We start from the raw sequence: 54,178 nt of genomic DNA, 5'->3' as shown, positions 1-54,178 counted from the left end.
CTCCCACAGAGTCCATAAGCCTGTTCTATACATCAGTGTCTCTTTTGCTGTCTCGTATACAGGGTTATCGTTACCATCTTTCTAAATTCCATATATATGCGTTAGTATACTGTATTGGTGTTTGTCCTTCTGGCTTACTTCACTCTGTATAATAGGCTCCAGTTTCATCCACCTCATTAGAACTGATTCAAATGTATTCTTTTTAATGGCTGAGTAATACTCCATTGTGTATATGTACCACAGCTTTCTTATCCATTTGTCTGCTGATGGACATCTAGGTTGCTTCCATGTCCTGGCTATTATAAACAGTGCTGCGATGAACATTGGGGTACACGTGTCTCTTTCCCTTCTGGTTTCCTCAGTGTGTATGCCCAGCAGTGGGATTGCTGGATCATAAGGCAGTTCTATTTCCAGTTTTTTAGGAATCTCACACTGTTCTCCATAGTGGCTGTACTAGTTTGCATTCCCACCAACAGTGTAAGAGGGTTCCCTTTTCTCCACACCCTCTCCAGCATTTATTATTTGTAGACTTTTGGATCGCAGCCATTCTGACTGGTGTGAAATGGTATCTCATAGTGGTTTTGATTTGCATTTCTCTGATAATGAGTGATGTTGAGCATCTTTTCATGTGTTTGTTAGCCATCTGTATGTCTTCTTTGGAGAAATGTCTATTTAGATCTTTGGCCCATTTTTTGATTGGGTCATTTATTTTTCTGGAGTTGAGCTGGAGGAGTTGCTTGTATATTTTTGAGATTAGTTGTTTGTCGGTTGCTTCATTTGCTATTATTTTCTCCCATTCTGAAGGCTGACTTTTCACCTTGCTAATAGTTTCCTTTGATGTGCAGAAGCTTTTAAGTTTAATTAGGTCCCATTTGTTTATTTTTGCTTTTATTTCCAATATTCTGGGAGGTGGGTCTTAGAGGATCCTGCTGTGATGTATGTCAGAGAGTGTTTTGCCTATGTTCTCCTCTAGGAGTTTTATAGTTTCTGGTCTTACGTTGAGATCTTTAATCCATTTTGAGTTTATTTTTGTATATGGTGTTAGAAAGTGTTCTAGTTTCATTCTTTTACAAGTGGTTGACCAGATTTCCCAGCACCACTTGTTAAAGAGATTGTCTTTAATCCATTGTATATTCTTGCCTCCTTTGTCAAAGATAAGGTGTCCAACAGTATTAAAGGAGACTGTCCAACATTCCACTGGCTGTTGTTGAAAAGCCTGAATGATTCCAGATGATTCCAAGGGAACTCTGCTGTGACATTGAGAAAGAAGCATTTGAACACTGACCGATATACCCTGGGCATAGCAGATGCTGAGGTTATGATAAAGAGAAGGAAGTTAAAAGACAGCCTTAAAGATTCAACCCAATGACTGCTGTCCTTATGGGAATGATTCCAGAACAGAATGTTTCAGTGGTCAGCACAAAGCAATTCTCAAAAATGTTTCTAATGTAGCCGGGAGAGATGCCCCCATCTTCCATTCCCATCCCCACTGCTCCCAAATGGTAGATATTTGGAGGGCCTCGTTCACCACCCACAGCCTCTGGTCTAAGTGTATGGGGAAGGGGAGATTTGGAGAACCTTAGACACCTATCTGAAGTATAGCAGAGCAAATAGTGCTCACTGGTTGGTTGGGGCATTCATTTTATAATATACTAATTTTGCTTTTTAAAAATCACTTGTCTTCAAACAAATATATGAAGGCAAATTATGTATTTAAGCACCTGACTCAATATATCAGATAAGTTTGTAGAAGCCACATTCAGACATTTTTTTTTTCAACATTACTTTTAAATGAATAGCTCTGTAAACACTGGAGGCATGGCAAGTCAAAGTCTGTTGCCAGAATGTCTCTCAAGTGTTGATAATAGCCACCATCATCTGCCTTAAATACTGTGGATGTAAATGGTTATATGGTAGTACTACTAATAGTAGTTGTAATAGTAAATGTGGTATACTCCTGGTAGAAGGGAAAGAGACACTCTTCTTCTAAGTGTGTAAAGTATCTAGGGATTTGCTGTGTTCTGTATGGATCTTCCACCTGGTGACAGAATTGAAACAATTATGAACAAATAATGGGAGCTAAATCTGTGCAGGCATTTTCCCAAGGAGACCATCATCTTATGTTGTTTTTGTTTTTTCCTCACTAACCTTAGCATATATTTTTAGATGCTGTGTTGATATTAGTAGCTACTCATAGGTAATGAATGAATCATGAGATGAAAGATTTTTGTTTTACTGATATTTTCTTTCTGAATGCTTAGATAAAAATGAGTGATTTCTTAGGGTAATACAGTTTACCTGAATTGATAACAAGTAGAGACAGAAAATGTCAACCATGATACCAAGAATGCCCACTTCCTTGGCTTTCATAGTGTCCATTAGTACTTCTCTGATGAAACTTTCCTTTAGGAAAAATGAATGGCAACATACTCTGTCCCAGCATTTTGTCCATTCTATTATGTAACTTATACATTATTGGATATTTAATTTGATAACAAAATTATAATGGAGTAATCTTGGATCAGGCATACAAAAATGGAGTTGGGTGGCCAATGAGGACCAGGTCTCAGAGAAGTCTCTGCACCACTGAGAACCTGAACTTTCTTTGAGCATGCCAGACTCAAGAACACCACCAGCTGTATTCAAAACAACACCTGTCAGCTGCAACCTTATGGTCTCAAGTTCTCCCCTTGTAACTATGCAACCATTTGGGACCCCCACCAATCCTCACTTAATAAGCACCCTTACTTCTTGCCAGCTCCAATTATAATTCTTGATAACCACTCAAGTAACTTTAAGCATTCGGTTTTTGCCTTTATAAGCCTCCCTCATTTTGTAGTCCAGCAAAACACAATTCAGGTAGTTCTTGAGTCTGTGTCTCCAGGGTGGAGTCCTAACAGACCCCAGATAAATGCCTTTTTATCTCAGTTGGGTCTCTTTCTAGAATGGTGGTCAACAGATTATATGTCTGTTTTTCTAAATATATTAGCTATTTGAAAGCAGAGCTCATATAGTTGTGATCTTTGCATTATCAACATTTTCATAGTTTAGCAGGTAGAAGCTAAATATTCAGTAAGTGTCTGATAAGCCTCTCAGTACGAGGAACATGGAAACACTTTAGCTTTTCATTCTGAATCCCTATTAAAATAACAAAATAGATAAATAGGTACTCCCTCAAACAACATTCTAAACTGAGAATAAGTATTAAGCATATATCTGAATCTTGGAGTTTTTAAAAATCTTTACATCAATGGATCAGATTAAGGGCTCATTTAGCTTAGATTCCTTGTTCCTAAAGTTTAAGCTTTCAGCTTCTTCATTGCAAACTTTGAGTGGATCCTTCAGAAATTCTTTTCTAACAAGTCAAATTCGTTACCGGTCACAGAATTATGTTGAATAACAGAAGTTGCAAAGCCTAAGAAAAGAAGAGCATAATACTGTTAAAAGTACCTGGAATAAAGTTGACTTAAAAAGTTGTTTAAAAAACCCATAAATACCATCCAAATACCAAAAATACCATCTTTGACACAGAAGATGACAGTGTCAGAAGTCTAGATATAGTGGCCTTATCGCGAATGCAATGTGAAAAATGTTCAGTGATCTTTATATCTAGCCAATAATCACATTTTATGCATGGAGCTCCATCAATTCCCTTAATCTGAGACTCTTTAATAGAGATATCACAAGTTAAATATTTTATTATTACAATAAAATTGAAAGCATGATAATACCAAAATCAAAGTCAAAATTTACTACCAAGAATAAGCAAGTAAGGGCTGTATGATCCAATATCTATGGGGCAAAGAAAGTTGTGATTCACTATTATGTTTATGCTATATTTTAACTTTTAGTGAGTTAAAATGACAGGCTTTGGAAAAGATTTGAACTCCATTTACACCATTAATACTTAAAGCCAAAGGCAAGTAATTATCTTCCGTTTTTTTCACCAGGGTTGTTGGGACGTTCGATAACATAATGAATGTAAAACCGTTTAGAGCGCAGTAAACACAACGAAAGATTAACAATTCTTTATCAGTAGCATTTCAGAAAGAAACCATGCAGTACTCTTTATTATGTTAATATTTAATATATCTCTATCATACACTTTCAGGGAAGAATAGCTCCCTGCTGACCACAATGACCTCCCATCAGAACGTCTAGAACCCCAGGGAAGGCCTGGGGTACTAACTGGACGCTGTTAAAATGTGATTTACTCAAAATTCAGGGCCCAATTATGTGCGTTAGGAGGTTGAACCTCACTGCTCGCAGAGAGCAGGCGCTCTGCGGAAAGGAAGGGTCTTCGGATGGTTAGCGAGGAGTTCCTCCCAGGCCATCCGAGGAGCCGGATGCACGCAACAACCGGCCGGTGGGGGCCGCGCGGCGCGTGGTTGGGAAGGTCCCTCTGCGGCGGTTGAGCCCCTCGGTGCAGGTGCGCGCAGCACGCGCCTGTGGCCGCCGCCTCTTCCCCGCCCGCGGCCGCACGCGCACGCGCAGTTAGCAGTCGCTGCTGCGCGGCCGGCGGCTGGATTGAGCTGGGGGAGACGCGGGGACCAAGTGGCAGCGGCTCGGACATCTGAGCTGCCACTCCCGAAAACGGGCCCGCAAGACAGGTGCGTGGGTAGTAGTAGGTCACTTTTCCGCGTCCTTCTGTGCTCCAACTGGGGGTGAGGAAGCCGAGTCTTAGCTCTTCCCCGCAGGGCGGGGGTTCCTGCTGCGCCCCTTTCTTGGGCGTCCGCCGGGCGGACCCGGTAGGGACCCGTGAGGAGGTGGGTGCTGAGTTTGGGGATGGGGACGCGGCCAGCGGGGTTCTCGGGCGGGCTCTCCAGGCCTCGGGGGTAGGGAGGCCGGCCCGGGCGGGCGGCGGGGTGATGCCCCCCTCGGGGTCGGTTGGGATCCCCGGAACTTCTGTGTCCATGGCCACCTGCGGCGCTGGGGCTGGCGCGGGGAAGGCCAGGTGGCCCGTCCCCGAGGGTTCAGAGGCCTGTCCCCGAGGGTTCAGAGGCCTCGGGGAGCCGAGTCCGTTACTCCAGCGGTTGCCATTTCAGCCCCGTTCCACGCTCGAGCCTCGGTGCGCGCTCCCGAGGGATGGAGAGGGGGCCGGTCTAATTTTAACGCTGCTCACTCCGCCCGCTACTTCGCACCGAAAGGCGAGTCAAACCCAACTAGGCTCAGTTCACGCCCTCCCCGCCTCTGTAGAGGCGAAGGGACCTGACCTCTCGGCGCTGGTGGCCCGCGACTCCCGGCCGCTCCCTCGACGCGCCGCCTGGAGCCCGGTGCGCGCCGCTGGGGAGGGAGGGAGAGCGTTGTGGTGAATCCCACGAAGCCCTAATGACTCGAGACTCATTATCGCCGACGGGCTGTTTACGATCAGATACTTTAGCTGATTTTATTTATAGCACCTGCCGGAGCAACAGGGCTCCGAGGCGTTTGCTTTTGATATATAAGCAAACGGCAACAACGTCCAGAAGGGAGAAAGCAGATCATTCGAGAGTGGCCATGGGAAGAACTCTCGAATTAGGAAAGTTAGTTTGTATGGAAACTTTTTGATGCTTTAAAAACATTAAAACCTTGATCTAGCCCTGCGATTTTGTTTGCTTTAAAATTTTTACGTCACTCTGGGTCTTTTAATTGCTGAAGGTAACCTTCCTTTCGGCAATTGTTTGACTTCTTTTCAGTTTACAGTTTTGTCTTCACATGCAATTGGTTTGATCTTCCAGTCACATTTGGAACTTATACGTAAATCCATCGAAGATAGCCCTCATCTAGTTGATAAAGTTGATTATTGTGTATGGATGGTGTATGTTAATAGATCCGTAGAAACTGAACAGTGCTGTGCTTAGTCACTTCAGTCGTGTTGGATAGACTCTTTGTGACCCGATGGACTATAGCCTGTCAGGCTCCTCTGTCCATGGGATTCTCTAGGCGAGAAAACTGGAGTGAGTTGTCAAGTGCTATAAATTAGCCTTATTGCTTGTTCCTAATAAGTTTTAGTGCTCTTAACTGGAAAGCTAGAATTGCCGACTTTAATAGACCTTAAGATCATCCCGGAGAAGGCAGTGGCACCCCACTCCAGTACTCTTGCCTGGAAAATCCCATGGATGGAGGAGCCTGGTAGGCTGCAGTCCATGGGGTCGCGAAGAGTCGGACACGACTGAGCGACTTCACTTTCACGTTTCACTTTCATGCATTGGAGTAGGAAATGGCAACCCACTCCAGTGTTCTTGCCTGGAGAATCCCAGGGATGGTGGAGCCTGCTGGGCTGCCGTCTATGGGGTCGCACAGAGTCTGACAGGACGGAAGGGACTTAGCAGCAGCAGCAGCAAGATCATCCAGCTTAATCCTTTCACTTGATAGATGGGGGGGAAAAAGGTTTAGAACAGTTTTAACCCTTTCCTTTTTAGTAATAGAATGTGAAACTTGGTATGATGGTGCCAAACTCAGTGTACTTTCTATCATATCACTTTGTAGTTGACCTGCTGAAGTTACGTAACAACTAAAACTTTAGTGATTTTTCCAACAGTACTTTTGAGGCTTAATCGTGCTGGTGAGTCCTCAATCAGCCATTAAAACTGAATACCAGAAACATCTCATTACAATAGCAGAAAGAAAGCATGAATGTGTTAATAGGTGAGTGTCAAGAGTAAGAAATGAGTCTTAAAAGGGCAGAATTTATGTTGAGTATTGTAGACAACTGTTGAACGTTTTTATGAATAGGTAGTACAATTAGACTTGTTCTTTAGAAAATTCATGCTGGAGAGAAGGTGGCAGATAGATTGGGAAGACTGGAAGCGAAGAAGCAAAGTGGGACTTTATTGATGCTTTTCAAAAGTCATGGATTCCTAAATTAAGGCTATGGCATGGATATAGAAAGATACACTCAAAAACACCCAAACAGGTTTAGCTACCAATGATATAGAATATCAGGAAGAATAATCTTAAGATAGTGACAGAGTCACATGGCTGATTTGGTTGACCAGAGGTGCAGTTAATGGAGGAAGGGAACTGAGATTAGAGAGCCAGTTTGGGTGGAAAGATGAGCCTCAAATTAATGGAGGCTTTGATATATCCTTGAAGAAACTAAAGACTGGTGGCTTCTGTGCTGTGGATAACATTTGGGAGCCTTTAGTTAGTCTTTAGAGGTAGAAGCCAAGAGTATATGAAATGTAAGGAGAAGGCCTGGGGACAGAACCTGAAGGAACAGCATCATTTACAGGAGATTAGAGAAAGAGCCCATAAAGGTGGCAGAGAAGATGAAGAGAATCAAGACTCAGGAATAGCATCATGGAAATCAAGGAAGGAGAGAGTTTGGAAGAAGCAGTCAGCAAGGTCAAGAGAGAGCAGTAGGCAATAGGACTGAAAAAGCTATTGCATTTACCAAGTAAGATTTGGTTGATGAGAACTGTTTCAAAGAAGCTAGAATCAAGCACAGGAATACTAGAAGTAGTAGTTTTTCATTGTTGCCATCATAAGTTACCACAAACTTAGCAGCTTCATGCCACACATTTATTTTCTCACAGTTCTATAGGTCAGAAGTCTGACACAGGTCTCACTGCACTGCCATCAGGTGTTGACAAGGCATCATTCCTTATTAGAAGCTCTGGGGAGATTCTTCTTCCTTGCTCATTCAGACTGATGACAGAATTCAATTTCTTTGGGTTGTAGGACTAAGGTTCTTGTTTCCTTGTTGATTGTCAGCTGAAGGTTGTGATTTTCAGCTTCTAGAGCCCACTCACAGTCCTTGGCTCATGACCCCCCTTCCACTGTCTTCAAGATCTCTATGGTGGGTGGAGTCCCTCTCACTCTTCAGATCTCTTCTGCCCTCTCTCACTGACTTTTAAGGGCCTGTGTGATTATATTGGGCCCACCTGCATATCCAGAATAATCTATTTTAGGGTCAGCTAGGTAACAACCTCAAAGAAGGCAATGGCACCTCATTCCAGTACTCTTGCCTGGAAAATCCCATGGATGGAGGAGCCTGGTAGGCTACCAGCCTGGTAGCCTGGTAGTCCATGGGGTTGCGAAGAGTCAGACACGACTGAGCGACTTCCCTTTCATTTTTCACTTTGATACATTGGAGAAGGAAATGGCAACCCACTCCAGTATTCTTGCCTGGAGAATCCCAGGGACGGGGGAGCCTGGTGGGCTGCCGTCTATGGGGTCGCACAGAGTCTGACACGACTGAAGCGACTTAGCAGCAGCAGGTAACAACCTTAGTTCCATCTGAGAGGCCTCCTTTACCATGTGAGGTAACACTCACAGGAACCAAGGAATCAGATGTGGACATCTTTGGGGCGGGGGTCATTTTTGTGGCTACCACAGGAAGTTAAAAATGCTAACAGTTAAGACATTCTTTCTAGATGCTTTCATTAAGGTGATACCCAGAAACATTTACATTATCTGTCATGTGATAATTATAGTTCCAATAGTAAGCCTTACTGTTTATCCTTGAGCTTCATAACTGTCTTTTTAAATATCCTGAAATTTGTGTGAACACTGTAAAATTTTAAAATGTCAGAGAAATATAAAGTAATACTATGAAACAAAGGTCCATCTAGTCAAGGCTATGGTTTTTCCAGTGGTCATGTATGGATGTGAGAGTTGGACTGTGAAGAAGGCTGAGCACCGAAGAATTGATGCTTTTGAACTGTGGTGTTGGAGAAGACTCTTGAGAGTCCTTGGACTGCAAGGAGATCCAACCAGTCCATTGTGAAGGAGATCAGCCCTGGGATTTCTTTGGAAGGAATGATGCTAAAGCTGAAACTCCAGTACTTTGGCCACCTCATGCGAAGAGCTGACTCATTGGAAAAGACTCTGATGCTGGGAGGGATTGGGGGCAGGAGGAGAAGGGGACGACAGAGGATGAGATGGCTGGATGGCATCACTGACTCGATGGACATGAGTCTGAGTGAACTCTGGGAGATGGTGATGGACAGGGAGGCCTGGCGTGCTGCGATTCATGGGGTTGCAAAGAGTCGGACACGACTGAGCAACTGAACTGAACTGACTGATGAAGTTGTTAGTTTTTATATTTTTTTGTAGCCTTAAGCTGCTTTAAAATCTTTGCTGGAAAGATTTTAAAGGCCATTTAACCAACTAACTAGACTTGTGTGTATAAATTATAGTTTGGATAGACATCAAAATATGGCTTTTAGAATATGAAGCCCACAGAAACTGGAATGGATGTCTAAAGGATGGAACATATTAAAAAAAATACTTAACCTTGTATATATAGACCTAGAGCATCAATTTATAGGCCATTTAATGAGCTAAATAGTTAAACCTTCTAACTTTAGAGCTTTAACGAAATGAATATAGAGTTTGAAGCTATACCTATTATAACTTTGGGTCTTACCTTTGCTATTTAGTAGCATTCTGTATTCTTGAGTAAGTTGCTTCCTTGAGTCTTGCTTTCCTTATGTAGGATGGGGTACCAGTACCTTCATCAGAGAGTAGCTGTAAGGATTAGAATTCATAAGCCTGAATAGTGCGTACTCAAACAGCACTTCCTGTTCTCCTCATTCCACTCTTCTCTTTTCAGTTCTTCCTTTGCCCATGGCCTGGGGAAATCGGTCCTTTCTAACCTTTGTGCCTCAGTTTGAATGTAGCTTTCTCAAGGAAGCTTTCTCTGACACTTCTCTACCATGCAAATTTAGTTCCCCGATTACCAACTCTTACAAATTCCTTACTAGTCGGTCACTTGTCACAATTTACTACGTGTTATACCTGGGTTATTTGTTTAACATCTGCTTTCCATCCCATACTATAAGCTCTTTGCAGTCAGGGGCCATATGTTTTGCTAATTACTGTAAGTTCAGTAAGTTATTCTAACATCATGCCTGTCACATAATTGACAGCCATAGTATTTGTTAAATGAATTCATGAATGATGAAATTTTTTTTTAATCTACTGAATAACCTCTCTTGAATTTCTGGAAACATTAGCTATTACAAAATTTATAAATCCCAGGTGTGACTTACTCTGAAGCATGCTTCTTTGAGAAAGTTTCTGCATTTCAAATGGAGTCTTGCAGCTTCTTGGGAAGAAGGCTGCCTATGTAAGATGCCACTATCAACCTACTCCAGCGGTCTTGCCTGGAGAATCCCAGGGACAGAGGAGCCTGGTGGGCTGCTGTCTGTGGGGTTGCACAGAGTCGGACACAACTGAAGCGACTTAGCAGCAGCATTACCTATCTCTCCACCTTATTTGTGATGCTTCAAAGTGAACTGTGTGCACCATAGCCAGATAATTCCAAAAGTACCCTTTAATTTTGGTGAAAATTTGTCCAGTTTTCTTTTTTTTATGACGTGGTAACACTGTTTTCATCTAATTTTTTTTTTAACTATCTTTTCTAGTAAGTTATGAACTGAGTTGTTAAAATGCAGGATGTCTGTAGCAAGATTCTGAAATACCTCACAACGAGGTGTTTCTTCATAGATGTAGAATAGAGTTGAATAATATGTTTAATTTCCCCATATTAAACTAGAGCATAAAACTGCAAAGTTTCTAAATTATCATCTCCTTTATCTATAGGAATCCTTTGTGTTACGTTTTAACAATGTTCTAAAAGACTTCAGAGGGCCAGTGTTGGAAGCACTGACATGACCATTTCTGTCTCATAAAACTATAGTTTAAAACATCTACTATATATAAGGTTTCAACCCATGAATTTTTCTAAAATTCTAAAAAAGGATTTTTCCTCCAAGGATCTTGTAGACTTTTATAGACAGTGAAACTCCATTTTATTTCTGGCCTTCCCCTAATTGCCTAGAAATCTTTTTGCCAAATTTATGGTTGCAGTGCTGCTGCAACAATAAAGTCATTCTAGTTGGTTGCTTAGTAACATCTATTTATCTTCCCCGGTAACAGTTTTTCCTGTCATTTTTGCATTCATTCATTCTGTGAACATAAATATGTCTCTGTTTATCATGCACTGGGACTCTGGCTAGCACTGTGAGTACAGAAATGAGAATTCTGGCTGTCAGTGAGCTTATATTTTTGTATGTTTTTTGTTGTTGCAAATTTCTTCACTTTGAAACTATGTAGAAGTGCTATAAATCTTCAATAAATAAATAAATGTATCATTATAATGTTTATATAACCATTATTTTGAAAATGATGCTCTTTAGTCCACTTTAACTTTAATGTGTAGCTATGTTTTAAAAGAGCCCAGTGCAGATTTAGTTTCTTCTTTCTATAACTACTAAAACCAAACAGTATTTACATATCCTGGATTTCAGCTCTGATCACTTCACTACTCTCACATCTTCAGTAGTTTCTGAATTTTATAGGATCAGATCCAGAATTCTTGAAACACTGTAGTTATTTGCCTAAATCACTAGAAAGTTGTATTTTCAACTATTATTTCTGCTATTATGGTTCTTTCCCCACTTTTTACTGTATTTCCTGAGATATTTTCATTGTTTCTAAGTCCTTCTGATTTAGAAAAATATACCCCGTTTCAGTTAACAGTATGCGTTAGTTAAGGTAATGCTCAAATAGTAAATTAAAAAATCCCAGGGACCTAACATAATTTCTGGTGCCGGTGTCCTAAGGAGTAGATGGCTGTGATAGTTAATTTTATGTATCTACTTGATTGAACCACAGGATACCTAGATATTTGGTCGAATATTATTTTAGGTGTGTTTGTGAGGGTGTTTTTGGATGAGATTAACATTTGAATGGTAGGCTGAGTAGAGCAGATTGCCCTTTCCCTAGGTGAGTGGCCTTATCCAATCAGTTGAAGGCCAGAATAGGACAATAAAGCTGATACTCCAGTGAGGAAGAGGGACTTCCTCCTGCCTAGCAGGCTGAGCTGGGACTTCAGTTTTTTCCCCTGCCCTTGGACTTGAACTGAAACACTGGCTCTGCTTGGGTCTTGAGCCTGCTGGAGTTTATAGCATTGGCTGTCCTGGCTCCCAGGCTTTTATACTCAGGCTAGCACTGTATCGTTAGCTTTCCTGGGTCTCATCTAACTCCATTCACCTGAGTTGTGCTTAACTCTAGAAAAAACACAGTATAGTTATGTCTCCTGGGAAAAAAAGAAAACATCTGTCGCGATCAGTCAGAAATCTCTCCCAGATTATACTTGGCCAGTTAACTTATACTTTACTTTGTTATTGAACCAGCCCAGAGGCAATGCAGAGAACATACAGGAGGTCAAAGATATATGCAAATGGATGTGCTTCTCCATTGCTTGCTTTCTTCACAAATATTTTGTGATTTCAACAACCTGTATGAGGTGAGGAATACACAGGAAGCTTAGAACCCTGGGCTTTTATATTGTATACATTTGTAAGGAGGGAAGAGGGTAGTAGCATCAGCACTGGAAGTTCTGTATTTATACCATATAAACAAACTCTTGCTTTACTAATCCTGTATGTCTTAGGACAACCGTATAGCTCAGTAAGAAATTAGAAGAGGACTCACACTACAGAGCAGTTGGAGTTTAATACATATACACAAAACACTTCACCTAGCAATAGCAGAAAGAAAAATTAATGCCAGTCTTCCTCAAACTCTTCCAGAAAATTGAACAGGAGGAAATACTTTCAAACTCACTCTATGAGGGTAGCCTTACCCTTGATGCCAAAGGCAGACCAAGACACTAAGAAGACTAGAGACCAATATCCCTGATGAGTATTGGTAAAAATACATATTTTTCTTAAGTGCACACAGAATATTCTCTAGGATAGACCATATGTTATGCCACAAAACAAATCTTAACAAATTTATAAGTTTGTTTAAACTGGAAAAGATTCAGGGTATCTTTTCCAGTTGCATTGTGCTGAAACTCAAAATCAGTAGCAGAGGGAAAGCAGGGAAAAAAATCCACAAATATGTGACAATTAAACAATACACTTTTAAACAACCAAAGGGTCAAAAAAGAAATCACAAGGAAATTGGAAAAGATCTTGAGATAAATGAAACAACAAACAAACAAAAGAAAGCAGACCCAAACTTGTGGTATAGAGTGAAAGCGTGCTAAGAGGGAAAGTTATGGCTGTAAACAGTTACATTAAAAAAGAAAGATCTTATAGTAACAACCTAACTTTACACCTTGAGGAACTAGAAAAACCCAAAGCTAGAAAAAGGAACATATAATAATGCAGTGGCGGTAAGATTAAGAAGTAGCATGGTATAGTGTAAAGTTTTGAATTCTCACCTTGTCTCACATTTCCAGTTATGAGAATTTGATCAGGTTTTTAATCTTTGAGTTTTCAGTTTGTAGACTGGGAGTAATAATGCCTTTCATAGTGATGTCCTGGGCTGCAAAGATTAAATTAGCTAGTTCTTTTATGCAAATTAATGATTATAGTCATAGAACTTTAGAGAAGAAACAAACTTTCCAGATAAAGGGTTTTTTAAATTTTTTCCTGAAGCTTTGGCAACTGTTTCTGAAGGAAAGTTAGGAAGAACTGTGATATAGAAAACAAATAGTAGACACTATTTATATTTAAAATAGGTAGCCAATAAGGATCTACTGTATAGCACAGGGAACTCTGCTCAATACTCTGTAATAACCTAAATGGTTTCAGCAAATTAATTATTAAACTAAAGTGTGCATTCATTTTGAAGGAGACGCTATGGGGCTAAAATGATATTAGTGTTCATTATTTCTGCTGTTATTCATTTTATGCATTTCTATTTACTCAAATGTTATGATAGTGTCAAGAAGAACACCTTTTTACTACACTGTATAAGCCATGGAAAACTATTTAATTTTTAGAGCAATGAAGCTTTTAGGGTTATTAACAATTGATAAGCAGCTTGCAACTGTACTCATTTCTGTGCCAGTAAATGAAAATTTAAAAAATCTGTACCTTCCTGTTACTGAGTTCAAATCGATCCCTTTACATTTGCTTTCTATCTCAGTTCCTTTTTTATGACTAGAGAGGTTACACTCTTAAAGTTAAATGTGAGTAGTATGCATCATTTTTGTATTCTTTTCCATAAAAATGGTGATATTAATACATCTTTTCATATAGAATGTTCATATTATTATTTTTAAAGATGCATTTTCAAAATAGACTTTTAAAGTTGTAGTCAATGGCCTTTAGAAGAAAGTAAAGCTAACTGGCCCATACATTCATGTTGAGTTTTGCTCTTATTAAGAAGGGTTATTTGAGCTAACCAGATGGAAGAATGCTTTTTATAGTCTGGTGTTTCTTTTTTTAAAACACAACTTTATTGATGTATTATTTAGATACCTACGACTTGACCTGTATAATGAGTACAGTTCAGTGAGTTTTAACATATTTAGACTTACACAACCATTACCATATTCCAATTTTAGAACACTTTCCTTACCCTCAAAAGAAACCTTGTAGCAATTAACCCTTTCTTCTGACTCCTTTCCTTAGGCAGTTACTAATCTATTTTCTGATTCTATGGGTTGCTTATTTAAATGGGGTCATACAATACATGGTTTTTTATGACTGACTTCTTTCACTGAGCATAATGTTTTTGAGATTCATCTATCTTGTAACACTTCAGTACTCCATTCTGTTACATTGTTAGATAATCTTCCAGTTTGAATATTCCACATTTTGTTTATCCATTCATCTGTTGATGAACTTTGGGGTTGTTTACACTTTTTTGGCATTAACAACCATCATTATTTGGCTATCATTATCATTCAGTTCAGTTCAGTTGCTCAGTAGTGTCCAACTCTGCGACCCCATGAATCGCAGCATCGCAGCACGCCAGGCCTCCCTGTCCATCACCAACTCCCGAAGTTCACTCAGACTCACGTCCATTGAGTCGGTGATGCCATCCAGCCATCTCATCCTCTGTCGTCCCCTTCTCCTCCTGCCCCCAATCCCTCCCAGCATCAGAGTCTTTTCCAATGAGTCAACTCTTTGCATTAAGCATTTATATTCCGAGGTTTTGTTTGGACATCTCTTTTCATTTCTTCTGGGTAGAGGAGTAGAATTGCTGAATCATAGGTAATTCTGTTTTTAACATTTTGAAGAATTGCCCTCCTGTTTTCCAAGCTCATTTTGTATTCCTGCCAGCAGTGTATGAGGGTTTCAGTTGTTATTGTCCTCTTTGATTATAGCCATTCTGGTGGGTGTAGAGTGCTGTGTCATGAATTCAGTGTTTCTTAGGCAGACCCATGTAGGTCTATAAATATGTTCTGCAGGAGTTAAGAGTTCTCTCAGAATATACTTTTTAAATAGAAACTCTCTCATGTTGATGGTAGTATAACTATACCCTGGACCATCTGAATGACTGACCATCTCCTAATCAGTACTGCCGCACTATTTCATTATTCATATTTACTGCCACACTATTTCATTATTCACATTTACTTGTTTAAAAGTCCACTGGTGCCAAAGAATAAACCCCGAATTTTTAACATGCTAATGGGAAAGAGGAGGGTGTAATTATGTAAATTACATATTTCTGCCAAGAGGCAGTCAAGTAATATTTGTCTTCTACTCATCTCAATTAATCTTATAAGGAACAGAGGTTTTGGAGCCTTTGAATGGAGAAGTGGTTATGTATGTAATTGAATCATCATAGTGTTACATGATGTGTTAGATGATAAATGCAAAAGAACTTCATTCACAGCAGTCAACCTGATTGCAGTAAGTCCTGTATTTATTTGAATTTTCAGCTGTAATTTGTTTTCAGTAAAAGGCTGTCACTTTCAGTTGTGGTAAAATTGTTTTTCTTTTCTTTTTTGGGTGTTTACATATAAATGTATTTTGGCTTTACAGTTATAAAATTTCCAATTGTATGTTTATATACACTTAAGTGACATTATAATAAAAAAGTAACTTGAGCGAACATTTAGGAATCACAATCCTTTTTTTTAAAAAACATGAGTTTGGTGGTCACTTCTGTATCTTTAGGTTTGTGCCATTGGCTCTTTGCTTTTCAAGGCAAGCCTTCAGCTGTAGATGCCTATGGGATTTTGAAGTTTGTAGTAGCACTTGTTGAAAGCATAATTTAAGTAAGTTTGGTAATGATTTGTTTTAAAAACCATCCTAGAAAAGGGTATTAAAGGAGGCCTTATTTCTTGGTAAATATACTTACACTTATTTTTCACGACTTTGTTTTATTTTTACTGATTACTGTCACTTTCACAGATAATCAATATGCGTTTCCAAGGCTTTTGGCTATGTTTGGGTCTTCTTTTCATCTCAGTTAATGCAGAATTTATGGATGATAGTGTTGAGATGGAAGACTTTGATGAAAATTCAGAAGAGACTGATGAACTCTCCTCAGAGGTAAGGTTATTGAGAACCAAGCTATCCATTATTCCTTTACATGATACATAGGGCTGACTAATTTCTTAGGATTCCTTTCAATTGGAATAGCCTTTAGTTTCTAAATAAATAGAAAAAAAAATTGCCTTTTCCCAGCTGTTTGTTGCTGTGCTTTTTGGGGTGCCCATGTGCTACAGAAGTTTGTGCATGGCGCCTAGCATGGTATTATTACCAGATAAATATGGGAAAGATTTTTATGATCAAACTAGGAGTTCATTACTCGCTAAAGAGGACTAACTACTTTAACCCTTTTCAGATGAAAGGTAGTAATTTTCAATTCTTCTAAAAGTAGAGAAAATGGTGTTTCTTCATTTCTCTGAGGAAAGAAATGCTGAATAGGAGGATGAATTAGAAAGGAGAGTGATGATGAAATAGGCATTTAGTAAGGCTCCTGCTGTTTTGGTGTCAGCATGAAGATGTGTGTTTTGAGATGGTGACAGGAGTCTGGAAAAGTTTTTAGAGGTTATTGTGTACTCTTGACAATCCATAAGAACTTTCACACTGAGGAATATTCATATCTAATATTGGGACAATCAAAATTTTTTCAGAAATATTTTTGGTAAGAAAATATGAATTATGGTCTGCTGGCTGCTGTTTAAAGGGCTGAAAGGAATAATACATAGATTTTTTAATGTATTTATTTTAATTGGAGAATAATTACTTTACAATATTGTGAAGGTTATAGCCATACATCAACATGAATTGGCCAAGTTGTTATAAATCTCTTTTTAGAATTTTTTTTTTAATTTGCAAATGCATGTGTTGTTTAGCTGTTCAAGGTGAATATTCTTTCTCCTGTTAAGTTTGAAGCTCCGCAAGCTTCAAACTTAAAAATTAAATTTCTTTAAAATCTGGTTCTGTGATCCATAGAAAGTAAGTAATAATCAAAGTGCTTATGGCTGACTTAAGATACAGCTACTATGAGGGTTTTGGTAGGTTAATACTTTAAAGAAATTGCCAGATACCTGTGACTCTTAACTGTGTGCTGTGCTTAGTCACTCAGTCATGTCTGACTTTTTGTGTATGTGTGTGACCCCGTAGACTGTAGTCAGCCAGGCTCCCCTGTCCACGGGAATTCTCCAGGCAAGAATCCTAGAGTGGGTTGCCATGCCCTCCTCCAGGGGATCTTCCCAATCTAGGGATAGAACCCAGGTCTCCCACATTGCAGATGGATTCTGTACCATCTGAGCCACCATGAAAGCCCAAGAATCCTGGAGTGGGTAGCCTACCCCTTCTGCAGGGGAACTTCCCGACTCAGGAATTGAAGCAAGGTCTCTTGCATTGCAAGGCACATTCTTTACCAGCTGAACTACCAGGAAAGCCCGTGACTCTTAACTATATTTGATGATAATTTGAAAAGATGGTAAGAAATAGGAGAGAACAATTTTTGATGCTTCTAATTTTATAGCATGAAAATTGTAGGAATGGTAAAGTATGAATCAAGTATATTGGCCCATTTTTGCCAAAGCATAAAAATATAGAGAACAGTAAAGTTGTAATTCATTAAACTTCATAGGAGGTGGGCAATTTGGGTAGCAGAATCTTGACCCTGTAGAAGTATCTGGGATTTTGTTTAAGTACTGATTTTCCTCCCTTGAATAGAAAGTATGCTATTAGGGAAGGGTAAGGACAGTGAAAGTTGGGTCTTCATTGCTAAGCGGGCTCTTCTCTAGTTGCAGGGCGTGGCTTTCTCATTATAGAGGCTGCTTTTGTTGTGGAGCACGGCTCTAGGGGATGTGGGCTTCAGTAACTGAGGCACGTAGGCTCAGCAGTTGTGGCTCTAAGGCTCTAGAAGTGAAAGTGAAGTCACTCAGTCGTGTCCAACTCGTAGCAACCCCATGGACTGCAGTCTGCCAGGCTCCTGTGCCCATGGGATTTTCCAGGCAAGAGTACTGGAGTGGGGTGCTATCGCCTTCTCCCTAAGACTCTAGAGCACATGCTTAATAGTTGTGGTTCACATGTGGCGTGTGGGATCTTCCTAGATCAGGGATCAAACCTGTGTCTCCTGCATTGGCAGGTAGATTCTTTACCACTGAGCTACCAGGGAAGCCCAGGAATTAATTTTAAACTAACCTATGTGCTTATTAAATTTTTCATCTTATATGTGTATGATCATGCTATTTCTTTTGCTTCTAATAATTTTTATCCCCAAATACTGTCACCTGTTAGAATCCTTTCAAGGCCTTGTCCACTGCATTATGAGACCGTGGGTAAGTACTTCCTCCCATCCCTCCTGTGTTAGAGGGAGTCAGTGTATTCTGTTTGCATAGAGTATTTTTTTCCATCATGTGTCTCTTATGTTCTGTATGTTATTACCAGTAGGATATAAAGTTTTGAGGAGACCATGTAACCTACTATCTCTATTACCTATATGTGCATTCCATACTAGGTTCTTAATTAATGAGATTGTTTAATTAAAGTATTTGTGAAGGTGAATAACTTTAGATTTTTAAAATCTGTTTTCTAGATTAAATATAAGACACCTCAACCTGTAGGAGAAGTGTATTTTACAGAAACTTTTGATAGTGGAAGGCTGGCTGGGTAAGTATTCATTCAGGAGAATTTTTTCCTTGATTTGATTAGCTTTTTTGAAATTATTGGTTGTTAATCTCTGAAAATTGCCTCTACCACAGAACTGTAAAAAAAAAAAAAAAAAAGGTTAATGTTCTAGTTAAGGTAAATTAGCACCTTAACACATTTTCATTATTGATAGAAATGTTTAATTTGAATTGCTATTTATTTGTACAAAGAATATATAGAAATTAAGTATGAATATAAAGTAAAAACTTAGAACATTTCTTCATTCCTTAGGACAAATATAAATAGTTCAATTTCAGATGACAAATTCAAGCTAATGTTTCACCCTAAATAATGATAAAGAAAATAAAGATTACTCTCTGTTGATTATTATATTCCATGTAGGTAAGAACTGTCTTTATCTGCCTTTTACCAGTGAAGAAACTGAGGCTTAGTATGCCTTACCTATGATCATTGCTATTGTTTAGTCACTAAGTTTGGAGAAGGCAATGGCACCCCACTCCAGTACTCTTGCCTGGAAAATCCCATGGATGGAGGAGCCTGGTAGGCTCCAGTCCATGGGGTTGCTGAGTCGGGCACGACTGAGTGACTTCACTTTCACTTTTCACTTTCATGCATTGGAGAAGGAAATGGCAACCCACTCCAGTATTCTTGCCTGGAGAATCCCAGGGACAGAGGAGCCTAGTGGGCTGCCCTCTCTGGGGTCACACACAGTTGGACACGACTGAGGCAACTTAGCAGCAGCGGCAGCAGTCACTAAGTTCTGTCTGACTGTTTTGTGACCCCAAAGATTGTAGTCTACCAGACTCCGCCATCTGTGGAATTTCCTAGGCAGGAATACTGGAATGGGTTGCCATTCCCTTCTCCAGGGATCAAACCTGTGTCTTCTGCATTGCAGGCAGGTTCTTTACCACTGAGCTACCAGGGAAGCTCACCTATGATCATACAGCAAATAAATTGCAGATTCCAAATTTAATTTAACTCTAGTTTTGCAAGATATTTGGGCTTCCCTGATAGCTCAGTTGGTAAAGAATCTGCCTGCAATGTAGGAGACCTCCGGATTGATTGTTGGGATGGGAGGAACCACTGGAGAAGGGATAGGCTAATCACTCCAGTATTCTTGGGCTTCCCTTGCAGCTCAGCCGGTAGAGAATCTGCCCGCAGTGTGGGAGACCTGGATTCAATCCCTGGGTTGGGAAGATCCCATGGAGAAGGGAAAGGTTACCTACTCCAGTATTCTGGCCTGGAGAATTCCATGGATTATATGGTCCATAGGGTCCCCCACTCCAGTACTCTTGCCTGGAAAATCCCATGGACGGAGGAGCCTGGTAGGCTGCAGTCCATGGGGTCGATAAGAGTCAGACATGACTGAGTGACTTCACTTTCACTTTTCACTCTCATGCATTGGAGAAGGAAATGGCAACCCACTCCAGTATTCTTGCCTGGAGAATCCCAGGGACAGGGGAGCCTGGTGGGCTGCTGTCTATGGGATCGCACAGAGTCAGACACGACTGAAACGACTTAGCAGCAGCAGCAGCAGGGTCACAAAGAGTTGGACACGACTGAGCAACTTTCACTTTCTTTGCAAGATAGTATATAGACATCCTTATTTAGCCTCTAGGGTGAAAAGGGACTATTGGATAATCTTTTGTTGTATTTCTGATACACATTGTATCTATAAATTGTTAGTTTTCTTTTAAATGATATATATTTCTTTTGATTTTATTTATAGGTGGGTATTATCAAAAGCAAAGAAAGATGATATAGATGCGGAGATTTCTATATATGATGGTACAGTATTATTTAAATATTCAACATAACAAGGATGACCGAGAGTGCATGCGCTTTTGAGATTATATTTCTGTTAAATATATATATATATGGGGCCTCAGGATCCATCCTGCTTCACAATACATGTTCAGTCTTTTGTCTCCTTTCTAGTATTTCTGGAAGTCCGAGTAATCCATACTTAAGCCACCATCCAGGTTTCTAACTCTAAAACAGTTGAATTTTCACTCCCTGCAATTAGTCTTTTGCAGGGTTTCCCAGGCTACTGCTGTTCTCTACTGTTTCATCTCAAGCGTAGGCCCACTTCAGTTAAGTTGTAACTCATGGCATGATCCTCCTAGCGGGTGCAAGACAGGGGGCGTTTATGAGAGCTACAGGAAATGTGGCTGTTCCTGGAGCCACCGTCTCCAGGCCCATAACGTATCTCTGATAGGTTATCTTCAGGCTTACCCTTAGAAAGAAAAGTCCTATTAGCAAGGGTCATCTTTTCTTCCTTAACAGGACTCTCCTGGAGTATGATGAAAGAATTTCTTCCTCCTGTTAGTCTAAAACCAGTCTCCTCAGTTGCTAAATCCTAAAGCAGGATCGAATTTCCTCTCTCACAGACCACCTAAGATCCATAAGGATGTGACCTCCCATTCAGATCCCAGTAGGAGTTACATGAGAATAACAACAGAACAGATAACAGCGTGTGTAGGAGGCCAACTGTCCTTACCTCTCCCTCTCCATAGTGTCTATTAGTGTGAGATACAGATCATGCCTGCGTGTCGTCCGTGCTGTGTTCTCTATCCTAGTACATCTGCTTCTCAACTCCAGAAGGAACTCTGCCATACGCACAGCACAAACAACACTGAGTTTAGTCATCTGAATTCGTTTAAAAAAGAGAATGACTGCCCTCAAAGAAGCAGTGTTTGCAGAGATAGAACTGTACCTAAAATAATACCCACAGAAATACATGCCATCAAACAGAATGCTTGACTTAAAACATCTATGTTTAGCTTACTTTACAGTTTTTAGAACAACATTGGGTAGATGTATGCTGTATGTTTTTATTCTAGAAGTATCCACTGATGGAATTTTCCTAAAATTAGGTTATGGTCTATTTTAGAAGTGAGTTTAAGTCTGGACAGAATGACTCTTAGTGCTTAAATGGGTTTTTCCCTCAGCTTTAAATTAGAACTCAAGCAAGCAAGCGAAAAATGAGCTTACTAACAACACCTAAGTTTGGTCCATAGTCTTATTAAACATAATTATCCACAAAATAATTTTTTAGCATATTAGATTTGGTATGGTTGGTTTACTTTTCAATTTCTTGAAAGCACCTTTGAAAAATACAGAATCTCTTATTAAAGATTCAGGTCCTGAAAGTAGCATTTTGTATATAAATGTTAGCAATGTCTTTTATATAGTGGTTAGTTGAGACCAGTATCAATTTCTTTGCAGGAATATTTAGTATTTATAGTCATTAATAACCGGAGGAGGCGATGGCACCCCACTCCAGTACTCTTGCCTGGAAAATCCCATGGATGGAGGAGCCTGGTAGGCTGCAGTCCATGAGGTCTTGAAGAGTCAGACACGACTGAGCGACTTCACTTTCACTTTTCACTTTCATGCATTGGAGAAGGAAATGGCAACCCACTGCAGTGTTCTTGCCTGGAGAATCCCAGGGACGGGGGAGCCTGGTGGGCTGCCGTCTATGGGGTCGCACAGAGTCAAACACGACTGAAGCGACTTAGCAGCAGCAACAGTAATTAATCACAGCTTCTGTCAAGTGCCCCTTGAGTAAAACCAATTGTTAGATTTTCAGGAGCAATCTGTGAGAAACATTATGTGCTGGAGAACAGGGTTTGCATTTGAGGGAGACTTATTTAAATTGTCAGATCAAGTTATTAATAAAAATATAGCTGTTTAAATAATCACCAGTTCTTTAAGTGACTAATTTTCAGGCTATCTTATAAAATTGTTTGAATTCTTTTCTAGATTTTACTTAAATCAGAAAGTAAAGCCTTGAGTAAAGATTGGTTAATGAAAAGTTACTACTGATTTGAAGTTAGGAAAAACTTCTTGTCCTTGAGGAATAATCACCTTGTCACAGGTTTTCTAAAATTAAAGTAGTACTTTTAGAGAGTACATTTTCATGACCGATAAATGTATGCACGTAATTACAAAAGAAAGACAACATAGTTTTAAAAATTCCTTTACTATCAATATCCTAAAATCCCTAAAGATATAGTTGTTACTTCTTAAAAGAAGGCCTTTGTGATTTGGTCAAGCCAAAGGTTAGTAGTGATAATACAGATGCTCATCAGTGTGAGAAAAGAAAATGAATTCACCTTTTTAAGAAAAGTTTAGTATATCCAAGTTGGGGGACAAAAAGGAAAACAAACCTGAAAAGTTGAAAAAATGAATTTTTGAAAGCCCAAGAAAGTGTGCACAATGATAGACCCCAAAACACCCCTCTCCGACTAGTGAGACTGTTCAGGTTCTTGTCCTGTTGTTTTTTAGAAAGAAAAAAATGTATATAAAGTGCATTGGTAAATTCAGAAGTGCCCATATTTCATGTTGGCACAATTCTGGAAAATAGCCAGTGTTCACTAAATTTTATTGGAATAGGCAATACATCTAATTTTCAAAACTGGAACGTTTTATACAAACTAATATAAATTAGTTATTTACTGTTTTAAAAGGAGGAAAGTCCAGCCCACAACTTTGAGGCAACAGATGACCCATTCATCTTTGTTTTGTATGCATCCCATGATATAATTGCAGGAGCTTCCTGATCTAAAATGGGGACAAGTCCAGCCAGAGAGGGCCTCACTCAGCGTTGCTCTGCTGCGGCCTAGTGCTAATCTAGCTTATAGGACTTTCTTGGCCAAAAGTTCTGAGAACTGATTGGCTTAGCTCAGAAAGAGTAACTGCAATTTGTGTTCTTTGGGCGTACAATTTTTAAAATAAAATTTAAATCACTACAATAACTTCTGCAAAGTAAGCAAAGTAGTTGATGACACCATGAATTTCAACATACATAGACTGAGGCAAATTCATTTTGTATTAAAGAGGTATTTTGTCTCCTATGTAATTTAAAAATAACTCATTTTAAAAATACAATGAGACCCTATGAGACAAACAAATTCTGTGGTTTCAATGATTACAGTCTTTCAGAGAAATCCAAATTAAGCCAGCTTTGGAGGTCCTTTAATTAAATGCTCTAATATCTGTTGTTTATTAGTGAGTTGGTCAAGAAGTTCATTCGGGTTTTTCCATAAGAGGTTGCAGAAACACCTGAATGTTTTTGGCCAACCCAATAGTTCCCACAATTTTAGGAGAAAAAAGAGAGCAGACATACATACAAGTGCAGGTACTAGTTCCTGATTTAAAATGTGATTTTATTTTTCCAAAATCAGCCTTCACGGAAAAATCTTATTGGTTACCATTTCTGATAATTTTTAAGTCAGTGTTTTTGGTTTTAGTTTAACTTGCTTGATTTTGTATTTTAGGAAGATGGGAAATAGAAGAATTGAAAGAAAATCGAATACCTGGTGATCGAGGACTGGTGTTGAAATCTAGAGCAAAGCATCATGCAATATCTGCTGTGTTAGCAAAACCCTTCATCTTTGCTGATAAACCTCTGGTAGTTCAGTAAGTTTTATTATGTTTTGAATACTTTTTCTAACATTTATTTTAGTTTTGTATAATTTGGCTTCTGAATATGGGTATAAAAATTCAGATTTCTCTTTCCCATTTCATTTATTTAAATACACAATGTGTGTATACGCACAAACACCCTGAGGTTTTGAATGAAACGGAGACTTGTTGCAAAATTATATTAATATAACATTTGCTATAATATGCAATATTCCACCAGCATAATCTATATAGTGCATATTAAAATCATCATTTTGTTTGAACTCTTTACTTCAAATTGACTTGCTGTTGAGATATATTAACTTCAATATATTTTAAATAGAACTATAAATATTGCTGTTGAACCAGTGATAAGATTCAAAGGCAGCAAATTTGTTTTAAAGAGGAAATGCCCTTTTAAAGGTCTGTGTTCTCATAGAGTCTTCCTCTCCCCTCCCTCAAAATATGACATACACTAGTTTTGTGGTATTGCTTGCATGTGTAACTATTGTAAGATCAAGTATTAATTCCTCAAGCTTGTTTCACCTATACTGGTATAAATCCAAAATAGATCTGTACAAATACAGTTACAAAACAAATGAAATTCATATTAAAAACAATGAAAAGGAAATGTAGAAATGTTATTTTCTATCTTATATCGGAAGATTGGGCTGTCCAAAGTTAATTACAGCATAAGTACTACTAAGTATAAGCTTACTAACTATAAATTTGTTTTAAACTTTTTGTTAGCATGTTAAATATCTGCTTGCGTGGTATAACTAAAATGCCATTTTGTGTTTTAAAAATGTAAAACAATATGGCATTTGGTATAATTGGTTTAATTTTTTGGCTCTGATGCTTTGATTTAGTTGCATTGTTATTTCAAGAAATTTAAAATATCAGATGTCAAAAGAGTATACAACCATTTAATCAAATGAAGAATATTACCATAAGTATTTACTGGGATTTAATATTTGAGCTTGATATTATGGCTTTATTCAGAGTTTTGTATTTATTTCTTCTTGAAAATTTGAAAGTAATCTTATTCTGTTGAATTTAGGTGAATATAATTTTCTATTTTAATATTTTGTGGCTTAAATGAAAGGTTAAAGGAAAATAATACAAAATTTAATTTCTCCAGAGTAAAATGAATCAAGTTTGGTATTTTCAGAAAGTATAAATCACTGCTAGGCAAGTAAGTGAAAGATAGTTTACAAGATTGGAAGCAAAGATAGTAAGTCTAAAAAAGTATTAAAGCAATTGTGAACTGAAAAAAGAAAAGGAGAATCAAAAAGAATTGGATAGTGGTCTTTGATATGCTTGAAAACAATTCAAAGAAGGATAATATAAAATGAAATAGTATAGATAAAATAAATTTTGTATTAACTATTATAAATACTATTTATAACTATTATAAATACTATAAATATAGTATAACTCATAAATATGAACTATTTAAGACATAACTTTAAAACTGCTTTTCCCAAATTATGTACTTATTAATATGCATTATATGGTCATATAAGGTTTAGAAACTAAGAATATCTGAACCTTAAAGATAAGGAAGCATATTTGCCCATTAAAGATTTTGAGAGTTCTACATAAAAAACCTGTTCTTAATTTGAACATTGTGTTTCCCAAACATATTTGACCACAGAAGTTTTTTCCACCCTAAACAATAATTACTATTTCATAGGACAGTTTAGAAAATGGCTCTCTAAAGAGAAGAGGGTTAACATATACTCGGCATTTGTCCTCATTTTTCGTGTGATTTAAGATTAGCAGCAAGCAGTCGGTCCAGCTCTATGACTTACATTTCACTGATCCTCGAATTCATTGTGAACTGTTTACACTAGGCACAAGTTAATGATGTGAAAAATCTGAAAGTATGCAGCGTATGAAATAGTGATCAAGTCCATGCATAATAAGATAGCAAAACTGTCTTACAGTTATAAAGACAATTTATACAATTGTTATCTCTAGGTCTTTTCACAGAACCCTCAGATCACCTATAATAAAGCTCTAAGAGTCGCAGATATTTACCTTTAGTTCACATTATACACCATTTCTTTTACTTCATGCTCTTCAAAGATATGTTTCATGAAGGAAAAGTTTATCAGCTACTGCTAAAATAAAAATATTGATAAGGCCTTGAGGAAAACAAACTCCTTGATTTAAGACGTGAAAAAAGAACAAAACTTTTCTTCTGATCATAACAGGCTAACATTTTTGAGCATTTATTGACCCATCACTGTGCAGGACGACTTCTAGTCAGCATAACAGTCCTTAGAGGTGTAGGTATGGGCAGTGTTCCCTCATGATAGATGAGCAAATGGAGGCCAGAGCTTTAGTACTGTGTCTTGAGCCAGGGCCTACCAAAATCAAGAACAAATCTCAGGTCTTTCTGACTCCAGAGTGCTTGCTTGTAACCACTGTTGTAGAAATCTGGAGAAATAAAGCAGAATACAAAGTAGGGAGGGGAAATCACCCAGCAACTCAGAGATTATCACTTAAAACTTTACTGTATTTTCTCTATTCTTTTCTGTATAAAATGCATATTACTAATTGGGCTCAAACTGTCAAAGTTTTGTATGCTAGTTTTACTTTGTCACTGAAGTCTCTTCAGAAACATTTTAAACTAATTTTTTATTAAAATTATCACTATATCCTGTTACTTCTCTGGTTCTCATCTGCTTTTGCTTTAATTCATTAAAGCAGTCATAACATTTTTGGTTTTCACTGTTTTTCACTTTGATGTCCATTTCCTCATTGACTTTTGTCACACATAATTCACCAATTTACTGAAAATCTCTTCTACATATTGTTCAGTAAGACTGTCTATTGCCTAAACAAGACACCAGAACTTGTGATGAGAATTAGTGTTGTTAAATCCATGAGAAGACTGCCGTGTCAGTTTGCTTTCTTAGCTGTTACACTATATTTCCCCTGCCTCCTGGCTGCTAAGATCTGAAATAGTCCAGGTTTACAAAATCTCTTTGCTGGGGTTATTTAATTAAATGTACAACTTTTTAAACCTGGTTTAGGTGTAGCTGAACTAAAAGACAAATTAGTTATTGAACTGAATAGCTAAGGTCATTTGCAGTTTCCCAGAAACCTGTGCTGTAACTGTGATCCCCATAGTCTTCATTTTTCACTTTATAAAGAGTATGTATAGTACGTACCTATTTTAACTTGAAGTTTCCTGCTAAAAGTTTTAATCAAAGTATCTTATTCTTAATTAAACAGTTTTGATGAAAAAATTTATTTCAGCAAATTAATTGGCTTTTCTATAGTTGTTTATAGTCATTCTATTTTCAATATTTTAAGGATGTTCATGGAAAAGGCCTTTCTGCTTGTTCCTCACAGGTTGTGGATGTACTTTGTGTGAGCTTTCTGGTAATGTAAATGTTTGTGTTTAAATGAATTGAGAGTAATACATTAGATTTTGAAGAGCAATTAGTAATTTTTATTTATCAGCAGTATGATTCTTTTTCCCTTCATTTAGATATGAAGTAAATTTTCAAGATGGTATTGATTGTGGAGGTGCATACATTAAACTCCTAGCAGACACTGATGGTTTGAATCTGGTATGATATTTTAATGTTTAAGAAAGCCTTATTAAAGTTAATAAGCATTTCTAAGGAGTAATTGACACAACTGAAATTTTTATTTTCATCTGAAGTCAAAAATAACTTTGGAAATTTTTATCCAAGATGAATTTATATAGCTTTTCCATGTGCCTTCAAGTTTCATGCACAGCCGTGTTACTTGATGGCGTCAGTTCTGTAATCTTTAGCGATGTGAGAAAGGTTGCCAAGTCTATAAAATAAAATATAACCTGGTGCTTGTAAATGTCACCGAGAGATCAACCAACAGTTATTTTCTTTACAAAGTAATAATCATAAGTTTGTTTTGTTAGGAGAAGTAAGATAATGGAGCAAAGCAGTAAAACAAAATGGCCAAAGAATCAAATTAAAAAGGCAGATCAGCTCAGGAGTTAGCAGTTTGCAAAAATTGACTAACTTAAAAATGTTAAGTTCATAATGAAGCAGGTTATATTAGAACCATTTGAAGTTTGGAGACATTTCTTATAGAATCCTCCCACAGGAGGCTGTGTCAGAATTTCTGCATATAACAAATATAAAACGAATGAGGTGTTAATGGGATATTTGTCAGAACTCCTGGATATGAAACATTAAAGGATTCGTTTACTTAGATAAGGTCAAGGGGAAGCCATTTGTAGCTTATGGTGCAACTCTTAGGCGTTGTGAGGTGACAATCAGCTGAAGGTACAGTGGCAATAATAAAGTCAGGTGCCAAGTGGTTTTCTAAACACTGTATCTGGTTAACTCAGTTAATCCTTAGAGAAGCCTTATAAGGTATGTACTATTATTATCCCCATCAGAGGTGATGGAATAGAACTACGGGGAGGTTGGAAGATTTGCTCAGGGCCACACACAGCTGGTTTAAAGGCAACAGTGGGATCTGAACCTCAGTATCTGATGCCAGATCCCATGCTCTTAACCAGTAGGCCATGCCAAATGAATCCATGGGATTTTCCAGACAGGAATACTGGAGTGGGTTGCCATTTCCTTCTCCAGGGGATCCTCCCAGCCCAAGGATTGAGCTCAGGTCTCCCGCATTGCAGGCAGACTCTTTACCATCTGAGCCACCAGGGAATCCCGAAGAGGAACGACTAGTGGTAAAACGGGGAGCAAGTCACTCCCCGTTCTTCACTTTGTGCTTAAAGGGCACCGCTTTCTGGTGTCTTACTGAATAGTACTAGTGCCTAAGTAAGCACTGCAGTCTTCAGTCACAGTACGTTTTTCTCTATGCTTAATTTTCTTAGTAAGATATTAATACAGACCTATATAGAGTGATTAAAGCCTATTATGTTGTTAAAGTGGTTCCAGCTTCTCTCCTCCATCTTCAAAATGGAAGTAGTGTGTGCATTTTAAGAAAAAAAAATTTGTTTTTAAATAAAACTTGTCATTTTTCCACATCCTTTATTGTCAATGTGTCAACTAACTCTTTGGTGAATTAGCATTTAATACATTTTTGTGAACTCTACCCAATGGGGTAGAATAGAGAAATTCATTAAATATTTCAATTCTGGACTAATCCTAATACTCATCTCTCTTTGAAGGAAAATTTCTATGATAAAACATCCTATACCATTATGTTTGGGCCAGATAAATGTGGAGAAGATTATAAACTTCATTTTATCTTCAGACATAAACATCCCAAAACTGGAGTTTTTGAAGAAAAACATGCCAAACCTCCAGATGTAGACCTTAAAAGGTTCTTCACAGACAGGAAGACTCATCTTTATACCCTTGGTATATCCTTTTAATTCATTCATTAATTTAAAAGTATTTGCTGACTACCAGTATTTTCACGGCAAGTGCTTTGGGAGAAGCAAGCAAGGCTCTTCTGTTAAGGATTTATCTTTTTAGGAAAATCAGACACACATACTTACAGCACAGGCAGAAAGGAAAGCGCCATATGAGATACAGTTAAGAGCTCAAAAGCAGTACTGCTTTCAGTTAAGAAACTTCGGGAAAACCTGGGGAAGGTGATTCTATTTGACCTAATCTTAAGTTTAGGTATACCATGTGGAACATAGGAGAGGAAAGGGATATTTTGGGTACCCTGACATTAGCGATGCTGACAGAATAGAAAACCGAAAAATAAGGTTAAAGAGGGAGAAATCCTTAACATTAGACTTTATTCTATAGGCAGTTGTCATCGTTGGGTCCTGCCTGGGTGGTAGTTAAAGGGAAGGCATTCAGCAACCATCTGTTAACATACTTAGCTTTACTTTTGCCGCTAGGAGTTTGAGTGTACATTGACTGGGAGAAACATTATATTATATATAATGTTTGAGTGTACATTGACTGGGAGAAACATTATATTATATATAACGTTTGAGTGTACATTGACTGGGAGAAACATTATATAGGATAGTTTCTCCTCTTTCCAGGAGTTTCTCCTCATCCAGTACAGATGGTTAGGTACTATGATTTCTTAAAATCCAAGCATGTCAGAACCTAACAGGACAACTCCATCCAAGACTAACATGTATCAACTTTCTTCCTCAAAACTGCAGTTACAGAAACATTCCTTTTTGTCTGCCAAGGCAGAGACCAATTTTATTTTTAATGTTAATATCAAAGACCTTTCTCTGAAATTGGAAAATAGTACTGGACATTTGGGGGAATGTAAGGTAAACTCTTAAAACATAGAAATAATGAGAAATTATAACTAGAACAGGAAAAAAATGAATTTTAATTAGACCTTGTATAAACCTAGTCAAAACCAATATGATAGTATATATATCAGAGGACACAATTCGACTTTCAGGAATTTTTCCAAAGGAAATAATCCAGAAGGAAGAAAATGACCTGTGTGTGAAAATATACTGTAAATTGCAAGCAGCTCAAACATTGCAGTAGTGGTTTTCTTTCTATGCAGTACAATACAAAAAGATAACTATGAAAATGTTCAGCTTATAATATTAAAATGGGGGAAGAAAGAAAAGTTGGAGGCACATTCTGATGGCCACTAGACAAATTATGCAAACAAAACCAAAAGCTTAGAGAAGTCTTAACTTTTATTAATCACCTGATAGGCACCATGCTCTGTGCTAGGCTCTTTGTTTAGAATAGTCATGTGAGGTGAGCAGTTTTTATTTTGCCTTAATTTAAGTAACTTGCCCTAGGAAACAAAAGTAATTGGTAGAGCTGGAATTAAAATTCAAGCAAATTCTTAAAACATTTGCTTTTCTTACTATGATACACAAAAAGTTTGTTGTGCTAGGATTATCCACTTTTAAAGGAATTTTTTCCTTTTAAAAAACCTTTCTGTATTATATTTTCATAACATTATTCTGTAGTTCTAAGAACCTTACAGACTCCCTTAAAAAGAGTTTATAATCCAGTGCCTTTTGTGGTGAATTCATTTAGAATATTTAAAGCCGTTTTCTAAACGGAAAGTTTTTTGGCTAAAGATTTTTGACAAAGATGTCAAAGTGATGTAATTGTCATGTGCTTTTTTTGGATTTACTGTAATTTTAAAATACTTGAGTTGCAAAATTGAGTCAGAAAATACTCTTTCAGGGTTTTTTCTTGAGAAATGCCTTTTTTGAATTAGAGTCTAGTACATTTTTGCATTTAAGATCTTATTATTGTTAGTTGTGCTTTTTTCCTTTGTGTACTAATATAGTTTTATAGTCTCAGCTGTAATAGAAAATGGTGGAGAAAAAAAGAGAAGGGGGGAAACACTGAGTCTTCATTTGCATTATTTGAATTTGTATATAAATTGCAATATTTGATGTTGAAATAAACAATTTGGCATTGTTGTGACTGAAAACCTCTGGAGATTACTTCAGTAATGTTTTTTCAGAAAGTGGTTGTCTACATGGCTAGTTAAGTCAGGATCATCCTGACATTTATTGACAGCTCCTACTTCCTTACTGGGCTTCCCAGGTTGTTCAGCTGGTGAAGAATCAGCCTGCAATGCAGGAGGCCCAGGTTCTATCCCTGGGTGGGGAAGATCCCTTGGAGAAGGAAGCGCCTTCCTACTCCAGAGTGAATCAGACACGACTTAGCAGCTAAACCACCACTGCCACCACCACCTCCTTAACTTACTTTACTAAAAGCAAATGTTAAGCTATTACTTTTTATCTACCATTCTTTCCAAAGATAAAAATTGTGCTCAGTGACTCCCCACCCCATGTTTATAGAAGGGGGAGAGAGCTTTCCTTTTGTTTTTATAATCACGGGAGTCCTTATGAAACTTCTGATGTGGTAACTTTTAAAGAGCTAGAGTTTACCTCGAAACAACATACCAAAGCATGAGCTGGAGTGTTTTCAATCATCCTTAAGATATTTTACACTACAATGTAGGAATCAATGAATTTGAAATGCCAATGAGTTTTATAGATTTCTAGATCATAGGAGTGTGTGAATGTTAAACTCCTGGTTTTGGTGTCTAGATTAAGGTTATATAGAAGGATGTCCTTGTTTATAGGAAATGTACATTAAAACATTCAGGGATGATACGAATGAGGTCAATAACTTACTCTCAAGTAATTCAAGAAAAAGTGAAGTTCTTTATATGTACTTGCAACTTTTAAAGTTTGAGGTCGTTTCAAAAAATTATTGTAAAATAGTGAAGATTGGGTTGTATTCTGTAACTATAAAAGACTAAAGCTGAATGGTTATGTGAGTCCTAAATTGAGTCAGCAATTGGGTATTTTTTTATTTGAGAAGTAATGGAGCATTTTATTAAATTTTTATTATTAAAATTTTATGTTTGGTTTTAGAAAACATTATATCTAGTGATTTTTGCATATTTTGATTTAATACTTTGTTAATTCCTCTATTCTGCTTGAGAGAAAATTTTACCCATGAAGTTTAGGGTAGTTTTTTTATTTAGAAGATTATCTTTAACACGTCTATCATTATGATAAGTGTAATATGTTTAAATTGGTCCTCAGTGATGAATCCAGATGACACATTTGAAGTATTAATTGATCAGATAGTTGTAAACAAAGGAAGCCTACTAGAGGATGTGGTTCCTCCTATCAATCCTCCCAAAGAAATTGAAGATCCCACTGATGAAAAACCTGATGATTGGGATGAAAGAGCAAAAATCCCTGATGCTTCTGCTGTCAAACCAGAAGACTGGTAAGCAAAGAATTCAGTAGCAAAGCATTGTTTGGCACAAAGTAATAAAATGTAACATACAAGTGACGTTTACAACCAATGAAACATATTCTTTTAAACATCAGAAATACTTATTTTTGACTTTTAAGAGAAATACTTCTCTGAAATGGATTTTTGCACTTCCTACCTTTTAATTATCTTAATTTTCATTTTAATTAATTTTGTTCCCTTTTCATATATATATATAAATATATATAATGTATACTTCCAACATGCATATTTTATTTTGTATTCTTTCAGTGCTGTGGGGAAAAGAATACCATGAGTCTAAAGCAGTAGCGCTTTAATTTCTATTCCCGGTTTGATCTTATGTATGTGTGTGCATATTTTACATAGTTGTGGTCGTTGCAGTTAATGATGAGTTGGCTTTAAATAGCCATATCCTCAGCATCTTATAAAACTATATGGGATGCGCTTGTCTTCCCAGGAGACACTAGTTACATTACATTACATTAAATAATCTGCTTGCGAAGGCAAAAGACGCAAGAGACAGAAATTCGACCCCTGGATTGGGACGATACTCTGGAGAAGGAAATAGCGACCCACTCCAGTCTTCTGCCTGGGAAATCCCCTGGACAGAGGAGCCTGGTGGGCTCCAGTCCGTGTAGTTGCAGCAGAGTCAGACATGGTGAGCACACGTGCAGCAGCAGCAGGATGCAAACACCGCCTTTCACGCTGGGGCTTGTCATAATTGTTTTAGTAGACAGCAGAAGTTTTAAATTTTTATGAAGTCCGGTTTGTCAGTATTTGATAATTCATGGTTTTTGCATCTTCCTAAGATATTATGCCTAAATGTGACAAAGATTTTTTGTTTTCTAGACAAATAATTTTGACTAAAACTCTGTTTGAAGTTTGTTATTACATGTAGTGTGAGATATAAATCAAGATTAATTTTCAAAAATATGGATGTCTGATTGTTCTACTCTTGGCATCCATTTGATGTCCATATTGATATCCCCTCTTTCTTTTCTGCATCAGGTTTTTTCTTGATACGTTTAGCTACAGGTTTATCAATTTTATTGAGCTGTTTGGAGGACGGGCTTTGGTTTTAGTTTCTGTTGGCATTTTTTCTATTCTTACTTTGGACTTAATTTACTTCCCTTTTCTGCTTTTTTAAGGTAGAAAATAATTTCGGATAGAAGCAGCTATAAATTTTCTCTCAGCACTGCTTTTACTATGTTCCACAAATATCTACTATTTCTGAGAACATTCATTCATACTGTTTTACAATTTCCCTAGTGATTTCTTTTTTGATTCACATATTTTTTAAAGTGTTACTTTGTTGTCAATTATTTATGGATTTTCCAGATATAATTTTCACTTTAACTCCCAATATAATTCTGTTATTGTCAGAAAACATTTACAAACGTCACTTACATCAGCTTGGTTGCTAGTGTTGTTCTAAAGCCTTTGTATTCCTAATGGTTTTCAGCCTGTTCTCTTATTGGGAAGAGAAAATAAGTCTTCAACTATGATTGTAGCTCTGTCTTTATCTCCTTTGAGTTCTATTTGTTTTGTTTTGTGTAATTTGAAGGTCTAGATCACTAGATCAATTCACAGTGTTTCATGACCTCTTGAGGAACTGAGCTTTTTATTATTATGAACTGTTCTTCTTTATAAATTCATAATTACTCTGTCTTGGAATCTACTTGGTCTGATACTAGATCAGCACTCCCATTTCTTTTAATCATAGTTCCACTGAATATTATTTTCCATTATTTACCTGTAACCTGTATGTTGTTGTTATTCAGTTGCTAAGTTGTATCTGACTCTTTGTGACCCCATGGACTGTGGCATGCCAGGCTTCCGGGTCCTTCACTATCCCCCGGAGTTTGCCCAAACTCACGTCCATTGAGTCGATGATGCCATCCAGCCATCTCATCCTCTGACACCCCCTTCTCCTCCTGCCTTTCCGTCTTTCTCAACATCACGGTCTTTTCCAGTGAGTCGGCTCTTCACATCAGGTGGCCAAAATATTGGAGCTTCAGCATCAGTCCTTCCAATGATATTCAGGGTTGATTTCCTTTAGAATGTATGGGTTTGATCTCCTTGCTATTCAAGGGACTCTGAACTATCTTCTCCAACACCACAGTTCAAAAGCATCAATTCTTCGGCACTCAGCTTTCTTTATGGTTCAGCTCTCACATCCATACATGACTACTGGAAAAACCGTAGTTTTGACTATGTAGGCAAAGTCATGTCTCTCCTTTTTAATATGCTGTCTAGGTTGGTCATGGCTTTTCTTCCAAGGAGCAAGCATCTTTTAATTTCATGACTACAGTCACTGTCCATGGTGATTTCAGAACCCAAGAAAAGAAAACCTGCCACTGTTTCCACTTTTCCCCCACCTATTTGCCATGAAGTGATGGGACTGGATGCCTTGATCTTAGTTTTTTGAATGTTGAGTTTCAAGCCAGCTTTTTCACTGTCCTCTTTTACCCTCATCAAGAGGCTCTTTAGTTCCTCTTTGCTTTCTGCCATTAAAGTGGTATCATCTGCATGTCTTAGGTTGCTGTTATTTCTCCTGTAATCTTGATTCCAGCTTGTGATTCTTCCAGTATGGCATTTCACATGATGTATTCTGCATATCAGTTAAATAAAGAGGGTGACAATATACAGCCTTTGATGTACTCTTTTCCCAATTTTGAACCAGTCCATTGTTCCATGTCCAGTTCTACTTCTTGACCTGCAAAGAGGTTTCTGAGGAGGCAGGTAAAGTGGTCTGGTATTGCCATCTCTTTCAGAATTTTCCACAGTTTGTTGTGATCCACACAGTCAAAGGCTTTAGCATAGTCACTGAAGTGGAAGTAGAAGGTTTTCTGGAGCTCTCCTGCTTTTTCTATGATTCAGTGGATGTTGGCAGTTTGATTTCTGGTTCCTTTGCTTTTTATAAATCCAGTTGGTACATCTGGAAGTTTTCGATTCATGTATTGTATAGCCTACCTTGAAGGATTTTGAGCATTACCTGTATATGCCTTTATTTTTCAGGTGATTTTCTTGTAGTCAACTGTATTTGGGTCTTGCCTTTTAATTGGAATGTTTTAAATCATCTACATTTAATGCAGTTATTGATACAGTTAGATATAAACCTGCTGTCTTGCTGTTTGTTTTTTCTTTGTCCCATATAGTTTGTGGCTTTTTATAAAATTTTTTTCCTGACTATCTTTGAATTGAGTTAGTTTTTTGAGCCTTCTGTTTTTTCTTTCTGTTGGCCTTTTGGCTTTTCCTCTGTAGTCTGTTGTTTTACTGGTTGCTGTAGGTTTTGCAGTGCATGTCTTAAACGTATTTCAGTCTCAGTTCAGTCGCTCAGTCATGTCCGACTCTTTGCAACCCCATGAACCGCAGCACGCCAGGCCTCCCTGTCCATCACCAACTCCTGGAGTCCACCCAAACCCATGTCCATTGACTCGGTGATGCCATCCAGCCATCTCATCCTCTGTCGTCCCCTTCTTCTCCTGCCCTCAATCTTTCCCAGCATCAGGGTCTTTTCCAATGAGTCAGCTCTTTGCATCAGGTGGCCAAAGTATTGGAGATCTCCAGTAGCATATTGGGCACCTACTAACCTGGGGAGTTCCTCTTTCAGTTCCTATCATTTTGCCTTTTCATTACTGTTCATGGGATTCTCAAGGCAAGAATACTGAAGTGGTTTGCCATTCCTTTCTCCAGTGGACCACATTCTGTCAGACCTCTCCACCATGACCCGCCTGTCTTGGGTGGCCCCACACGGCATGGCTTAGTTTCATTGAGTTAGACAAGGCTGTGGTCCATGAGATCAGATTGGCTAGTTGTCTGTGATTGTGGTTTCAGTCTGGCTGCCCTCTGATGCCCTCTCTCAGCGCCTACCATCTTACTTGGGTTACTCATACTTTGGACATGGGATATCTCTTCACGGCTGCTCCAGCAAAGCGCAGCCGCTGCTCCTTACCCTGGATGCAGGCGGCTGCGAGGGCGCACAAGCGCGGCCAAGAGGAGCTACCCCACGTCAGCCTACTCTCAAGTAATGTTATACTGCTAATGGGTAACACTTGGCCACTATTTCTCTAAGTATTTGTGTATGCATCCCCATCTCTTTTGAGGAGATGCCACTGAAAAATGTGTTAGACTGCTTTACGGTTGTTAAACAAGTCACTGAGGATCTATTCATTGTTTTAAACCAGTTTCTCTCTGTGTACCTCACTTGGGAAAGTGTCTATTCCTCTTCAAGTTCTTGTTGTTTGTAAGCATTGAGGTTACCACCTATTGAAAGCATGGAATGTTGCTCCTGGAAAACCAAGTGTTACCTTGTTAACTCTTGTAAATAAAGAGGGATACTGGTTAGCAATGAAAATGTCTTTACCTTCAGGAAAATAGTATAAGAGGGAAGGAACTTGTGCAAAATAGGAATAACAGTACCTTTAAAAAAAAGTAGTCACTTACCAGTGTATCACTTCCATGAATTCATGGTGTCAGAAAAGATAGGACTATATTTGTATGTGTGTAGTTTCTAACTGCTTCATATTTGTCTGCCTATAAAGAGTAAGGATGGGACATAGGTTTGCCCTTAAAGAGAAAAAAACTGTATATACCAGTCTCATTATGATGGGTGAAATCTGTGAGAATTTGTTTTATAAAGTACTAAAAGACCCTTAAATTTTAAACTCAGGTTACTCTGAGCCCTAAGAGACCTTCAGATAATATTGATATCAGGAAAGTACAAGTCTTTCCATGTGTACAGTTGATTATTTCAGTTTTGTTACTCAGTCTTCACATATATAAATTATTTCAGTCTATTATTCAAGTTTTGTTTGGAAAAGCATAATGTAAATTCTAGATAAAATGCCTGCTTTTCTGAAAGATGAAAATTATATTAGTAATTCTATTCTGTACTTTGACTATGTTTATATACTTTGGAGCTTACTTTCTAAATGTTATTTTTTAAATAAAAATTACCAGAATATGGGGAGTTAAAAAAAAATAATATTGGAGTAGGGAAGACCTTTCCAAATACAGCATAAAATTGAAGAATCATAAAGGAAAATATTAATAAATTTCAGCTACATGAAAATAAATTATTTTTCTGTGACAAAAAAGCCCACCATAAACTACATAAAAATGCATGAGAAACTGGAAAAAATTTTTAATTCATATAGTTGACAACTAATTTCTTACTAATTTCTAATATATTCCAGGATATTAATTGTAGCATTATTTGTTATAGTAAGTTTTGGGAAACACTAAATATCCTAGAGAATAGATAAATTATTATTTATTCACAAAGTAGAAAACTATGCAACTGTTAAGAATAAAGCAGATATATATTTATATAAAACAGAGCTCCTAGAACAGTCTTGACATGTAGTAGTCTTTCTGTATATATTTGTTGATGAATGGTTTCTTTTTAATTTTAATAATATATTTTATTTAACTCAATAGAGCCAAAATATTATTACTTCAACAAATAATATAAAAAGATGAATGAGTTTTTAAGTGAACTAAAACAAAGTCTAACATACTCTGTAGTTCAGTTCAGTTCAGTCACTCAGTCGTGTCTAACCCTTTGTGACCCCATGAATCGCAGCATGCCAGGCCTCCCTGTCCATCACCAACCCCCGGAGTTCACCCAAACTCATGTCCATTGAGTCAGTGATGCCATCCAGCCATCTCATCCTCTGTCGTCTCCTTCTTCTCCCACCTTCAATCTTTTCCAGCATCAGGGTCTTTTTAACTGAGTCAGCTCTTTGCATCAGGTGGCCAAAGTAGTGGAGTTTCACCTTCAACATCAGTCCTTCCAGCACTGATCTCCTTCAGAATGGACTGGTTGGATCTCCTTGCAGTCCAAGGGACTCTCAAGAGTCTTCTCCAATACCACAGTTCAAAAGCATCAATTCTTCGGTGCTCAGCTTTCTTTATAGTCCAACTCTCACGTGCATACATGACTACCTTACATGACTCTTCTCTCTCCTTGCTATTCTTTGGAACTCTGCATTTAAATAGGCATACCTTTCCTTTTCTCCTTTGCTTTTCACTTCTCTTCTCTTCACGGTTATTTGTAAGGCCTCCTCAGACAGCCATTTTGCTTTTTTGCATTTCTTTTTCTTGGGGGTGGTCTTGATCCCTGCCTCCTGTACAATGTCAGGAACCTTTGTCAATCAGGCACTTTGTCTATCAGATCTAGTCCCTTAAATCTATTTGTCACTTCCACTGTATAATCATAAGGGATTTGATTTAGGTCATACCTGAATGGTCTAGTGGTTTTCCCTACTTTCTTCAATTTAAATCTGAATTTGGCAATAAGGAGTCCATGATCAGAGCCACAGTCAGCTCCTGGTCTTGTTTTTGCTGACTGTAGAGAGCTTCTCCATCTTTGGCTGCAAAGAATATAATCAATCTGATTTCAGTGTTGACCATCTGGTGATGTCCATGTGTAGAGTCTTCTCTTGTGTTGTTGGAAGAGGGTGTTTGCTATGATCAGTGCATTCTTTTGGCAAAACTCTGTTGGCCTTTGCCCTGCTTCATTCTGTATTCCAAGGCCAAATTTGCCTGTTACTCCAGGTGTTTCTTGACTTCCTACTTTTGCATTCCAGTCCCGTATAATGATAAAGACATCTTTTTTGGGTGTTAGTTCTAAAAGGTCTTGTAGGTCTTCATAGAACCGTTTAACTTCAGCTTCTTCAGCATTACTGGTTGGGGCATAGACTTGGATTACCGTGATATTGAATGGTTTGCCTTAGAAACGAACACAGATCATTCTGTCGTTTTTGAGATTGCATCCAAGTAACTGCATTTCGGACTCTTTTGTTGACTATGATGGCTACTCCATTTCTTCTAAGGGATTCTTGCCCGCAGTAGTAGATATAATGGTCATCTGAGTTAAATTCACTCATTCCAGTCCATTTTAGTTTACTGATTCCTAAAATGTTGACGTTCACTCTTGCCACCACAGTTAAAAAGCATCAGTTCTTAGGTGCTCAGCTTTCTTTATAGTCCAACCCTCACATGCATACATGACCACTGGAAAAACCATAGTCTTGATTAGACGACCTTTGTTGGCAAAGTAATGTCTCTGCTTTTTAATAGGCTGTCTAGGTTGGTCATAACTTTCCTTCCAAGGAGTTAATGTCTTTTTATTTCATGGCTGCAATCACCATCTGCAGTGATTTTGGAGCCCCCAAAAATAAAGTCTGACACTGTTTCCACTGTTTCTCCATCTATTTGCCATGAAGTAATGGGACTGGGTGCCATGGTCTTAGTTTTCTGAATGTTGAGCTTTAAGCCAACTTTTTCACTCTCTTCTTTCACTTTCATCAAGTGGCTCTTTAGTTCTTCTTCACTTTCTGCCATAGTGTAGTGTTATCTGCATATCTGAGGTTATTGATATTTCTCCCGGCAATCTTAATTCCAACTTGTGCTTCTTCCAGCCCAGCATTTCTCATGATGTACTCTGCATAGAAGTTAAATAAGCAGAGTGACAATATACAGCCTTGACGTACTCCTTTTCCTATTTGGAACCAGTCTGTTGTTCCATGTCCAGTTCTAACTGTTGCTTCCTGACCTGCATACAGATTTCTCAAGAGGCAGGTCAGGTGGTCTGGTATTGCCATCTGTATAAGAATTTTCCACAGTTTATTGTGATCCACACTGTCAAAGGCTTTTGCATAGTCAATAAAGAGAAATATATGTTTTTTTTGGAACTCTTCTTGCTTTTTTGATGATCCAGCGGATGTTGGCAATTTGATCTCTGGTTCCTCTGCCTTTTCTAAAACAAGCTTGACCATCTAGAAGTTCACAGTTCACATGTTGTTAAAGCCTGGCTTGGAGAATTTTGAGCATTACTTTACTAGTGTGTGAGATGAGTGCAATTGTACGGTAGTTTGAGCATTCTTTGGCATTGCCTTTCTTAGGGATTGGAATGCAAACTGACCTTTTCCAGTCCTGTGGCCACTGCTGAGTTTTCCAAATTTGCTAGCGTATTGACTGCAGCACTTTCATGGCATCATCTTTTAGGATTTGAAATAGCTCAACTGGAATTCCATCACCTCCACTAGCTTTGTTCATAGTGATGCTTCCTAAGGCCCGCTTGACTTAACATTTCAGGATGTCTGGCTCTAGGTGAGTGATCACACCATCGTGATTATCTGGGTCATGAAGATCTTTTTTGTGTAGTTCTTCTGTGTATTCTTGCCATCTCTTCTTAATATCTTCTGCTTCTGTTAGTTCCCTGCCATTTCTGTCCTTTATTGCGCCCATCTTTGCATGAAATGTTCCCTTGGAATCTCTGATTTTCTTAAAGAGATCTCTAGTCTTTCCCATTCTATTGTTTACCTCTATTTCTTTGCACTTCTCACTGAGGAAGGCTTTCTTATCTCTCCTTGCTATTCTTTGGAATTCTGCATTTAAATGGGTGTATCTTTCCTTTTCTCCTTTACTTTTTGCTTCTCTTCTTTTCACAGAGGTAGGAAGTGCCTATTGGTACCTTCTGAATTCTGTAACTTGAATTTTTAACTGTTTGAATAATTAGTAATTAGCATAAAATACTGTATTTACAGGGATGAAAGTGAACCTGCCCAAATAGTAGATTCAAGTGCTGTTAAACCTGATGGCTGGCTTGATAATGAACCGAAATTTATTCCTGATCCTAATGCTGAGAAACCCTTTGACTGGTAAGCATTCTTCACCTTCAGATGTCAGTTTCTTGTTTCTTCCATGTTCTTTCATTACCATTGATATGACTGACAAGAGAGTCTTGAGGTTACTCCATGTGCTTTGTTCTGATACCCTAAGGAATGAAGACATGGATGGAGAATGGGAGGCACCTCATATTTCTAACCCAGCATGTCGGATTGGGTGTGGTGAATGGAGCCCTCCCATGATAGATAACCCGAAATACAAAGGAATATGGAGACCGCCAATGATAGATAACCCTAACTACCAGGTAATAACCACTTATTCCCATCCCACAGTAAACTTTTTAAAATTCTGTGCCGATTTCTGTTATACAGCTAGTTATTAATAATGTTAACTTGAGGAAATTTGATTTGTAATAATGTGCCTTAGCTATCTGAAGTCAAAGAAAATAGACTCCAACCAATTTATGTTTAAAAAGTAAAGTGGGGCTTGCTTCCCTGGTGGCTCAGTGGTAAAGAATCTGCCTGCCAGTGCAGGAGACACAGGTTTGATCCCTGGTTAGGGAAGATCTCACAAGCCGGGGAGCAGCTAAGCCTGTATGCCACAACTGCCGAGCCTGTGCGCTAGAGCCCGGGAACCACGACTGCTAAAGCCTGTGTGCCCAGGAGCCCGTGCTCTGCAACAGGAGAGGCCACCACAGTGTTCTCTCCACTCTGCACTCCGCAACTAGAGAGTTCTCCCCACTTGCCACATCTAGGGGGAAAGTCAGTGCAGCCACAGAGACCTGACGCAGACAGTAAATAAATAATTTTTTTTTTAAGTAAAGCATGTTTTAATTTTCTTGGGTAATAAAACTAATAACTAAAGATAAATCACTTCTTACTATTTTCCTTAGTAATCAATTGATCACTTTGGAATATTTTATTTTAGGATTAAGTATAAGAATTGAGTTCTGATCAAGAGGACTCACACTGTACATTTTAGTAATTGAAGTCTGTGCTTAAATAATGTGTTCCTTACTCTCAGGTTTTATTAAAATTAAATTTTTTTTTCCTAATATGAAACAGATTTTTTTGAGTATACTTAGCTTTTGGGGTAGAAGTCCTTATTATGTTGTCCATTTAATGCTATAGTTTTATCTAATTATTCATTGACATTTTCTAACATTTATTTTATATATATACAGTTATAGACTCTCTTTGCTCACTGTAGTTTTTCTTCATAGAATGACTGTTTTGGTAACTTTTTTGTTTGAGATCTATCTTTCCTTCATTAGACTTTAAACACCATGATGCAGGGACCATGTCTGCCTTGATTATCACAGCAGAGCATATGGCATAGTGCCTGGCACAGAATAGTCGTAGGTGATGGCAGAATGAGTCAGTGAGTGAACACATTGTCCAGTTTATTTGAGTTGGTTGACTTTAATCATTTAAGACTTAATGGAAGTTCTCTGTTGAATAATTGTTCTGTGATTCAACCATGAGTGATTATTGATGCCCATCGTAAGTGTATGTTAAAAGACATGGTTCCATTTTTGCCATATAGTAATCTCTTTGATTTGAGCAATTTTAATGATATCGTGCCTTGAGTATCTTTACTAAATGTAAAAAAAGAAACTCATCTAATGTAGTATCAGTTGTGAAATTTCATTACTCAATTTTCTGTGGGATTTTTCACTCTGCCTCTTTTTTTTTTTGCTGAGTTTAAAGTCAGTATTATTCATAGGTAACATCGTGTATAGGATAAGAGGAAACAAGATTTTATTTCTAGTGAATTATCAGTTAAAGTTTTCTTTTTCCCAGGTAGTATTGCTAATTTCATTCAACAGCAACTGCTTCTTGAGTAACACTTATAATGAAATTATTGTTTGAAAATGTATTTAAATTATTTTTTTTCCAGGGTATCTGGAGTCCTCGAAAAATTCCTAATCCAGATTATTTTGAAGACAATCACCCATTTCTTCTGACTTCTTTCCGTGCTCTTGGTTTAGAGCTTTGGTCCATGACCTCTGATATCTACTTTGATAATTTTATTATCTGTTCAGAAAAGGAAGTAGCAGACCGCTGGGCTGCAGATGGTTGGGGAGTGAAGATACTGATAGAAAATGCTAATGAGGTACACAGTATTTTAGCATATGATAATAATAGGGTATAGTCCTGGTTATAGGTTATACATATGGCCTTTTGATGAGTAAATAGGTACAATAATTACTAAATGATGATGAAACATATTTAAATCTATGTAGACAGAATATGAGCTTCACCAAATTATGATATAACTTCATTATAAACTATATAGTGAATTATACATATATGTAAGTCTTCATTTCATTTATTAGATTATGATAACATAAATGGATTGAATGCCTTTTGATGTTTATAGAAATGAGATGGTTATTACTGCTGTTAGAAATGAGACTTAATATCTTGTCACCTTATCAGTTTAAGGCCCAAGTGGGAACAGAAATCTAAATCTTTATTCATTTTAACTACTTTTCACTTAGGAGTACAGAAATTTTTAAAATTTAATTATTATGTTCTAGTTTTTTCCCCCAAATCTTAACACTACTTAGGAAAGCTTAAGCTAAATATTTCAACACAGTACATCTTGGAGAATCTATCTATCTTTAAAACCAATTACCATAAAGAAAAATGTACCTTATATTAGGTTTCTTTGAATATTAGCAAAAACCTCGAAAGAGTAAATAAAGGTAAAAGGATTCTCATTTTGAAACTCTTTTAACTAAAACATTTTAATAAGGAAAACAATTTCCTTGCTGAAGGTTGTGTGTGAAATTTGTTAAGAAATAAGAAAAAACATAGCTATTCTTAGGTTGACTTTTTTTTTTTTAGTACTTTAAAAGTACAGAATGAGTTAGAGAATTTACTTCTAAATGAACCAAATAATCCATCCAATGAAGCACAGTACTGTCCTGAAGCTTACCAGAAAAGGAAACTGTCCTAATTCTTGCTGGAGAATTAGCAATATTCACTTGTATAATATAATGTATCTTCTACTACCAAGTGTCAAACTGCAATGCATGTGAATAATTAAAGATTGTTTAAGGGACTTCCCTGGTGGCCTGTGGCTAGGACTCAGCGCTCTCAGTGCAGGGGCCCTGGGTTTGATCTCTGGTTGCGGAAGTAGATCCCACATGTTACAACTAAGAATTGGCATGCCAGATAAACATTTTTTTTTTTAAGATTGTTTAAACTTCACAAAGTATAAAATAGAAAATATTTTTTGTCTTATAAATTTGACTCCTTAGTAGAAAACTACCTAGGTGAAATAACTTTTTTTGTTTTTGTAGGCTATATTTATGAATGAAGGTTTATAAAATCTGAATTGCCTTTTTATGCTTATTTTTTTTTTAGCCTAGTATATTCAAACAATTGATGTCAGCTACTGAACAGCGCCCGTGGCTTTGGTTCATTTACCTCTTGACAGCAGCGCTTCCAATAGCATTAATTGGTTCATTTTGTTGGCCAAGAAAAGTAAAGGTAAAGAAAATGAATTTCCTTCAACATTAAAAAAAAAAATCTCTTAGTGTTTAGGAGTTCTATAAATGGAGTCAGTGGTTCTTAAAAGTAATAAACTAATTTTCCTATATAAGTTTTTGCTGTTCCCCATGTATGATATCAGTTCAGTTCAGTTCAGTTGCTCAGTCATGTCTGACTCTTTCCAAACCCATGGACTGCAGCACGCCAGGCTTCCCTGTCCATCACCATCTCCCAGAGCTTGTTCAAACTCACGTCCATCAAGTCGGTGATGCCATCCAACCATCTCATCCTCTTGTTGTCCCCTTCTCCTTCTGCCTTCAGTCTTTCCCAGCATCAGGGTCTTTTCAGATAAGTCAGTTCTTCGCATCAGGTGACCAAAATATTGGAATTTCAGTTTCAGCATCAGTCCTTACAGTGAATATTCAGGACTGATCTCCTTTAGGATGGATTGGTTTGATCTCCTTGCAGTCCAAGGGACTCTCAAGAGTCTCCAGCACCACAGTTCAAAAGCATCAGTTCTTCAGTGTGTGTGTGATATCCGTCATTGCAAAAAAAGAAAATGTTTTTTTAAAAATAGTGCTTTGCTTTTAGTAAAAATAGCTTGTGTTAAACTACCACAGAAAAAATATGAAGATGTGGCTTTCGAAAAACTGGACATATGTAAACCACAAACAAAGGGAGCACTGGAGCAGGAAGTGAAGGAAGAGAAGGCAGCCCTGGAGAAGCCAGTTGACTTGGAAGAGGAAAAAAAGCAAAGTGATGGTGAAATTGTTGAAAAAGGTAGGACAGTGATGGCGATATATAAAGGGGACCCTGGGCAGAGCTCATTAAGAACAGTAGATTAAGAGGGAAACACTAGCTGTTGCACTTGTCTGTTGTCAGATTTATCCCATCTGAATCCTCAGGAGTGCATGACTGTGGTGAAGAGGAGTACCATCCTTGCCTGGACTGTACCTGAGCAGACATCCAGTGTATGCGTTCTCTCTTCTAGGAAGAAAGAGTTGTCAGAATTGTTCAGTTGCTTCAGAATCTAGCAGCTATCAATCCCATATGTCATAGCTTTTTGCAAGGGTTTTTCTTGCCTCCAGGGATGAGATGGGAGGCACAGATCACAGCTTCTGTGGAAGAGTAATTGGTTTAAGACAGGTGACTGCAGCAACAAAATCCACACCAAGGGCTGCTGTTCATCAGATAGTTTATCATATCAAACCAGTAGTTTAGTCTCTTCAGAGGATTGCTGAATCGTGTGTCCCCTCCTGCTCTCAACTAAACTCCAGAAGATGTTAGACTGAAGACAACTGTGGCTTTTTGGTACCTCTTCAGTGAGACTTCCTTGTATACATCTAGGTAGCAATAAAACTATTGATGTTTGCCAGATGTCCCAAGCCAGGCTCCAGAATGAGCCCTTAATAGTTGATGAAACAGTTGACTTAAAAACCATGCTCTCTCAAAGCACACATGTATATTTATGTATATACATACACACGCATATATTCTTTGATTTTCATTTCACATAGACTGAATGCTTTAAAATTCTTTAAACCTGCCCCTTTCCTCAGATATGATGATATATTTATTGTTGTTGTTCAGTTGCTCAGTCATGTCCGACTCTTGGTGACCCCATGGACTGCAGCATGCCAGGCTTCCCTGTCCTTCACTATCTCCTAGAGCTTACTCAAACTCATGTCCATTGAGTCGATGATGCCATCCAACCATCTCATCCTCTGTCTTCCTCTTCTCCTCACACCCTCAATCTTTCCCAGCATCAGGGTCTTTTCCAGTGAGTTGTGGTAAAATAACGAGTACTTGTATTTAATTTTCAAAAATGTCTAATGGAAGAAATTGCCTTCATATATTGGAATTTAAATGTACTCCTCCACTTTTAATACTTTTAAGTAGAAAAATTCTAATTCATTGAGTCTTTTGCCTTGAATAAAATCTGTTTAATAAAAAATTCTAGAAGAGGAAGGTGAACCTGAGGAAAAGAGTGAAGAAGAAATTGAAATTATAGAAGGACAAGAAGAAGGCAATAAATCCAATAAGTCTGGATCAGAGGATGAGGTAAGCATCTCTTTAACAGAAAATAAACTAGTTTCTATGTATGATTGTTAGTCTGTAAAAATATTTTAATAAAAATAGTGATCTCATTTGTGAAGAATTTTTTGCCATATTTTCTCCCAGCTTTCTTAAGAGCATACATATTGGTATAAAATGTATCCATAAGGAAAGCATGAAAAAACTAATTTATATCCTCCTAATGCCAATGAAATAGTATAAATAAGCCTTTGGTTTGCAAAATAGCTACATCTGTTTAAAAACAAAATTTTATTAAAGTGTTTTGTTGAAAGTTGTAATAAGCAGACCAACTGAATATTTAAGAGGTAATTATGCTTATTATAAGGCAGTCGTCTTTATAGACATTGTGAAAACATTCTGTCACATTTATATTTACTGTAAAATTTTAAAGGATTTCATTCATTGGCTAGTGGAGCACTGTGTCTAATAGTGGTGTTTTCCTCAAATCTTTAAGCTCGTTTTTTTCATTAACTTGATATGTCTGCCCTTTTTTTCCACATCCTGATGTATAATAAAACTTTCCACAGTGCCCTTTTTTATAGTCAGTTATGAAATCAGAATCATCCAGGGTATAATTCAGAACCAGAGGTTTCTTTTTTCTTTCTCTTTTTTTTAACCTACTATATACCCCCAAGGAAATGGCAGCCCACTCCAGTGTTCTTGCCTGGAGAATCCCAGGGATGGCGGAGCCTGGTGGGTTGCCGTCTATGGGGTCGCACAGAGTTGGACACAACTGAAGCGACTTAGCAGCAGCAGCAGCATACTCCCAAAAGCCTGTTTTCTCTACTTCTCTGGCCTTTTGAGAGCTGCATAATCTTAACCCGACAGAGTCACTGTCCCCATCACTCTCGTAGCTTAGAGTCAGGCAGGGTAAATGTCCATGATGCCTGGACTGTTGTGTGTGATGAAACAAACATTCTGTTTTGTCTGCTTGAAGAAATCACCCAAATATCTGTTTTTATTGTTTTAAGTGTTTTCTAAAGCTTATTCTGTACATATGCCTGGTTACTAGTCTTAACTGTCTTGTGAGTTTTTAAATGGGTTTGGGGGATCATTATGAATATCTTTATTGAGAGGGACCTGGGTGAAGAAAGTTTCTTCCAGAACATAGTTTTACATAGTCCTTGTTTCCCTCTGTTATACTTTTAATAATAATACTTGTAGTTATATATGGAACACTTGTTATATTTTGCTTTGTAAAAAAATATTTTGTGTGCCTTTAAAAGCATATTAATTCCATGTTCCAGTCTTTTAATCTTTTATGCATTTGTCAGTGAGCTAAAATAAATCAATTTTTGTATAGTATAACCTTGAGAAGTAGTTTTAATAGTTGATGAAACTTAATAGTTGATGAAACAGTTGACTTAAAAACCATGCTCTCTCAAAGCACACATGTATATTTATGTATATACATACACACATATATATGCTATGATTTTCATTTCATTTTGTATAATACCTCCATTATTTGTTATACAAGTTTAATTTATGTACAGATGATTATTCTGGAAGGATACGAGTTAAAGAATAGAAAAAACCCAAACCATAAGTGTGATGTCTCCCTTTGTTCTCTCCTAATTCTTATCAAATATAGTGTGCCAGAAGTTCTGGGAAAGTCTCTGTAAAAGCAGTGCAGCAGTTCATTATTACAGAGACATTTGATGGTATAGTTAGTGGTTACTATCCACAATGAAAACATTATGCAGCCTTTAATTAACCATGGCATTAGATTAAGTTGGAAATCATGAGATAAAATCATGAATTGAGCTGTTAGCATTATCCCTTGTCAGATGGAGTAACATCTGACAGATGGGGTAACAGGCAGAGTTACTCTAAAAATGCAATCACGGCAAAAGATGAACAAACTGAAACACATCAGTTTATATACACGTTTTGACCGATCATTAATTAGTGTAAAGCATTTGATTAGAAACATGTATTTTAGAAATAAGAAATATTTTATATACTACTGTCTACTCGTTGCCTACTGTCTGAAAATAAACATTTTCATAATGTTTTTTCCTAGATGAAAGAGGCAGATGAGAGCACAGGATCTGGAGATGGGCCAATAAAGTCAGTACGCAAAAGAAGAGTACGGAAGGAGTAACCTGTATTCAAGTATTTTTCACTCCTGAGAGAGCAAGTTGGCATTCTCAAGTCCGTGTGCCAGAACTGCACTTGAGTCAACCTGCACACCCCTTTTCTACTATCTAGCAATGTTATTCTTTCAGACATTTCTTTTAATCTTCTTTTTCAGAAATGAAAAACCTTTGAAGTTACCTGGTCTTTGAATTTAGAATAAAAGAAAAGTGGCACGTTACATATCAGATTTTAAGAGATTTATATCATTAGAGGTTACACAGTTTTCATAGTTTGGAGAAAGTTTTGGTTTCTGCAGAACAAAATAACATGCAGCACGCTGCTTCACTGCTGTGGGACAAGTCAGTTGTTGGAATTTCCCCTAAATGGCTGTACTACAATATACCTGGTAGTTCTACAGTATAAGTGAGAGAGTGTTCTGTTGTACAGAGCTGATTGCAATAAAGTTTCTGTATGGCTGTTTGGTTCTACCAACAATTGAAAGTGTTGTATGTGACCCATGTCTACCCGGTTTGTGTCAAGTTATAGTTATTATGGTCCATTGTTCACTTTAAAGAGGTGCTTTGTTGACAGGCCAGTCAACAAAACAGAAATGTGTCTTATCATTCATAGAATTGCTGGTTAATAGTGTAGCATATTTACATTTAAATACAGAGATGAAGTTTATCAAAATGAAATAGTGTACAGCTATTTTTCAAGTTGTTATAGTTGTTTTATGCCAGAATGGCTTACCCTATTCACAAGATTGCTTATGCCTACATTGCTCTTAAAAACAAAATTTAAGCATTTTTTCTTTTTTTAAACAATACCTACTTTAATAGGTAAATTATTATTCGGGTCTGATCAGTAAGAGATTCTAGTGGCTGATAGATATTGGTCATCATGTTTTGTATTTTTATCTTTTTTCCAACAAATTCAAATCTATTGTCTTATCCAGATTTAAAGCTCCCTCTATGGTAGACAGACTGTTGCTCCTCTTTTAAAATACCATTGACCCTTGAACAACACAGGTTGGAACTGCATGGGTCCACTTGTATGTGGATTTTTCTGCAATTAATTCTGCAGTACTCCACGGTAGGAAGTTGGTTGAATCCTCCAATGCAGAATCTGCAGATAAAGACGGTCAACTGTGGGACTTGAGCATCTGTGAATTTTGATATCTGTCACAGGTCCTGGAACCAATCTCCCATGGATACCAAGGGATGACTGTAAGTACCAGAAGTTACAGAAGTGCATTATAGTAGAACTGTATTATTCCATTTAACATATCTAAGAATTTTTCATGTTTGGGTGATAAACCCTTTGGAAGGTGATCTAAATCTTTGAGGCCATGAAACTACTTTAATACTACCTTGAGAACTCTATACTAGTTGGGTGATATTTTGGATTCCTTCATGAACATACACATCCCATCATTGGGCTAGCCCCACTAATATATTTAGAGCTCCTGTATAAGGAAAATGAGTTTCTAGCTTCTCCTCTGACTGAAGGAAGGAAGCCAAATAGCTAGTGTAGCCACAATTCACTCCTCATTTCAGAGAGTGAATTGAAAGTGAAAATAAGTGCTTTATTCATTGCTGTGTTCTGAATTTTCTATATATTGGTGGTGGACAATCTTAATACATAGCTAACCATGCTTTGTATTTATTTAATACTAACTAAACCTAACACATCTTGCAAAGACTCCTTTTCTTGCTATGTACTTTAAATGAACTAGACACATTGAATGATTCTAGATGAGAATGTTTTTGAAAGTAAACTGCTACTTCATGAGATACATTTTTATGGGAAACGTCTTGCTTGACAAGTGTCTTACATATGATCTTTTTTCCCCTAAAGATTTATTAAAGCTTTTAATTTCTTGACTGCAGATTCATTTAAACTTTAACATTTGGTTAAATTCCATGAGCTCGCAGTGGTAAAATCTGCGCAACCAGTTTTGCCAGTTCTCTGCTCTTTCCTGTGGGTGTCCCCTCTGTGACTGTACCATTGGCTGATAAGTTTAACCAAAACTTAAAAACGTATGTGCTCCATTCACTCAGTAGACAAAGCATAGAGTTTTCTTTAATAATGAGATCATTTTTTCCTTCTACCACCCCAGTCTGACTCTGTTGTTTTAAATGATTTAAGTTTTATCCTTTTCTCTAATAAAGGAGAAAAATTAATATATTTTGCTCTTTGTTTTGGGGGGACTTTTTACCTTGATCAGACTAAAGTAGCTTTCTTTTTCTTGAGATTTTTTTTAAGGTAGCCTTGCTTCCATTGGTCATTCCTCTAGAAAGACACAGACTATTAGAACTAGGAGCTTTTTAGATGCGTCAGTCCACATTTGCAGGAGGCAGAAGATAAAATTCCTTACATGTCAATATTAACTACTAGTAATGAATTTAATGAACCTCAGAAATTTAGAATACTAATTTAGAAAACTAATAGTTTTCAGTGAAAACTATTCAGAATAGTTAAAACATAAATATCTTACTGTAAATTTAAATATACTCTAGGCATCTGTGAAGTTTTTTCTTTTGTCAATTGTGGTTGTTTTTAACTTCAGGATTTAGAGATGAAATATCAGATGGCTAATGTTGGATAACTCCTTAAGTCTCATGTAAAGAGTTTATTTAAACATATAGTTGACTCATTGGAAAAGACTCCAATGCTGGGAGGGATTGGGGGCAGGAGGAGAAGGGGACGACAGAGGATGAGATGGCTGGATGGCATCACCGACTCGATGGACATGAGTTTGCGTGAACTCCGGGAGTTGGTGATGGACGGGAGGCCTGGCGTGCTGCGATTCATGGGGTTGCAAAGAGTTGAACACAACTGATTGACTGAATAGCATTTCTACATAAATTTTAAGAATATCTTCCCAAATTATAGCTCTCATTGCCATAGTATGGTAGCTGTGAAAAGTTCAGGAAATAAAATTATCTCTAATTGACAGGTCAGATGAAGTAGGTTGATGGGAGAAAAAAATGTGTTTTTGAATATGTTTGGAGTTTGTACAGAGATAAAAATGCATGGAAGGAAGAGCAATGGTAATTTTAGAAAAAGATGGGCAACAGGGTAATTTGTAAATGATCTTTTAACACCTGACATGGTATCATATCACACATTTTATGTTTCTTGAATATAATTTTACATCCTTTGTAAAATTTTGGAGTAATTTAAAGTTTTAATTACTTAGACTAAGCCATCTATAGATAATATAGAAAATTTAAAACAAGGCAAATACATTATACAGTTGATTACAATGTATTACTTTAGCTTCTGTCATTGCTCCTCAATACCCCTTCATTGTATGGTAAATTAGGTCCTAAGGCCAACATAAAGTCCTAGTTATAGTAAGTATCATCAAATTTCATTAATCTCTATGATTTAAGTGAAATAGTCTGTAGCTTTTTTTGATAGAGTAGCTAAGAGGCAATTAAGTCAGTCTTCCAATTCTTAACCCTGTCATGTTAGACACATTCTCTTTCACAGTTTACAAGTGGTCCTACCAACCACTGCTGCTGCTCCTGCCGCCAAGTCGCTTTAGTCGTGTCCGACTCTGTGCGACCCCACAGACAGCAGCCCAGGCTCCCCCGTCCCTGGGGTTCTCTAGACAAGAACACTGGAGTGGGTTGCCATTTCCTTCTCCAGTGCATGAAAGTGAAAAGTCAAAGTGAAGTCACTCAGTCGTTTCCGACTCTAGCAACCCCATGGACTGCAGCCCACCAGGCTCCTCCGTCCATGGGATTTTCCAGGCAAGAGTACTGGAGGGGGTGCCATTGCTTGTCCGAACTCAAGATAGGGAGCTAAAAATTATCAGGAAAGATTGCACTCTAAAGAACTAAGATCAGTTTTGCTTTGTTTTGGATCATAAAAGTCATCCTAGACTGTAATTCACTTTCCATTTCTCATTTGGAAAAAGATTAGATCAGAGGGAAGAGTAATGAAAGGAATATAAATGTGACATCATAAACTGGTTGGAGGGCTTCCCTGGTGGCTCAAATGGCAAAGAATCTGCCTCCAGTGCAGGAGACCTGGGTTCCATCCCTGGTCGGAAGATCCCTTGGAGAAGAGTATGGCAACCCACTCCAGTGTTCTTGCCTGGAGGACCCCATGGACAGAGGAGCCTGGTGGGCTGCAGTCCATGGAGTCACAAAGAGTTGGACACGACTGATTAAGAAACTGGTTTTAACTGCAAGCTTTGATGATTTTGGTTACTTCACAAATTGTTTCGTTGATTTTGGTTACTTCACAAATTGTTTCATTGTTACACGTACAATTCCAAAAATCTGTGAAAATCTGAAGTTTTTTCATGTTTGACATCAAAACTCATTTGGCAGCCAAACCTGACTTCCCTAACAGGCTACCTATAGTCTTCATTTATCTTAGTATTCATATGTTTTGCTACAAAAGTGTTAATATATTTGATTGTAAGTACTGCCCCAAGCTGTATTGGTGTATGAGTTACATAATACTTTATCATGTATGAAAAATTCCAAATGCTGAAACATCTGGTCCCAAGAGTTACAGATAAGGGGTTATGAGCTGTATTAACTTGCTGTAAGTAAAGTTCATAGTGAATATAAAGACAAATTTTGGATGGAACCTAGTGTTAGTATTGAGGGAATTTCTGCTGGAGACCCTGAGGAAGAGGGGTTCCTGCAAGTCATCATTCCACTAGCCTTTAGATAGAGCCAGGAAGAATTAAAAATGCATTCTGACACTGGTTAAAACAGTACACAAGACTTTATTCAGGGCTGTTGCAGCAGGGGCCAAGGCTGTGGTGACAGGGGCAAGAGAATGGGCTCAGCTCCAACTACAGTGAAGACAGCTGAGGATGTATAGTCATTAAGCAGAGTGGAAGTGGGTCATTGGGGGATGGAAAATTACTGAGAAGACACTAAGATAGGGGGATGCTTGCCATGCTGACTTAACAGGATTCTTGCTGAAGGCC

General features: G+C 37.6%; 1 protein-coding gene across 2 annotated transcripts; it reads left to right on the top strand.

The window, feature by feature from the left end:
• The first annotated feature begins 4,383 nt into the window (after window positions 1-4,383).
• On the top strand, window positions 4,384-51,384 carry CLGN (calmegin). Of its 2 annotated transcripts, none has more exons than XM_070386565.1 (15): window positions 4,384-4,610; window positions 16,095-16,235; window positions 18,742-18,815; window positions 20,545-20,603; window positions 24,098-24,239; window positions 27,730-27,811; window positions 29,371-29,563; window positions 32,725-32,914; window positions 41,479-41,592; window positions 41,714-41,864; window positions 43,460-43,675; window positions 44,935-45,060; window positions 45,681-45,840; window positions 47,021-47,121; window positions 49,163-51,383. In XM_070386565.1, exons 2-15 carry the CDS (start codon window positions 16,104-16,106, stop codon window positions 49,241-49,243), a joined length of 1,821 nt encoding a protein of 606 aa, XP_070242666.1. In that variant the 5' UTR covers window positions 4,384-4,610; window positions 16,095-16,103; the 3' UTR covers window positions 49,244-51,383. The 2 variants fall into 2 exon arrangements, with proteins under 2 accessions (XP_070242666.1, XP_070242667.1); XM_070386566.1 differs by lacking the exon at window positions 4,384-4,610 and adding an exon at window positions 4,648-4,766 and having other exon boundaries at window positions 49,163-51,384.
• The last annotated feature ends 2,794 nt before the right edge of the window (window positions 51,385-54,178 follow it).

This window comes from Bos mutus, chromosome 17 (assembly GCF_027580195.1).
Source record: "Bos mutus isolate GX-2022 chromosome 17, NWIPB_WYAK_1.1, whole genome shotgun sequence".
NCBI classification, from domain to species: domain Eukaryota; kingdom Metazoa; phylum Chordata; class Mammalia; order Artiodactyla; family Bovidae; genus Bos; species Bos mutus.
This window is presented reverse-complemented; position numbering and strand designations above follow the sequence as displayed.

What these genes read in the sequence shown, in the direction of transcription:
- CLGN (XM_070386566.1), top strand. Translation starts at nt 16,104, where the DNA reads ATGCGTTTCCAAGGCTTTTGGCTATGTTTGGGTCTTCTTTTCATCTCA. An exon ending in CTGATGAACTCTCCTCAGAG is followed by an intron (nt 16,236 to 18,741) that starts GTAAGGTTATTG and finishes TCTGTTTTCTAG; the next exon opens with ATTAAATATAAGACACCTCA. An exon ending in GGAGATTTCTATATATGATG is followed by an intron (nt 20,604 to 24,097) that starts GTACAGTATTAT and finishes TTTGTATTTTAG; the next exon opens with GAAGATGGGAAATAGAAGAA.